The sequence below is a fragment of the Phoxinus phoxinus genome (genome assembly GCF_949152265.1).
Source record: "Phoxinus phoxinus genome assembly, chromosome: 19".
Taxonomy (NCBI): Eukaryota; Metazoa; Chordata; class Actinopteri; order Cypriniformes; family Leuciscidae; genus Phoxinus; species Phoxinus phoxinus.
In genome coordinates this window covers 27,342,318-27,411,598 of record NC_136894.1, presented here as the reverse complement: position 1 = coordinate 27,411,598, position 69,281 = coordinate 27,342,318, and the positions used below count along the sequence as shown (strand labels likewise).

General features: G+C 38.4%; 2 long non-coding RNA genes across 8 annotated transcripts; both read right to left on the bottom strand.

The window, feature by feature from the left end:
- Nucleotides 1-20,574: 20,574 nt before the first annotated feature.
- On the bottom strand, nt 20,575-31,362 carry LOC306986923. 4 transcript variants are annotated; one of them, XR_013795053.1, is made up of 3 exons: nt 30,292-31,362; nt 28,082-28,437; nt 20,575-21,002 (listed from the first exon to the last, which is right to left on the bottom strand). It is a non-coding gene; the product is annotated as an uncharacterized lncRNA (long non-coding RNA). The 4 variants fall into 4 exon arrangements; XR_013795054.1 differs by lacking the exon at nt 20,575-21,002 and adding an exon at nt 25,134-26,728; XR_013795055.1 differs by lacking the exon at nt 20,575-21,002 and adding an exon at nt 27,191-27,270 and having other exon boundaries at nt 30,287-31,362.
- A 3,101-nt stretch (nt 31,363-34,463) lies between these two features.
- Nucleotides 34,464-68,981, bottom strand: LOC306987259. 4 transcript variants are annotated; one of them, XR_013795129.1, is made up of 5 exons: nt 68,745-68,962; nt 66,659-66,842; nt 65,720-65,875; nt 59,104-59,329; nt 34,464-34,592 (listed from the first exon to the last, which is right to left on the bottom strand). It is a non-coding gene; the product is annotated as an uncharacterized lncRNA (long non-coding RNA). The 4 variants fall into 4 exon arrangements; XR_013795130.1 differs by having other exon boundaries at nt 66,659-66,822; XR_013795131.1 differs by lacking the exon at nt 34,464-34,592 and adding an exon at nt 40,044-40,066 and having other exon boundaries at nt 66,659-66,822.
- Nucleotides 68,982-69,281: the final 300 nt, after the last annotated feature.

Here is a 69,281-nt window from a genome sequence, read left to right as displayed (position 1 = left end):
GATAATGTTTGAATATGTTTTAATTAAATAAGTCTCTTTTGTTCACCAAGGATGCACTTATTTGATCAAAAATACAGTAAAAACAGTATTATTGTAAAATATTATAAATTATATATGCATTTAAAAAAATAATTTATTCCTGTGATCAAAGCTGAATTTTTAGCATCATTAGTGTCACTTGATTCTTCAGAAATCATTCTAATATGCTGATTATTATCAATGATGAAAACAGCCGTGCTGCTGTTCCAGGATTATTTGATGAATATAAAGTTCAAAAAGAACAGCATTTATTTTGTAATATAAATCTTTAGTAAATATCTTAACTGTCACATTTGATCAATGCTGAATAAAAATATTAATTTATTTAAAAAATATCTTACCCCAAACTTTTAAATAGTAACATATGTATAGAAATGAACATGAATTTACTGTAAATTAACAAATGCTGTAAAATTTGCTACTGTTAGATCTACCTAATGCATTATAATTAAACTGAATTGCAATGAAAAGCACCACACAATAAGATAAATGTGATGCATTGAGAATGGAGCAAAACATCCCATAAAATGTAGTGCATTCATACCTTCAATTTCTAATTACACATCAGCAGATTTGTCCCGTGTAGTGGTACAGATGAAGTTTGCTTTATTGCTTCACCTTGCATCTCACACATTTGTAGGTCACTTTGGATAAATGTGTGACTGAAATTAATGAATGCAAATGTAAGTTGTTACAGGATCACGGCTCACAGGAAAAAAAATAAAAATATTGTGCATCACAACATGCAAAACTAATTACAACACAGATTTTTGCATTTCTATAATCACAGAGACTGAACAGCTCAACACCTTGTGGTTGTGTGCGTTTTATATGGCCTTGGGGACAAATTAGTAAGATTAATATGACAAAACATTTCTTTGGGGACATTATCAAAGGTAAAAATTATTTATAAATCACATTATATTTTGAACTTTATGTTGTTTTCTTTTAAAGGATAATTCCGGTATTTAACACCTCGAGTCTATATTGTAGTTTGTTTTGGATGAACAAGAGTGGTGGACAACATTTGTTTGACAATGGTTCCTCTCTCTCGAGTTTTTGACTATAATAGAATTGGCCATGGACCCATTTAACATTTGAGTCAATGGCCATGTCCGAAAATGTCATTAAAACAACCTTTAACATTAGTTTTCAAAACTGTGCAACTCACCGAGTGATTAGTGATGTTCGTTGATGTTCCAGAAACAAAAAGTGTTGCGAAATACAGTTTCTGTCGTGTTTTATTCGTCATTTTGTAAAATCCCATTGAATTCTGTTGAAGGACTGAGTGCTCGTTAATATAAATGCGCTACCGGAAACGGAAAGGGGGCTGTTTACATTTGGTCGATGTAGTCTTTTTGCTCGCTTCCGTTTCTCATAAGGCTAGCGAGCAGAGCAACTGTGCTCCGGGAGAGTAAGCGAAATAAACAAACAAAACCTTCATTAATTGTTACTTGTTATATGAAGTTGAACTGGACTGTGACCGTGAGTGTCCCGCGAGACATAAACATCGGTTATCGCCATCAAGTGGTCGGGAGTGTGCTAATGCTTCAGATTCAAATATTGAGCGGAAGTTACACGGTTGTGAAGTGTCTGAAAAAATAGTTCCACTATAGCAAAATAAACAGATTGGAATCATATATTGCGACGATATATTGTTTACAATCATCAACGAACACCACTAACCACTCGGTTAGTTTAACAGTTTTGTAAACGAACATTATTGGCTGTTTTAATGACATTTTCGGACATGGCCATTGATTCCAATGTTAAATGGGTCCATGGCCAATTCTATTATAGTCAAATCTTAAGATATAACCAATTTCGAAGGAAAAGATCTCAAGCTGAATATAGCTGAAGACGTAACTGTAGCTTTACCCATTAGACACTACTTTCTTGAAAATAAATTCCAGGACAGCGCCACAACAACCATAATGAAGTGACCCTTCACAATAGATAATGCTTTACAATGAACTCTGTTAGAGAGCTACAGTTGTAATCGAAATTATTAAGCAAATCAGGGTTATTGGCAAAATTGACACACTTTCAGCTGTTTGCAATGAACAAATCAAACAAAAGTAATAGCTAAAAAAAAAAACAAATGTTTCAAGTGGTTTCCCCAAATTCAACTGAAAATGCAACTTTTAATGACTTCTGCAGTCTTAAAATCATTCAACCTCCGGAATAAAATCCCTCACAACTGCACAAATCTGCAAAACAGGTGTTGTCTCAAACACACCTGATGCAACTAATCAAGGGCTTCATTAGTTGCACCAGGTGTGCTTGAGCTACAACACATGAAATATCTGAACTGGTTAGGTTTGTTGAGCATCACATTAGAAATAGAATAGAAATAGGCCAATAGAAATAAGTCAAAAGAATGGTCCAATTGTTGTGTTGAGCTTTTTCCATTACTTTTGTTTGATATGTGCATTGCAAACAGCTGAAAAAGTCTGAAAATTTTGCCAATAAACCTGATTTGCAAAGGGGCTTGAATAATTTCGATTACACCTGTGTATATTGCAACTTATCTGTTCAATACAATACCATACTCACCTCTTTTACAACATTTCAAATCCCTCAGTTCTCACCATATCCGCAAAGCCAAGCCAATGTTGATTCTTGTTTTATTACGAGCTCAGTCGCACTCTCTTTTTGCCTTTTTACTCTCCTTTGTTCAGTGCTTTTTTTTTTTAACGGGTGACTCTCCGGAGGCTATGGACGAGACATGCACGAGTGATGTAAGTCATTTCCCACAAAAAAAAAAAACATCCCTGCAGGTCTAAAATATAAACACTTATAATAGGCTTACCATAGTAAATAAGCGTGAGGGTTGGAAGAAGGATTGATGGCGTATTGACTCATTTAAATTTTGTTAATTTTGCACAAAAAAAATTAAGTTACATAGTTACATTTAAGTAAAGTAATCATAATTAACTTGCATTTTTCCTCATTTAGAAGAATTATAGAAATATATCCAAGTAAATGTATGTTTTAAGGATGTTTTGCATGTGCATGTTTCACTGAGATTCTATCCTACAGGTGTGGACTAAATGGCAAGTGCAGACACACATGAAGAAACTCATCGTGCTGTGCCGATAACTGCATGTTGTAATTAATTCACACAGCTGGAAGTGACTGTTTACTTACAGATGTGATCAAACAGGTCCATGTCAACAAAACCTGCAGGTCACAGAGTGTCTGTGTGTTGTATAAAGGTCTCACCTTGTTGAAACCTTCATTCGGTGAAGGGGCTTCCTATCGATGTTCTTCGTCAATTCGCCTGCAAAGCTCAGCTGGTGGGTAAGAGGTTCCCAGCGTGAGACTGGAGAAGGATTGTCCATGCGCTACACTAATTCATATTGTGATCAGAGACATAGACTTGCATGTGAGGTTACCAGAGTGACGGAAAAATAATGAGAAATTCTGTTCTAGATCAGTGAACACAGACAGCATGAAAATTCATTAAACACTCAATTTGTTATTATATAGGTATGACCAAAGCTAGGCCCAGAGACAGTAGGGCCACAAACAACTACAGGCAGACAGAGATAGATAGATAGATAGATAGATAGATAGATAGATAGATAGATAGATAGATAGATAGATAGATAGATAGATAGATAGATAGATGGATAGATGGATAGATGGATGGATGGATGGATGGATGGATGGATGGATGGATGGATGGATGGATAGATAGATAGACATACAACTAATAACCCGTGTCAAATCTTGATAGATAGATAGATAGATAGATAGATAGATAGATAGATAGATAGATAGATAGATAGATAGATAGATAGATAGACATACAACTTATAACCCATGTCAAATCTTCGTCAATTGGCTAGTTTGTTCTTTATACTGTGTCTGATTTAAATCCATCATGGTTAATTTCATGCAAATTTGAATCGTATACTGTACATATGGACATAAAAAGCAGAGCGTTTCTCTTGGGCTACTTTCATCCCCATTTCATCCAGACAGAAAGTGACGCTATATTAAACTTCATATATATATATATCCTGTTACATAGATTTCAAATTAGTATAGCAACCTTCTTCTCCCCCTTTCTTGCTTTAATGACTATGGCTATGTAGTTGCTCTAGCAGACTGTTAAAGTATAGCTCAATTCTCGAGGGACCAGAGAGGTTCCATACCAGTCGAGCAGCTAACAACCGTCCCAAATTTCCAGTGAAGAGACCTATTAAGGGCAAGTCATGCATAGTTGATTGAGCGTCTCGAGTGAGGAGACGGTACGGCGCTAAGATTGCTCGGAGGAACTGAGAGACTCCCGCGCCGTGGATGAGAATCGCTTGTTTTTGGGTCAGTCGGCGCACAGTTCGTTCCTGTTAGTCATTTACAGAGGACGTGGGATAGGGATCCGTCACATCTTTGTAGGGCAGGATGTCGGAACATGTTGAATATTCTGCTGGGAGAAAAAAATAAATATATTCCTTTCAGTTCTATTCTTAAAATATATAATTGGATACAATACATGATGGATGGATGGACAGACAGATGAAGGGATAGATAAATTAATATATATAGGCTGGTGTAGTGATAGATAATCAAATGGAGAGGTGAAAGGGGGGATAGATAGATAGGTGTCTAGACAGCTATAAAAAAAGAGATAGATGTGTAGACAGAGGTAAAGATAAAGGTGTATAGACAGGGAGAGATATATAAATGGATTGATGTGTAGACAGAGAGATAGTTAGATAAATGGATTGATGTATATACAGAGGGAGGTATAGATACGTAATTGGATCGGTGTAGACACGGAGAGATAGATAAATAAATAGAAAGGTGTATAGACAGAGGGAGAGATAGATAAATACATATTCGGAGTCACCCTAGAGGACTTGACCTCAATCTACCACCAAATTCTGACCTTTGACCCTTTCCTTTTCTTCACCAGCATGCTTTCCTCTTTCAGCTCCATTACTCTCTTCTTTCAGTGGCTCTGCCAAGGACAGCAGCTCTCGAGGTGGGCAGCACTGGGCACAGCAAACGCACCCAAGCATGAAATCACCTCTCCTCACTTTAAAGGGCTAACATGGCTTTTTAATGACGAGCCAATATCTTTTATACACCAAATATGCTCAATGGCTCCATTCTTTTTAATGCATATTTAAAGATCGCAGGGAGTGCAGGCCCGAAACAAGATTAATGGCACGATCACACTGAGACGCTGAGTCTGGTCTCTGCGAGATTACATTTAATACGTTTTAAAGAGCTTGGGCCTTCTTAATGAAACCACTGCTTTTGATGAATCTGGGAATAAACAGTTTCTGCGCTTTACATTAGACAGCCAGTTGATTTTATTTATTCATGGTTTAGCGAATAGGACATCGGATCATTTGTGGTGGAGAAATTTAAGACAACCACAAAGTGAAGCCAAATGCACTGAACCACAAATATTTACAAAATGTACACTGGTATCACCGTGGTTTTTGGACCCTACCATGACAGCAACAGTGATCTGCCAATGTAGGATTTTTAACAGCCAATGCTAATGCCGATATTAAGATAGCATGGAGGATGGATGATGCTGATGAACAAACAAATAAAAAACAATAATGACACATTTTTGTGTTAAATGTATATTTTACAAGTATATAAAATGTATACATTATATATAAATTAATCAAAAATGTGTATATATTTAAATATTTGTATTATTCTTTTTTGGACTTTTGGACACCATTGTGTTTAAAGCATATTTGGATACAAATTTAAATATAAATTATATAATATTTAAAATTGTGATGTACACAAAATTATTAAAAAAAATATTTAAATCATGACAATACAGAATCTTGGGTTATTTTTTTCTACCCAAATCCTGGGTTGAGCCTTTTGGGTAATTTTTTGGGGGTTCTTTTTTCAGTGTTTGGGTAACTTTTGTGTAACCCCGCGATGTGAGTCACCTAAACGAGTGTCGCGTCGGCCTTTTCGCGCGATGGAAACGCATGATGCCATGCATACAATTTTATGATTTTATAATAAAAAAACACACAGAATATAAATACTTTATAAATAATAAATACTAAAAAAATTCTCAGAACTGTATACTGATTATGGACAGGTTATGGAGTCAGTCACAGCATATTTCGGCTACGAGTGAAACGCGGGGTGGCGGTCTGAAGTTAGAAGTTCCCCCGCTGAACATGACACAAGCTTCGGCACGAGATCCAGCACCGTCACAATGGAAACGGGGCAACAGAGACTGGTCGATTACACTTTAATTACTTATAAATGTTTAATTTTTACTTTTAATATTTGTTAAACAAGCTTAAATGTGAGCAATATGTATTCAAAACTATATAAAATATGATACTGTAAAATATGATAAAAAATAAAGGAATTATCATGCAAACCTGTGGTGGAGTATTTTTTATTTATTTTAAGTTGAGAGGATTTAGGTTAACCCGTAAACATTAATTCATGTATGAAGTAAAAAAAAAAAGCTAGTATACCATAGTAAAAATGAATCATCCTAGTGTGCTGGCTTAGCCAACCTATTATGCTCAGTTAAATAAACAACCCAATTTGCTGGGTAAAATGAACCCAACATGTTTTCTGTCCTATATTTATCATGTTATTGAATATGGCAATGTTAATGTATTTGGTCTTGGCAGACTGGATCTGCTATGCTTGTTAATGCAGAGAAAGTATGAACCTGCTAATGCCAATAGATACACAGACACGCTGCTGTGAGCATGTAAAACATGCTGGTGCGTTAATAGACACACATAAATCCCATAGCAGATCTAGGCAGGTGGAGCTGGGGGAGGTGGATGGTTTCAAAAAAAACTCTGGTTTGCGTGCTACAGGACTAGATTTAAGCAAACCCTGGACCAGATTATTTAAATGTTGGTCAAGCAATCTCATTGGCTGCAGGCTCAGCAGAAGCCAATCAGCTTGTGCCTTGTAGTAGTGATGTGATTTCTTGCAAATTGCAGGTAAATGACAAATAAGCCTGTGCCGTAGAGTTTCATGACTCAACTAGATATATTTGCTCAAAATTAATTAAAAATATCTATTCATTTTTTTTGAAAATGTGATATCAGTCAATTAAAATAATCTCTAATCTGAATCTGCTTGTCCACTATCGGCCTATCATTGTGATACTAGCCCTGCATCCATCCTGTGAGTTATCCGCAAGCTAAAGCTCGTCTTAATGAAAGCTTTACTTTTGGTTACCTTGTATAATTAAGATTCAGTCTTATGACCTATTCAATTTTAATAAAAACTAGCCTATTCATCTTTGCATTACCTCTTTTTCTCTCTCATGAACTCACAGCACAATAAGAGACCACTGAGGGAATGAGCCAGTCAGACCAATCCAACAGCCCAGGGGGCGGAGCTGAATGGCACAAAAAATACATTCATATACTTGACAAAACCTGACGGCTTCTGACTGTGCCGTAATGGATCTAATGGAGCTCCCCTATTGCTCTGTGCCTCACTCTCCGAGTGACAGACATTGTTGACTGACAATACACAGACCGCTCGAGCGCAGGGGGTCTGTATGTGGTCCTATGGATGGAGAATTATAGCTATGACTCACAGCTGTAATTAAAAGCACTTTTTCGAGACACCTGCTGGTGGTTTTTGATGGCAAGTCTAATAAGGTTAGATAGAGCACAACACAAATCACATCAGACGTGAGTTTCCCACGCAAGACCACATTAGAACACCGACAGACTGTTCAGAAATTTCAGACAATACTATATGAAACTGATTCGTTCTGTAATACAGACATATACGATTTATTTTGAGTTGACCAATTTGTCTATTTCCTGTAAGGGGTCATTGGTTCTGTGTAGTGGGGTTACATGATTCATGTTCAGACAAGAAATCGGTACTGCAGTGCACAAAATTGCTATAAAAATACATGAATCACTGGAAACACTCTTTACAAACTTTAAAAAAAGACATGGCATATTTAATACTCCCTAAAAAGCACAGATAGCATATAAGAGCTCTTCCTAGAATGGATTTGTCATGAAGTTTCTGTGCAGATACTAACTTGCCCTTGCACCAACAAAAACTAAAGTTAGTAACCAATACAACACAACAACAAAATTCTGACATATGACTCATTAACGCCGCACTGCATTTGGAAACAATGCAGTCTTTGTAGCAGTGCAAAAATACATATTTACATGAATGACTAGTCAACTAGTAAGTGTTAGGGGATTTATTTAAATACACATCTTCTTGGACCAATTTGGTCTAATAAATTAAGCAATGAACACTGTTCTTACAATAAATAAATAAATGCATATGTAAATACATACCTTGAATGCAATGTGAGTCTCTTTGAATAAAATGTGTCCCCCAAATGTATAAATGCATAAGTAAATAAATAAATGCATACATATCTACATATATTCCTAGAATGCAATGTAAGTCTCTTTGGATAAGAAAGTGTCACCCAAATATATAAATGCAAATATAAACAAATGCATAAATAAAGTTCTGTATTTAATAAAGCACTAACTAGTAGTTCTCTGACAGCAAATCTGAGCACTCACCTCCTCTTTCCTTCACTCTGTATGATTATTTTGCCCTTCTGTAAAGCTGAACATGAGGGTCAACCCAGCTGAGAAGCAGATCTGTGGGGTAGGACCTGCCACCTCAACGCAGCCATGGGAAGTAACTGGTGCTTAACAACTGAAGAGTAAAGGAAAGAGGTTGTTAAATAAAGCACAGCACGTTTGGAATGGAATTCTATTTACAGGATATTTCATTTGATTCAAAGTGCCTCAAAATACTGAATGTCTTTCCCAGATCTGGTGCCTAAACCTTGAGAGATCCAGTGAATTGTTCGTCCTCGGAAGCATTAATTGTAGCTGTCTGGGAACTTGACCCCTGTTCATTCAGATTATATGAATCAGACCGTCTTCTCGTCAGAACACTGTAAAACCACGTCTTATTGAGTATAATTGGGTACATTTGCCACCACTTAAACCTTGACTTTTCTAACACGTTGTATTGTTCCAAATAAAGTGCTAAATGAATTGCAGTCAACAGTCACAATTACAACTTATTTTTTTCTATAACAATTTGCTCAGAAATCTCAAGAGATTCACTCAGCCAACTTACTGAGGTAAGCGCTGCACAACGGTATCGCTCTTTACTCTTTACAAAGTCGGACACATAACGGTAATTAATATGATTAGCCGTTTGCCTGACTATGCTATCAAACAGCTAATGTGTTGCTTCTAACAATCCTCAGAAACGGTTTGAACAACTCAAAATGTCAGTGGAGAAAGGCATAGTTCATCATAACATCGCAATATACAACATCATACATCCGCTATATTGCTAAATCTGCCCCGATAATTCATATCAACAGAAAAAAAATATAACCTGGCTTCTCGTGAGACGCCCTGACCTTCGCTGTGTTAATGATATGCTAAAGCCCGCTGGCACATTGACGTGATTGGTTACAAGGTAGTCTGTGACGTCAGAAACATCAGCGATTTCAACCCTCGTTTTTGAGACTGTCTTTGGTTCACTGCAGTTTTAAGGAGAAAATACTCAGCAATGGTGTTTAAGTCCGCGTGAACCGGAAGTTGCAAACGACTTTTCTCAAGTGTTGTGACGCATTTCCGAGTGAAACGGAATATTGAATGTAACGGTTTGAGGGAGTGGTTAAGCGTTTATCCAAACCAAGCCGTCAAGCCTACGTAATCAGAAAAAGAACCATTCCAGACCGGAAGTAACTTTTCAGACTTTGATCAAAGATAACTTCGGCAAACAATTTTTTTCCGTGTATTAACTTGCACGGATTAATTGTTCACCACAAGACTAGTAATATCCGCTAACAAAGTAAATAGGGTCAATTCTGATTTCATGCCGACTTTAACTTGTGCAACATAGACATAAAAACTTGATTTACACCACAGTTCCTGTAATATCGTAATGTATGCTGGTGTTTCTTGGATTGGTCCGAACTGATCTGAACCGGAGATCAAAGATAAGTATTGCCGTTCATTGTGTTCATGTTTACAAAGTCAGTCAGTCAGCATTTCATTTAACCCTTTCCTCTCTGGTGTATTGATTGCAAAAACAAGCTCAGAACATGATTCTTGAGTGTTTTAGCTTTCAAATGATGCATAGTTTATGATAGTTGATTGAATATTTGTTATAAAACAAAGGTAATAAAAAGTAATACACGTATAGCCACGCCCCTTTCGGCCCGCCCACGGGCCGGTGCTTACAGGAACAGACGATCTAATTATAAGCATTCATATGAATGCTTCAGTGAATCCTGTATATGCCAAAGTTTGATGATTTACTTAATTTAGGCTACAATCTGTCGAGAAATAACATTCAGAAAGATGCTGCCCATCTCTCTTCTGCGAATGGAGGAATGTTTGTCACGCAAAATGCAATACAAAATTAGGACAGCCACAAACCCTGTTATGCATACCAAATATTGTCTGCCCTGCAATCTCTGCGTCTATTAGTTTCTGACACTCCACAGAGTGCTGTCTGGATATTCAGTAAAGTCAGATTTAGCTCAGGTTATAAGTGCTGCTATTCTGCCAATCTGTCCAGAAAAGCCTGTCTGCTTTCTGCATTAACAGCAAGAGTGTGTATGACAGAGAGAGAGAGAGAGAGAGAGAGAGAGAGAGAGAGAGAGAGAGAGAGAGAGAGAGAGAGGGAGAGAGAGAGAGAGAGAGAGAGAGAGAGAGGGAGGGAGAGAGGGGGAAGAGGTCTTTAGTAGCCAAATGAGACGCTGTAAAACCGGAGCCATGTCTCCCATTAGACCTCTCTCTGTCTCACTCTCTCTCTCTCTTTCCGTCCGGTCCTGACAGAAAAAGTCCATTAAAACAGAGCAGTCGACAGATTATATTACACTGTACAAACCAAAAGGACATTATTCCTGGATTACCAAATTGAACTAGGTTATTATGTGACCAAATGTTTAGATTTAGCGGGACATAAGATCAGAAGAAGATGGAATATTGCTGTCTGGCCTTCCTGGACATGTTTTGATATTAAAGCAGTCGTCTGTGCTTATGATCAAAGAGAGAGAGAGAGAGAGAGATCTGAAAAAGACACATCCACTTTGGGATCCATTCATTTGAGATCTATAGAGATGAAAATAAAATTGGTCCACTGCAGAATCAATAAAATAACATAGATACATTTAATAGATAAATAGAAAATGAGTTCAATAAGTAATATTTAAAGTATATTATAATATTAACTTAATATTTATAATGTTATGAGTATATTCCAAATGATAAAATAACTGAAATTACAGAAAACAATCCTGGTCAAAATTTTGTCCACTACAAACAGTCAATAAAAATGTAGAAATGTGAATGCAATCATAACAGAATTTGCACTGGCACTTGCACTGGATACCTAAGTAACAAATTTGCATAATGCCAGTCAATGGTCTTCATTGGCTGCAAGTATGTAGTATGAAAGAGCCAACAACGCATCAAAGACGCTCGCAGACGCCTCGCAGACGCGTCGCCGAGCCCAGAAAAATATCTAGCATGCTAGATATCCGGAGCTGTCGCACGACTCAACCACATGTGATGTCATGAGCTACAGCCAATCAGAGCAAGTCATGGGTTGAGGTCACCGGGAATACGCGTTTTTTTTTTCTCAGAGCAAATCATCGCGCAAACAGTTTGCAGCACTTATTTCTGTCTGACATCCATATTCAAACAAAGACTCGCGTGTTGTGTACTTGTGTTCTTCTTCGCTGGGTAGTGGCGCGCCATATGTTGCGTCATTTCCGGTTCGTTTTATCGCGTGATTTTTCGTGACAAAACGTGGTTTGTAGACAAGATATAATCGTTGGTTGACAGAGTTGTTGTCAACTCGTGTAGTGAGTTACCTCCTGTTGCGGATCAATCATGTTGTGTCGTGTGGTGTGAACAGCAACTTAAACACTCCTGATTTCACAGAGAGCAAGTCATGTAGTGTGAACCGCACAGTTCAGCCCGACGTTTTAAAATCCTGTAGTGTGAACTTGCCTTAAGCGGCCGACCAAACACAACAGACTAAGCCGACTGACCAATCAGAGCAGAGTAGCTCACAGAAAGGAGGGGTTTAGAGAGACCGAATCCGTTATCGAACCGTTTCAGACTCTGCGATAAAAGAGGTGATGCTACAATGAAAAAATTAAAGTGTCTTTTAACCCAGCGAAGAAGAACACAAGTACACAACACGCGAGTCTTTGTTTGAATATGGACGTCAGACAGAAATAAGTGCTACAAACCAAGTTTTGTCACGAACAGCTTTTTCCACCTTAGAAACATTGCTAAGCTACGTAACATGCTATCTGTTTCTGATGCAGAAAAGTTAGTTAATGCATTCATGACCTCGAGACTAGATTACTGTAATGCTTTATTAGCTGGTTGTCCTGCATCCTCCGTAAACAAGCTACAGTTAGTCCAAAATGCAGCTGCTAGAGTTCTTACTAGGTCAAGAAAATATGATCATATAACACCAATTTTATCATCTCTACACTGGTTACCTATTAAGTTCCGTATCAATTACAAAGTATTGCTACTGACCTATAAAGCCCTAAATTGTTTAGCTCCTGTGTATTTAAGGGATCTTCTATCGCCCTACAATCCATCGCGCTCTTTTAAATCGCTAAATTCGAGGCTTCTGGTCGTACCTAGGATAACTTAGTCCACTAAAGGAGGGAGGGCGTTTTCACATCTAGCTCCTAAACTCTGGAATAACCTTCCTGATATTGTCCGAGGCTCAGACTCGCTCTCCCAGTTTAAAACTAGATTAAAGACGCATCTCTTTAGCCAAGCATTCACATAATGCATCTCATACCTTTTTATACTACAGTTAAATCAGATCAAATGCATTCATATTATGAACAGCAGCTACGCTAATTATTTCCCATCTGCCCTTTTTTGTTGTTATCTCGGGACGCCTGTCCCGAGATAACTCAAATAGAGTTCGTCAGCTCCAGTTACGTATCCAGCCTCTCATGGAGACTTCAGATGCCCCAACGCCTGTGAAGAGACGACTCGACGCCTGTGAAGAGACGACCCAACGCCGGAGATATGTTATGCCCTAAATTTATGATTAACTAACTGTATTTTTGTATGTACATTTCTGAAATGCATTTTCTGTAAAGCTGCTTTGAAACAATATGTATTGTGAAAAGCGCTATACAAATAAATTTGAATTGAATTGAATTGAATCTTTTGATATAAGCCTATTGTAGGAGATCTTCACAACAAACTTCAGAACCTTTAAAATAGGATAACAGGGCACTTTAAAAATCTTTAAATAGAGAAAGGAATTGGGAGCCGAAGAAATGTAAACACTTACTGTACCATGAGAAAAGTACTAAATGAATGCCTCTCATTTTGATGCCTCTCATTAAAAAAAAAAACGTGTTGTGGATTCCACAAAGGGCATTAAAATGTATGAGCAGGACAATACATTTTGAAACCCTTACAAAAATGACTATGGGTAACTGTAGTTTTCGCTAAAATACCATACTGTAGTTACTAAACTGTTATATAAAATTGAGCTGAAATTTGGGGCCAGATTTACTAAACAGGGCAAATTAGCATGAGAGTGAAATTCCAGAAAAGCGCAGATGGGAATGGAAATTAAAGAACACAGACGCAGCAGGATCATTTTCATAAAGACCAACGCAACCACGAGCAGCGTAAATTAGCGCCTGGTTTAACACATGCTTTTTTTGGTTGGTAAATAATGGTGCGAATACAAGTTAATTGACGAGCGCAAACCTTATTAAACCACCTTAAAAATCCCCTTGTATGATTGATTTAAATACTCTCCTCACATAAATGTTGCCTCTGAAAGGGAAACTCTTACAAATGCATATGCAATAATGTCAGCCGCAAAAAGCTTATCTTTAGTAAATCCTGAAAGTAGTTTTTTAACTCCAAACTGGGTTTGACTCAACTATGCTCAGATTCATAGAAAACAGAGAGCGAGAAAACTGCTATCAAATCAATGAAAAAAAAGAAATGAAGCAAAAAGGTACAAATAATCTTAAAATGAAGAATCTTCAGACTATTCTTTCTGTCTTCTAATTTATGACATCTGTATTAACCGCAAGATATTTGCTGTTTGTTTTCTGAGGGAAAAACAATGAAGCAAAGTTGCAACTAGGATGCTAGTGTTGCTATGCTGTTTCTATCTTCTGTGTGTTTGGTGGTCCCTGCTTCTCCAACAGTTTTTTGTTTTGTTTTTTATTTTGCAAGTCTGATCACTAAAATCCACCTCTCTGATTCGAGACATCATTTATGATCATAGCTCAAATCGTGGAATGAGTTAATACTTGACCAATTGATTTGAACAAACCCCTTGCTAAAGTTTAAGCAATAGTGAAGCTTGGCCATGAGCACCTGAATAGCATGAACAAAGCTTATTTTTTTCTATCTTTCTAATTATTGTCCTCCCTGCACTCTCTGCTAATTTCCAGTCTGTATTGTTGTGTTGCCGTATAACCGTATAAATGCTGTCCTTCATTGTGCTAGCGAGATGGGTACAATGATTGTATAGTCAAATTTTGTGCACAGAGAGAGGAACAAAATCAATCCAGAATGCATTGTAAGCACACTCCACGGACATTGTAATGTGAAGAGATGCTGTTGAATGGAGAGAATTTAATGAAGAATGCAGCGCTGTGGTATTGTACACAAACGCTCCGCAACAACATTTAACGAATGAGGCGTGGAAAAACACTCGATGTGATTGTGTGAGCTGTTTTGTTTGACTCATGACGTGACGTGAAATATGAGAGATACGTGTTTTAACCTTTAGATTCACACACACACACACACACACACACACACACACACACACACACACACACACACACACACACACACACACACACACACACACACATCTATCTATATAGAGAAAAACACACATTGTCTTCCAAAAGAATGAGTAGATTGTGACTCACTCACACACACAAACCAAGAGAAAGATTTCATTGTTCAGAGGTTGCTATTTTAGCTCAAACTTAACGTAGTTCCTACACTGTAAAATTATATCACAATGTTATGTTAATGTTAAAGGTCTGTAAAGTTGTAAACATTAAAGTGCAGATAAACCACTGTCTCACAAAAGAAAGAAGTGATTCTGAACTGCCTGATACGAGTCGCCAGTCTCACTTCCTGCACAAATCTAGTTAGTCACACATTTGCATAATGCCAGCCTATGGTCTTTGTTGGCTGCCTGTGAACAACGTCTACTTTGACCCACCCTTAAAACACTGTAGTTGGAGCTGAGACCTGGAAGAGTTAGGTTTGTGTTTTCATGTGGAGAAGATGCTGTTTTCAGAGCTGCGAGAGCAAATACACTTTGTATGCTTTGTATGCAATTGATACGGTAAAACTGCACCATTGCTGTTGGTATCACTGTGCAAGAGATAAAATTCAGATATGGAATGGACGTTTCATTTACGACACGTGCTTTTTTTTCTATATCATGACATGCACTGATCTGAACTAAACTTCAGACTCAAGACATCTCTGGTTCAGATCACTGTTTTTCTGGCAGATCAAAAGAAAATGGAGCCCGTGTTGTTTTATGCTGAGAGGTTGTGTGGCCACAACAATGAAAACAGAGACGTTCACCTGAATGGAGCAGCGTCCAGCAGATGCTGTGCTTTAACATGGCCTTGAGTCCAATTATATCCTTTAGCAGGCAACCTTTCGGCACAGCTGTACCTGATGGAAATCACACACTGGAATAAAAAGCATTTATTCAAATTCACCTGCCCCAGAAGCTCTTGGTTAGATCAGTCAGAATTGCGCATCACACAAAAACATGTCGCATTTCACTCCAAAATCAAAAGAAAAGCTAATGATATTTTGCATAAAGAAAATGTTATTGCACCATTAATACTTATTTTTACTTTCCATGACAACTAAGCGTTTCCCCCTGAAATTCTCATTTCTGTAATGTGTGCTGATCTTGAATTTTTTTTTAGGTATTTTTAATGATTATAATGTGTCATTACAAGCTATTTCTGAGTGCACTGCTGATCTTCAAAGCAAACACGCCCCTACCTAAAAGGACCACACCCCTATCTTGATAGCTCCGCCCCAAATTTACAAATACGATATGCAACACTGGCACCTCCCCCCTCATGAGTGTTTACGCCCCTTAATGCCAATTGGCTACAATTGTGTTTTAATACCCGGTCCGATCAACTTTCAACAGCGTTTCTCAGAAATTGCTTACTGCACCTTTAAATCAGTATAGGTCTGTAAAACAAATATTACCATAAGTATAATGACTTAATATTATTTTTCACATTACAGTACATTTTGCACTATTGTCACAAGGCAAATTTATAATTGAAAATATAGATAAATATAATTTCTTATCTCTTTCATTTGATTCGTGTTAAAATATGACCCAGACATGTTCTTGACAGGTTTAGTGAGATTCCCTCCTAAAGGTGGATGAATCTCTTCATGACGCAGACGTCATTATTTAGAGTCATACACAGTCAGCACAAACACTGCAGCCACATCACTCTTTCTGCTTCACATCTGCAGACATCTACCTCTCCATCACACAATTGTGACATGTCAAATTCAGGGTTTTATCCATATTCATGAACAGTGAAGCCCCTGTAAAGTCTCAGAGCAAGCAGAATAATGTTTCAGAGAACAATCAGGGAAAATAAATAAGATAATTAACCACAATGTGCAACTCTACAAATTATGAAATAGAAGTGATCTATGAAATAGACACTGTGGTTTAATGGGTCTGACCAGAAAGCCGGTTCTCTGAAACATCGAGTGGAGAGATCCACCTATGGGAAGGGCATCCGTACCTGATCTCTGCAGAAGCATCCAATTGCACCAAGTCTGGCTAGACAGACAGAAGCACGCAGCCAATGCCCGGTAGCGGGGCAAAGCTGGTGGATCTCTTCACTCTATGTTTCAGAGAACTGGGGTTATGACAGTAACTGCTGTGCACATACAGGACATGAAATATGTATGTGCCATATACAAGTAAATAAACCTAGCAACACATTTATATACACACACCCAGGCAGGAATGTAAATGGATGCTTGGTGACAGGAATGTGAACGGCCCGCCGGCCCATTCAACCTCTGTTCCTGTACTCCAATGTGTACTTGAAGAGGAAAAAGGAAGATCGCAGGGAAGGGCTATAAGAAGAACCCAAAACAGAATGTGCTACCGAGGTTCTGGTGACATCCAGCCAGTAGTAACGCACAAACTTATGGGGAGAAGCCCGGCTGGCAGCAGAGCAGATGTCCTGCAGTGACACTCCCCTGAACAAAGCTCAAGAGGCGGCTAACCCTTTCGTGGAATGAGCTCTGATGTCTCTTGGGGGCTGCATTCCCTTCGATTCATGTACTATAGCTTCCACTAGCCAATGTGAGAGTCGTTGCTTAGATATGGGAGTCCCCTTGTGAAGGGGCATCCATGAAATAAAGAGCTCTTCAGGAAAGCACTGGTCCTGGTCATCTACGACCGTAAGACGTAAGACGAAGGAAAAAGATGGAGGGTGAAAAGCGGACAGCTCCAACACCTCCGATGTGAACGCAGGGGAGCATTTAGGCATAAAAGCCGGATTAGGCTTAAGGAAAACCTTATCTCCACTAAGAGAGAATTTTCGTGCACAAGGAATGTACCAAGAGTCCATGAAGCTCACTGACATGTTTAGCTGATGCCAAGGCCTAGAGCAAAGCCATCTTAAAAGACAGCAGCTTTAGGGAAATACTTCCCAGAGGCACAAAAGGATGTTGAGACAGAGCCTCCAGCACCTTGGAGAGGTCCCGTTCAGGAACAGTTCACCTGATGACTGGCAAGAGCGACGGGCACCCTTCCTAAATCTGCGGATTAGAGGATGCTGTCTGACCGTTGAGCCCTCAAAGCCCACCTGAGAGGTAGAAATAGCTGCTAGGTAGACCTCAATTGTGGAAAAAGACCTGCCCTTACCCATAAGGTCTAAGGGAAACACAAAGTATCAGGAACTGAGCACTGATATGATGTGAGACCACTCCCATCACACCATTTATCAACCAATTGCCACTTACATCCATAAAGGCATTCTGTATAGTAGTAACCACACGCGGGGGAAGCCCTAGTGCATTTAAGCATGTCCTCACACGTCCATGAGGATGGACTGGGGAAAGGCCGCAGTGGCGTTAGCCTGGGGAACGCCATAGGGCGGGATGGCCTCCTTGCCCTCTGAGACACCGAGAAGGCCTATAGACAGAAGCACGCATCATTGCCGAAACATACAACCAATTCTCAGTAAGGCTTGGTGCAATTGAATGCTTCTGCAGAGGTCAGATACGGCCGGTTCGTCGACAAACGGGAGGTTGTCCGCAAAGATGTCCTCTTCTGGAAATGCAGGATTGAGCCGGTCAGCCAAGTTGAGGGATGTTGTGACCCGCGAGGCCCGCGCTAGCACGTCGTTGTCACCATGTCCCCCATCCGAGTCAGAAAGGCAGAGATCGACGCACTGGATCACGAAAACTTTAAGGCGGAGCCGCAGGAGCTTCTTAGGCAGCTTAAGACAATGCCTGCAATTCTCCGGGTTCTCAAAAGCCTCTTCTGCGTGCTTGAGGCCCAAGCAGACCAACACAAAATGGGTGAGGGTCTTTCGCGGCGATCAGCGCAACACAAGCGGCCGGGCAGGCCCGTGATAAGCTGTTCCCGGGAGAAGCGGCAGATTTAGAGAGCGACATACTGCCGAAAAATCCGTTACGGGCAGCCATGGAAAGGGAAGCAGGTGAAGTAATGCAAGAGCGTGGGCGGCTCAGGGTGCAAAACATAGCAATCCTAGGCTAAATAAAAGACTGTCACGTCTGGCGGAGGCTGATGTGGCGACCCACAAAGTGAACTGTGTATCCAACTGTGTCAGTGCAGAGATCGAGAAGCGAATGTCAACTGGAGAACAGCAGAGCATGTAGGTCTTAAAATCCCATTGGCTGAACGCTTGTGTCTGTCTAGCCAGACTTGGTCCAATTGGATGCTTCTGCAGAGGTCAGGTACGGATGCCCTTCCCATAGGTGGATCTTAGTAAATCTCCTTGATCTCTTACTATATTCTGTCCTGCGACAAATGGGTTTGACTCAACTATGCTCAGATTCATAGAAAACAGAGAGCGAAAAAAACTGCTATCAAATCAATGAAAAAAAAGGTACAAAATATCTTAAAATGAAGAATCTTCAGATTCTGTCTTGTAATTTATCACATCTGTATTAACCGCAAGATATTTGCTGTATGTTTTAGTTATTAAAGTTATTTATTTTAGTGCCTAAAGTACAAATAAGCATGTGTTAAAAACACTTCACACCCATGAACAGTAATAACGAGATCATGCATATGACATGCAAAAACACTTCTACACAGTGTGACTGACCATAAAAACATGTTATTACAGAACATCTACAAAGATAATGGCTTCTATAGACATCTGGTGGGATCATAAATTAAAGTAAATATTTCATATCTGCATCAGCAGCACGATACGAGCCAGCATCCATATCTTGTCTTGGTTCTCACTGTGCGGTGCTATTATACATCCTGATCAAGCAAGACAAAGGTAAAGATTTATGTTCCTTTTAGAAAGCACTTCCCCAAAAGCAAACTGAGTGCTGTCGATTGCCTGTATTTAAGAGATCAGATATTTGTAGAAACATTTTATTTATGAGATATGAGATATGCCATTATTAATTCATTCACTTGTCCAGCTGCTCTGCGCTGGAGTCTCAGTTATCATTAAAAGAGAGACAGGAAGGCAAAGACTTGTCTGTTTTATATGATGTCACTGTTTTATTTGCAGATATGTGCAATATATCATAGATGAAGAGCTAATGCTATCAAACTGATGCTCAAGCACAAATCTGCACAGCCGAACTCAAAGCAAAGCGTGTCCCAGATGAGCTTTCCTGTTCAATTGTGTTAGGCTGGACTGGTGATGTCATAATGACAGTGAATCATAATGAATCATCTGTTTATGATGTCATAATGCAGCTGATTTGTAACAAGAGCTTGAGTCTTGTCTGTGTATGGGGAAAACAGGCCGCTTTTAAAGCCTTCCTTCTGTCCGCAGGGAAGATTGTGGTCAGTTAGAGGGGAAGTTGTTGATAATCGCACAGACTCTGAGGGAAATGGATGTTTAAAAAAAGAAAAAAGATTCCACTGTCTGTCCCGCAGCATGTAAAATGACTCTCAATTCAAACAACAATTCATGGGACGCCATCCAGACGCTCAAAATGTTTTAGTATTAAAAAGAATGCTATCCAAAGCACAATATGTTCAGACAATTTATCCGCCGGGGGAGTTTAAACAGAACACAAAATGCTCGGAAATGTACTTTAAAACCACTCCAAATATGGACTGAAAGAAACTAAACAAATTATCTTTTTTCTGATGACGCATTAATGACACAAAGCTTATCCTCTGAATAAGCAGCTTGTCAAATTTAATCAAGAGCTCAGAGCCTGGTTTTAACCAGGAACTTTAGAACAACTTTGGCATAATTCAATTCACATTTATTAGCGCTTTTCACAATATCGTTTCAAAGCAGCATTACAGAAAACGCATGTCTATATTACAATTTAGAGTGATCTGTTATCAGAGGTGACTGTATCCATTTAAAAAATGTACACATACAAATCACGCATCAGAAACGCACATATACAAATCACGCCGTTAGCTAACAATTTACTAATTTAAACAATGAATTAATCTAAAGCTCATTGAAGTAATTCATACATGTTGTTAACAATTGATTAGGATATATGTCGAAAATGTAGCATTGGTGCATGTTGTGCTTCATCTGAAGTCCTCGCAGGAGTTGGAGTCCTCAGTCATCTCTTCACAGGTGTTAGGTCATCTCAAGTCTTCATAAGAGGCTGGATCCAAACACTGGAGCTGACATACAGTACTCTCTCTAGTTAACTCTGGATGGGCATCCCAAGATAAAACGGAAAAGAAAATGGAATATAATTAGCGTAGCTGCTGTTCATAACATTAAGAAAAGATAATCATGTGCATTTGATCTGATATAACTGGAGTACAAGATTATGGGATGCATTATGCGAATGCTTGGCTAAAGAGATACGTCTTTAATCTAGATTTAAACTGGGAGACTGAGTCCAGAGTTTAGGAGCCAAATGTGAAAACGCTCTCCCTTCTTCAGTGGACTTCGATATCCTAGGTACTATTAGAAGCCCAGAATTTTGTGATCTTAAAGAGCGTGATGGATTGTAGGCTGATAGAAGATCAGTTAAATACACAGCAGCTAAACCGTTTAGGGCCTATAGACCTTGTGCACCAGAGAAACCAGTGTGCAGCCATATATTGTCTTTGAACTTCTGTTTTTGCGGTCGCTCTGTATATTTCTATGGCATCGCTGTCCGGGAGTAATTAGCTGGTGAAGTGGATTTACTTAATGTAAAGTTAAGGAAAGTTATCATGAGGATTGTAATGTTTAAAGCAGATGTCTTAACAAATGTCAGTAGACCAAAAAGATTTTAAAACAAGCCGTTCATTCATAAATACGCAAGATTGCTGTGAAAATACAGAGCGGAAGACAAAAGACATCGAGCGCAGCGCTGAAAAGGGGCGGGGCTACATAAGGTCCATAGGTCAGTAGCAATACTTTATAATTGATCTGGAACCTAATAGGGAACCAGTGTGGAGATGATAAGATTGGTGTTATATGATCATATTTTATAGTAAGAATTCTAGCAGCTGCATTTTGGACTAATTGTAGCTTGTTTATTGCGGATGCAGGATAAAGCTAGCAATGCATTACAGTAATCTAGTCTAGAGGTCATGAATGCATGAACTAATTATTCTGCATTAGAAACAATTAGCATGTTCCGTAGCTTAGCTATTTTAGGCTGTTTTTGTAACTTATGATTATGAATATGATTTTCGAAAGACAATTTGCTGTCTAATATAAGACCAAGGTCTTTAACTGTATCATCAGCATAACAGTGGGAACTAATTCCATGTTTTTTTTAAGTAATATTACCAAGTGGCAGCATGTATATTGAAAATAGCATAGGGCCTAACACAGATCCTTGCAGCACTCCATCATTTAGTGACATGATCATAGATTTTTCCCATTCAAGACAAAATGGTAACGGTCTGATAATGATCTAAACCCTAGCAGTTCTATGATCTAATTCTAGCAGGGAAGCAGTGGCAGTCTGTAATGTTATTATTTACTGACTTATTTAAAATGTAATCAATCTTTTAAAAAATGTAAAATCTAGCTTATACTGTACTTGATACTTGGCAGTGTACTATAAATATTGTTGGCTCTAATGACAGATTGCTCGCCTTGTTTCGCCAATCTCAATCAGATTGATGTAGTAGCTTTACTATAGTTAAATATTGTTTAGTTGTGTTTTGAATACATTTATGAGGAGGCTTTGTATCCTTGCCTCTGACAGCCTGCCACTGCTGGGATCCAATCACTACCTTTGTAAAAGCTGGTCAGTGTTCATCTGTGTGCATTTAGTGGAATGGTTTGGCATAAAAACAATGTCTGAAAGCAGAATAGCAGTGCTGTCAGCAGTCCGGGTCAAAGACATTCATACACACTTTCACACACTAGGGGTCTGCGTTCAATTGAAGAGTGAACAGATTCGATGGAAAGTAAATATTTGGCACAGTTTGTGTCCTAAAATGCACATTTCAACAACACTTTAAAGCTGACAGATGGTTTGTGTGTTAGATTCTCTTAAAACTGGTTGTTTCTCACCTAGCAAAGTTTTTTAGCTGCACTACTTTTATATGCAGATAAACGTTTTATTACTAACAGCAGTCTTTATTCTGAAAAAAATAAATAAAAATTATATATATATATCCCCATTCATTTCCTGCATTATGGAGAACTAAAACCAGACATTAAAAAAATGAAAATCAGGTAAACGACAAATGCAACACACTTTTATGAGGGTATGAACAATCCAATGAAGCATTGCAAACAGCACAATCCAAAAATAAATTAATAAATAAATACATTCAAAAAACAACATAAAACCTTTGATTTATAGTAATTATTTATAAATATAAATAAAATGTAATTCATTCATGTGATGACAAATCTGAATTTTCAGCATCATTACTATTCAGTGTCTTCAGTGTCAGCCTTCAGAAATCATTCTAATATGCTGAATTTCTGCTCAAAAAACATTATAATTATCAATGTTGAAAACAGTTGTGCTGTGGTTCATATTTTTGTGGAAACTATGATAAAAAATAAATAAAATAAAAATTCAAAATAATTAATAAAATATAAAAAACAGCATTTAATTGAAATAGAAATAGCATTTTAAATGTATTTACTGTCACTTTGATAAATGTAATGCATCCTTTCTTAATAAGTATCCATTTTTAATCCCAAATTTTTCAACAGCGTATGAATATAATGTCTTGTCCCATAGACTTTATTATGCTTTACTGTAAACAAACTTTTTCTTGTTTTTACAATCTGAGTGAAAGTATTTCCTTCAGTAATTGTCACAGATGCTTTTAACAGAGCTTAATCTGTATTGATATACATTCAGCTAAGCAGATAAGATATCAATAAGTTGTTTTGAACATGAACATTTGTGTTGAAACGTACATATGGCACATAAACGTAACACTTGTCATGTTGCCGTATACCATTCCGAAAATTTCCCCAACAGCCATCATGCATATTATTGCTGCAAATTCTAACAATATCCCCCCTTTTGTGAGCATGAAATTACATCTGCAAAGTGTTTACAGGAAGCTGTAAAGAGTAATTCAGCTCATGGGTGTGAATGACAGCCTGCGCCCCATTCTGAAACACTCAGCCGGTAATGCATGTACTCTATGGCTTTAAGAAGTCATGATTTAAATTCAATGCTCTTTCACTGTGGGTATGTAATCTAGTATATACACACTTACAGTGAATGTGTCATTGTGAGGTCGCATGTATGGAACGAGCATCCTGGGAAACCCGTTTTTCCGTTGTGCTCGCTTTTAGGAACCATAATCCATCTATGTGATCTCATTAGCATTCATATATATTTTACATAAAATACATTTATAGTTAGAGTGCATTGCATAACCAAACAGAAACGCATGGCACTTACAACACCAAGGTCATGGGTTTGATTCCCAGGGAACGCATAAAACTGATGAAATGGATCCTTTGAATGGTAAATGCATGTACAGATATGTACAGTATGAATGTGTGAATATATGAATATATATATATATATATATATACATATACATATATATATATATATATATATATATATATATATATATATATATATACACACACATACATGCATATATAAGATACAACATGTTAAAATGTTTAGGTTAGCAATACTGAAGTAATTACAGTGCCCTATTATGCTATTTTAAGGTTTCCTAATTTTGGATATATATATCCCTATTATGCTATTTTAAGGTTTCCTAATTTTGGATATATATATATCCCTATTATGCTATTTTAAGGTTTCCTAATTTTGGATATATATATAATTTTTTCATAATATACATTGCACATCACCTCATTTCTCAAAAAGTTTGAAAACGGTTAATTCGAGGATCTGGTCTCGCTAAACCCCTCCTTTCTGTGACCCTACTCTGCTCTGATTGGTCAGACGTCCCAGTTTTGAATTTCAGCGGCGGCTCTTCCTCAGCACTTGATATACAGTGATACGAACAGTAACGTTGGCAACCGTTGTGTCGTGTCAATTCAAGTGGATTTGCAGCACTGAAAACAGCATCTTCTCGACATGCCAACAAACACGAACCAAACTCTTCCAGCCTCAGCTACAAATATAGTTTTTGAGGGCGGGTCAAAGTAGACATTGTTCGCGGGCACCAATGAAGACCATAGGCTGGCATTATGCAAATATGTAACATTAAGTATGTAACAGGATGGAATTGCTGACGACTCATTTCGGCAGTACGGAATCAATCATTTCTTTTGAAACCAATAACTTTATTTGCCGTGCACGTTGATCTTTAAAACTTTGCAGACTTTTACATTCACATAAAGCTATATTACACACTGCATGAAAGGTAATATTCGAAAAAGCATAATGGGGTACAATTTACTGATTTTATTTATAATACATTTATAAATATTAAAAAATATATAATTTCTCTGTTCTTTTTGAGTAGTAGAAGATATTGTACCAGTGTCTATGTGTCTAAATGTAAATAAAAATACATAAATAAAAGGTGCTACAATCACACCTAACATTATATTAATGCCACAGAAAACACTGCTTAATGCTTCTCACAAAGACATTTAGAGAACAGATTTTTTTTTGCGTGTGATATTTCAGTTAAAAAACCTGCTAATTATTAACCAACCACAATCTAGTATAACCAGGCCCTAAATGCAGTTAATAGCAAATCAATATCGGAACCTGTGCTGTGCAAATTAGACAGACGACATTAAAGCCATGAGCTACTTTGCATAAAACTGTTATTAAAACATATGCAAAACGCATTGGGTATAAGTCATTCTTAGGGATTTCCCCCTATGTGAAAGCACAATGTGTGTGCCCAACACACCTGGATCTGAACCTGCGACTGATGAACTGTAAACCCTCCATACTCTACCAGAGTTCCCAACCTTACTCACCGCAAGGACAGGGCTTTGGAACAACTAGTGGTTAAATGGTTTCAAGACCGCTTTGAAATGACGTTAAAGTAAGAGATTCTGTAATTTTGTGAAACTCAACTGGCATAGATATTATTACAGATCACTGTCAGCAAATACAAAGACTCCAAAAACAGCTTGTTTTGATGAGCTGCTGTTCTTCCTGTCTTGTCGCCAGAAAGTGGGTTGTGACGGCAAAGAAAATCTCTCTCTCATGCGCACAGACATACAGACACTTTTTCACGCCTGCATTCCCTGACTGTCGCACAGTAACACAGACTGATAATATGCATTTCTCTCCAATGTTCCTCACTATTCCCCCTAAAAAAATGCACATTGGTTTTATTTACGGGAGTAATAACTGAACACAATGTTTGGAGCATTTGTAACAGGATTTCATTCAAAATGGATGAATTACAGAGGCAATATAGGCACAAACAAGTAGGATGGCAGGAGAGAGAGATAAATTACTTTTTTCCAGTCTTCTTTGCCACATATAGTTAAAAACATTATTAAATGGCCTGACAAGCGCGGTTTTCTTTCCTGTATTAATGTATTTCCTATTAAAATAGGAAGTTGAGGTGGAATTAAATGCCTTGGTTTTTTTGAAATAGCCAATAGTCTTTAGTTTATGTTACAGCAGTGAAGCAAGATTGGCTTTTGTTATTGCTATTCAGACGCAGCAGCCAGCAAGTGGTTAAGGTTTGGCTGGTAAGAATCAAAAGTTATCTTTTTCGGCTGACAAACAGAATTAGCCATATATTCTGCAAGCAACATATTTATTGCTAATATTTCATTATATTATATTTCATAATACACACACGCACTCACAAGCCACTTTATTAGGTACACCATGTACCATCTTGGACCCCTTTTTGCCGTCAGAAAGATTCAAGGTGCTGGAAATATTCCTGAGATGTTGGTCCAGTAACATGATAGCTTCACGCAGTTGCTGCAGATTTGTCGGCTGCACATCCATGATGTCAATGTCCAGTACATCCCAAAGCTGCTCTATTGGATTGAGATATGGTGATTGTGGAGGCATTTGAGTTTAGTGAACTCATTGTCATGTTCAAGAAACTAGTTTGGATGATTTGAGCTGTGTGACATGGGGTGTTATCATGCTGGAAGTAGCCATAAAGATGGGCACACTGTGGTCATAAAGAGATGGACATGGTCAGAAACAATACTCAGGTAGGCTGAAGTGTTAAAATGATGCTCAATTGGTACTAAGGGGCCCAAAGTGTGCCAAGTAAATCCCCACACCATAACACCACCAGCACCAGCCTGAACCATTGATACAAGGCAGCATGGATCCATATTTTTATGTTGTTTGCGTCAAATTCTGACCCGGCCATCTAAATGTCGCAGCAAAAATTGAAACTCCTCAGATCAGGCAAAGTTTTTTCAATCTTCTATTGTCAAATTGGTGAGTCTGTGTGAATTGTAGTTTCCTGTTCTTAGCTGGCAGGAGGTGTGTCTTCTGCTGCTCAAGGTCATCTGATGAGATGCTCGAACCAGTCTGGCCATTCGTCTTGACCATGTCTATATGCCTAAATGGATTGGAAAATTTTATTGGAAATAGGCTTATTTTCCAACTCCCCTAGAGTAAACAGTTGAGTTTTACCGTTTTCGAATCCATTCAGCCGATCTCCAGGTCTGGCGGTAGCACTTTTAGCATAGCTTAGCATAGATCATTGAATCTGATTAGACCGTTAGCATTTCTCTCAAAAAAGCAGGAATGAAAATTAAAAATTAAAGCAGGAATGATAGTTCCTAGTCATATTGGCCTAGAAAATCGCACATTTTCATTTTCCGTCAGTCTTAGTACACGATGTAACTACAGAAGTTTTAAGTAGGAAAAATATTGAAACTCTTTGGTCTTTTTTTGAGAGAGATGCTAACGGTCTAATCAGATTCAATGATCTATGCTAAGCTATGCTAAAAGTGCTACCGCCAGACCCGGAGATCGGCTGAATGGATTCGAAAACGGTAAAACGGTAACAACTGTTTAACTCTAGGGGAGTTGGAAAATGAGCCTATTTCCAATAAAAGTGGAGTGTTCCTTTAACAAGCAGTTAAACGGGTGAAGCTAATAAAGTGGTCTGTACGTGTGTAGTTTTCAAGTTCACGGTCACCGTGATTTTGCTAAACAAGACATGTTACTGGGTCAACATGTTTTGTTGATCCTGGAACAACATTCCTGTCAGAAAATGTGGTCCAAACCATATTCCCATGTCAAAAACGTACCCCACCAATAACTTTCCTCTAGAATTTGAGGGAATTTGGTCAATTTGATTTCATGTTATCTTTAAATCAATCAGAATAACACAATCGGAGAGAAAAGGCAGTGTAAGTGTTCACCTTTCTATATCCATCCCTGCCAGTGGAGGGGCAAAGGTCATGCTCTACAAGGTCAGCAAGATCTTAAGGAATCGTCCTCGGTTTAGTCTCAGGCTCTGACGGATGCCTCTGGACCGGTGGGTGGAAAGACAGATTCCCCTGCAAGCTGGTTATCTCTTTATCTCACGACATGGTGGATCTGTCTGATACAGTCCTTCACGTTCATCAGCATGTGTCTGTCAGCGAGGGAAACAACTTCTGGGATGGAGGCCCATCGCCCCGTAACAGAAGCAGAGCGCTTGTGAGAGTCCAATCAAATCAATGTCACCTTGGATGATCACTGGATATGATCTGCCGGGATCAGGCTTCAGGGGAAACTAAAGAAGAGGGAATAAATAAGACGAAGGAAGTTAGAGAGCGACAGAGAGATCAGGCTTCAAAGAACGCAGGGAATCATGTTGGATTGGATAGAGCGAGCTGGAGACGAGCGTCGTTATCGTATCTCTCCTTTGAGAGGATGTCACCCCTGTTTTTCTTTCCTGCATGTCAGGATATTGATCACTCTGCGTCGGAGATGTAGACAAAATACTCTTTATCCGCACAGAAAACCGCTCAAGGTGAAACCGAGTAACAGAGGACATTCATCTCAAAGAAAATCCATCAACATTTCTTTCTCCACAATCCTAAATTACCACGCAAGACGTATTTTAATTTCATTCAGGCATTAAGAAAATGACTCTGGGAGCTGGTTTGATTCCTGAAGGGTCTCTAATGACATGATAGCATCTGTCAGAGTTGGGAGAGAGAGAGTCCCTGCGTACAGGAAAGCCCTGGTAGATGCGGATAATGAAATCTCTGTTATTAGCTCTGTTCAGCGTAATACCCCTAATGTGTAATTATGTGCAACAGATGTGTAGGTCTCTGCTTTGTTTACTTAGGAAGCCTATCGGAAGAGCCTATTATTGCATTTGAGGTCACAGGAAAGTGATCCGTCATTGGGAATTAAGAGTAATGCGAACATGAGAGAGAAGTTTGAACATGTGCGCTGGAAGGTCTGAGCAGAAATGGTGGTCTCATTTTCTCACTCTTAGTTTTTTATTTATTTTATTTCCTACTTGATGTGGATTTGCGAGTCCACAAGACTCCCTTTGCTCTATTCAGAATGGTGCTCAATAATCTCAGTCTGCTTGAGGCTTTGGACTACAACACAATAAGACAGCAGATTACAACTAGATTGTAATCACAAAAATATATCGGACGAGAAAGGGACCTAACAATCTGAAAAGCATTATGGAAGTAATATACACATAATAATGACGTTCAAACAAGCAAGCTGAAAAGTATGTGGATGTAGCCTCATTCTCATACTGTTTGTTCTCACATAATGAGTCGGTTCTGTTTAGTGAATTTTAAATCATACAGTGCGTCCCTAAGTCAGAGTCGCAAATTAGTGATTCAAAAACAGAGCACAACTAGCTATAGTACTGTTCCTGAACAAATTATTTTAATGAGTTGGTTATTTTAAGTAAATCAAAGACATTCAGTGCAACTAGTATAATATGATTCCAGAACAAATTATTTTAAGGAGTTGGTACTTTTTAGTGAATCAAAGACATTCAGCCCAACTGGTATACTCTGATTCCCTGAGTCAATTCTGTTAAGTGAATCAGAAACATACAGCACAAACTAGTATAGTTTGATTCCAGAACAAATTATTTGAACGAGTCAAACACTCTAAATTGTAATGTAGAGTATTGTGAAAAGCGCTATACAAATAAATGTGAATTGAATTTTAATGAGTAGATTATTTGACATCTAAACCACAGAGTGTACAGTCGATTCTCTCAAATAAGATTCAAATGAGTTGCTTCATTTTAAATGAATCGAAAACATACAGCTCAATTAGTATAGTCTGATTCTGGAACAAATTATTTTAGTTGGTTATTTTTAGTTAATCAAAAACAGTGCAACTAGTGTTGCCCGATTCCCAAATAAAATATTCAAATTAGCCCATACTTTTTAGTGAATCAAAAGCTTATTCAGTAGCACAACTAGTAGTCTTATCTGTGAGACTTAAATCACTCACTGACTGGTTGTTAAAATGACAATGTGTAGTTAAGGATACACATTATGGATTTTGTCAGTGGTAGAAAAATTAATGAAAAGATTTTTTTGTTTATTAATCTATTATTTGAATACATAGGCCAAAAGTCTATGTGGCATTACGTCACCAAAAGTGTGGACTCAGTAGAGGACATCAAGGACTGCATGTGGCATTCGGGACAGGCCTATCTCTCTCTCCTTATCTTGCCATTCCTCAACACCTCCTTCTCCAGGTAGGCCGATACTTCACCGTGTACTTATCTGGGATGACTGATGCCTGCTGAAATGAGAAAACCTGTGATTATAAAGACTTAGATTGATTTAATTAGATACTTGTCCGACCTAACCTGCGAACAGACGCGGCACGGCTGGCTGACAACCCTACGAACATGTCCATATTCCCCCGACACCTGTCACCTCACTTAAAGAAATAATACATCTCGTGCTCTTTTCTAAAAATACCTCCGGGAGAAAAATGTGTGAGGCTGAGAAATCTATAATTAATGTGGTCATATTTAGCAGCCGTTGGAAATATGATGTGCTCTCCACTCTTGTTCTCTCTCGCTCGTCTTCCCCCTTGTTTAATTTCTCGCTTTCTCGACTTCTCTTTCAGGCGGGTTTATGGTCAGGAACCTGATAATCCCAGTGTGAAGGAGGACAGGCGTGAATATAATCAGAGCATCTGAGATTTGTCTACAATTCCATCACATGTTTGACAGCTGACTGGTGTAATTAGCAGCCGAAGGGTTTTCCGGCCTGAAGGGGGGAAGCACATGTGCTGAGGGAAGAGAAAGAGAGAGACAACACAAGTTTAGAGGACTACTGCTATACAAACAGCTTATGTACAGTCTCTAGATTCTTTATAGACTATAACATCATCAATAGTACAAAATGGTGACCTGTGAGATTAAGAGAAGTCTCGCCAATTAGTCTGCATCTTATTCTGACAAGGAATCGCCCACTCAGACAGGAAGAAGCACCTGACCTATGTGAAAATGGATCAACAGCAGTTTGCTTTTACGCTCAGCATGCAACAAAGTGAAAGCTCTGTCAAATTAATGGTGCAGGTGGTTCTGTGAACCTTTTTTATAGATGAAGAAAGTGCGAGTTTACAGTTCAAAACTCAACACCATGATGAAAGGTTATTCTGAACGCTCACTAGAAGTTTCTATGCTATTACTTGAGTGTTCTGAATGGCTGTTAATGCATTGCATGTGGATTATTAAGGGTTTCAAGTGAAAAAATGTTCCAGTATAAAGTATATTTTTCCTGAACGAATGACTCTAATGACCTTTAAGTTATTCAAAACCATACAGTGCAACTAGTATAATCCGATTCCCACACAAATGTTTCTAATGAGTCGATTCATTGCAACTCTGATTCTGCTCTGAATGATTTTGATGTTTACTTAATATTCAACAATATTACTGATCTGAATGTACTGATGCTGTTGTAAACCTGAATTGAGGTGGTCAATGACATTTTTTTTGCAGAACTGCTTTATAGATGAAATGAACGAATTTAATAATTTATTTTTACAACCGAACAACCGAACAATCAACGTTGAACTGGCAAACAGCCAAAATGCATGATTTTCCTGGTATCCCTGTAAAGCTGATTTGAAAATCTGTATTGTATAAAGCACCGTATAAATAAAGGTGACTTGACTAGGCTCATTTTAGTGAATCAAACAATACAGTGCAACTACTGTAGTATAGTCCCATTCCTGAAAGAAAGTAGTCTCTAATGACTCGATTCAGTGCAACTATAGTCGATTTTAGGATTTTGAACGATAGGATTTTAATGAGTTAACTCCTTTTAGTGAATCAAAACAATACACTGCAACTAGTACAATAGAATTTCGGAACAAAGTATTTTAATAAGTTGCTTATCTATAGTGAATCAAAAACATACAGTGCAACTAGTATAGTCCATTCCTGAAAGAAAGTAGTCTCTAATGAGTCAATTGTGTTTAGTGAATCAAAACCATTCAGTGCAACTTGTATAGTCTGATTCTCGAACAAATGTCTCCAGTGAGTCGATTCAGCACAACCAGTTTGATTCTGGTCTGAATGATTTAATGACTTGGCTCTTTTTAGGGAATCCAAACCATACAGTGCAACAAGTATGGAACAAATTATTTTCATGAGTTATTTATTTATAGTGAATCAAAAATTTTGCAACTAGTACAGTCAGATTCAACGAACGAATGTCTCGGAGTCGATTGTGTAGTGAATCAAAAACAGACAGCGCTACCTGTGTAGTCCGATTCCCTGACATCACATATAACAAGTCATTTCTACTCAGAAACATGCAGTAAAATATACAGTAATGTTTTTCTTGTTTCAAAAAACAGACTTATCTATTGAGGTAATATGTTATGCCACAAGTAATCTTGTTAAATTTGGACACACAAAAAAAAGTTTTATGTAGTGTAAAACCTTGGACACAATGACGTCTGGAATGTGCATAAAACAAGCCAATCAGATTAAAGCTTTCAATTTTGAGATAGTGCTTATTTCTGTGTGCAATATTCAACTGGCAGTCCGTCGATGTGTTTTCTCAGGCTGGCACTAGGTGAAGATGTTATCACAACCTAATTTACAACTTAATGAGCAATAAACAAACCCATAGTGAAGTTTACAGTTCTCATACGCAGGCAGTGTTGAAGCTAATGGTGGTTTTCTCTTAGACAGCTGAGGTTATGATGGGGAGAGATTATAGCTGTGGGTCTGTGCTTCCAAACCTCATTAATGCAGTTCACAGGTTCTGTAGCAAATTTACCAAGTGTGGTCATTAAAAGTCTTGACTTTACCTCCTCCGATTTTCTCTCGCTATATTAATCTGCAACCTTTTCACCTGTAGGCTATATACATCTATATAGAAATATATATGCTGTAAATTGTGATTTAAACAGTGAATTCCATCGCTTTAATGGGATATCATCTGATATGCTGTTTTAAAGGAGGGCTCAGAGGGCAAACACGCGCGTTCACACATCCTGGGGCATTCTCCCATGCATCTGTGTCTAATGTGCACGTGTGGTGTTGAGTTCAGAGGTGCTCGTTTCATTAGTCCATTACTCACACGACCCTCAGACTCTATTACATGCATGGGTCGTATAAAAACGCACACACACATACACAACTACTCCTTGGGCTGTGACTATTTATTCCACGCATGTATAGACCGGTTGACATGTCGTCTTATGGGCAGTAATGAGTGTAAATGGTGTGTATTCTGATTGACTCTGGCAGGGGAGTGGATATTCCTGGAGAAGTTTAACAGGCACGGGCTGATGTGACCTGGCAGTGGGGAAGCATTACTACTGGAGGTGAAATCTCCATTTGGCAGATCCTTCCTGCGGCACATGGCAATTAATAACTGACCTTTAATGTTTCAGCATTTCTCAGCTGTTTGTCTCGAGACGGACGCAAGTTAACAACTGACAAATCAACAATATGTCATATAGTGCAACATAGTTGCATGTAATATTTGAGTGAGAAAGGTGCAGATGTGATCACAACCGGTCATGATAAAGAAACAAAAAAAATTTAACCAATAGGCCTAAGTAAATTCAAGTTGTATTAAAATATACTATTTCTGTTTCATTCTATTCAATTCTATTCTATAGAATGTATACATACATACATACATACATACATACACACATATGCATACTGTATATATACACATACTGTATAAACACATACACTACCGATTAAAAATGTGGGGTCTGTAATTTTTTTTCAGCAGGTACGCATTAAATTGATCAAAAGTTACAGTAAAGACATTTATAATTGTCCAAAATATTTCTATTTCAAATAAATGTTGTTCTTTTGAACTCTCTATTCATTAAAGAATTCTGAAAATATGTACCAAGGTTTCCACAAAAATATTAAGAAGCACTGTTTCAATAATATGAAATGTTTCTTGAGCACCAAATCCTCATATTAGAATGATTTCTAAAGTATCATGTGACACTGAAGACTGGAGTAATAATGCTAAAGATTCAGCTTTGCATCACAGGAATAAATTACAGCTATTTTAAATTGAAATAATGTTTGTTTTTACTGTATTTTGATCAAATAAATGCAGCCTTGAGGTTTCTTTCAAAACCATTCAATCTTACCAACCACAAACTATTAAATTACCAAACTGCAGAAACATGAAATCATAGAAACATGGAAACATGACATCAAGTGACAGAAGAAGAAAGCAAACCCTCATGATTTAAAGGTTCCTTCTGTGATCCTTCATGCTGATATTTTGAGTAGCTGTACCTTGAGCCATGTGTGGTTTCCCGCAGATGTATTAAGAAAAGAAATGCTCTTCTATAATGCATTGAGAGTATTGACTTCTCCTTGGTGCGCGATTTCCTTTTCCTGACAGGTAAGAGAGATCCTCCCCCCTCCGGTCTCTAATGCACCTGTCAATCAGAGAACAAATTCAATTTAGGCTTGTTTGTGTGGACATAAAGAGGGCATAGCCAAGTCAAAAAAAAAAGGTATTAAGCGCTATCACTTGGATAATAATGCATTTTAAAGAGCTTATTGTCAGTAAGAGGTTAGAGTGATCGGTCAGAGAGATTAGACACTTTATACAGCACTCGTCCCCCAAGGCTCTTCACACGCTTACACATTTATGAAATAAAGTCATGGTTTTTATTGGGGGATTGGGAGAGTTTCTTTAATAATTTATCACTGAAAGAAACCGAATATAGAAGACGACAAAATCTTAATACTAATATAAAAGGACAATGTAAAATGAGAATTCCCAAATTTCAGAAAGAAAGGGAAAAAAACAGTGGAAGCAAATGAAGAAAAAGTAATAATCCTGGCTTTACAACAGCAGCAATAATTTCTTCATTTAAATGAGGTATATGTACAAATTTTCATTACTCGCTTTTTTATTGACAACGACTAGTAACGAAACTTAAAAACCAAAACCTTCCCCCACTTCCTACCTAGGTTGTCTATGAAAGCTTGTAGACTCTGGAAGTTTTTCCCAAGAAAATCCAAAGGAAGTGTTTACGCACATGCTCTGGAGAACCACTCTACACTGTTAAAAAATATTTTCATGATTTGTTATCACAACTTTTTATCTTTTGTCAAATCATTACTCTGATGACTAATGTGTGAAGATAACATACTATTTTGAGTTTCTGTTTGTTAAACCATTCTTCTTCATTGTATTAACTGTTGAGAGGATCTAAACGTCGCTCTCAGCAGTGTGGACGGCGTCTGGATCTTCATAAACAGTATATATAGGCATTTCCAATTTTATTTTACTTCAAAACAAAGAACTGGTTTCACTAATAACAAGAGTTTCCGAATTCTACACGAAACCCCAATCAATCAATCAATCAATCAATCAATCAATCAATCAATCAATCAATCAATCAATCAATCAATCAATCAATCAATCAATCAAAAATAGCGCTGTCAAATCAATTAATTGTTAATCGATTTGACAGCAGTAATAAAAACATTTGGATTATTGCAGAAAATAAGCTGTGTGACCAACAAACATTTATGATTCACTAATGAACACAACTTTAAGAATTTTGGAGCCTAATACAATCACCAGAAGAGCTGTAGTCTATAAATGAACTACACCACGTCACAAGTCAGACTTCAACGGCACCATCACTAAGCGTCCAATAACTCACAGTTCAGCTTAAACTTAACAACTTCAATTTTTTCTTAAAAAACATTTTCCTTAAAAGTTTGAGTTAGAATAGTTTGCAAGAGCGTGATTATAAACGAGTAGATGAGTTTACCTGTTTGGCGTGATGATGTTTAATTCCCCCGATAACCTCTGTAGTACCATTTAGCCTCTTGTTACCAACCACCTTGGCTTAAGACAGGTAAAAACTTATCTTTTTTAATCCCAAGGAGGTATTGCTGGTGTGTTTTACGTCATAGAATAAAACATGGAAATATCTTGAGCTTTTGCTAACCATATATAACCTAGTTTAGAATAAGCCTAGTGACTTTAGGAAGATAGAACCAGAAGTGCTAAAACTCGTTTCCGGACAATTTTGAACTACAAAAATATGTGATCCCTCCAGGACTCTAGATATATAAATAAATAAATGAGCAAATGTAATAATAATTGAATTCTAATTCTAATTCTACACATATAAAGGTTCAGTTTCCACAGGTTCAGATATTACCAGGTGATCCATGAACCATGGTGCCCTTTAGGCTAGACACTAAACTGCATGTTCCCGCAGAGAAACCAGAGCCATTAACACACATTTATGTAAAGGTGCAAAGGCTAACATCTCAATTTACGTTCAGCTCAGATGGGGCTTGAGTTTAAAAAAAATCACCTTTAATTAAGATCATCACAAAACAACGTCTTCACCGTTGTCTCCGCGCTTGACACGTTTAAAAACTGTCTGTTTGCCACAACCGTGTGACAGGGAAAGGAAGAAGGACACAAGAAAGCTTTCAGGGACCCAGAGACCCTGACAACAGAGGACAGCCACTATCCAAATGCAGAGAGACAAGTGCAAAAATCCCATTCAGACTCATTAGGCTGTGACATGTCATGGTGCTAAGACTGTTAACGCTACTCGCCTGGCATATGAATTTTTCAGCTCGTGGCTGTTTTATTCATGGCGACGTGTGGCAGAGACATGTTCCTCTCAGACACCTGTGATTGAGGTAAGCCAGGGGTCATCACCCGGAAAACACACCGTTCTGCATTCTGCACCAGCATGATGTCTTTCAGTTTTCAATAAATAGATAAATCTTTCATTAAATGAAATGGGTGATGCTGGATTCCCTTTGTCATTTTTTGTCTGTGGGAATTTCGCTTGAAGTGCTGACTGTAGATTTGCGAGATTTAAAAGGCATTTGGTTTTTGAAAAAAACACTCGCCCTTAAGCGTCATACTATGACTTTTCAAAGCCACAATCAACTTTTTTTTTTTGGTGGATGCAAAATTGGGTGAAAAAAAAAACTCACTTACACTTAGAAGGGACTGGAGTCATACTGGGAAGAAACCAGAATATCGTAGAGACTTGGGCTTTTTTTTACTTTGATCCAGGAGTGTGTTTCCCATACAACAATGTAACTTGCTGCTGAACTACCAGACGATGCATTGTTAAAGAAATCAACTAGCCTAGTCAAGACGTAAATTTGACTTTCAATGTTGGTTAATTAATAATGTCATGCACATGGTGGAGTAATAACTTTTTAGAATTAATCCGTTTGAGATCTCATCACTTTCTGAAACCTGACAGTTCCATGAAGAGTCTTTAACATCCATAGAACATTTTCATTGGACAAAAGTTTTTTTTTTTTTTTTTTATAGCGGAAAATGGTTCTTTTGGTTATTAAAATGTTAATCACCCTGAGAAAAAAATGGTTCTTGTAAGAACTGTTGAATGATTTTATACCGTCATTTACTCTTAAGCTGTCCCAAAACCAGCCAAAAGACCAGCAAACTATTTTTAGGCAGGGTCATTTAGGAATTCTGTAGCAATGTTCTAAAAACACTCAACAAGAACAACTGAACAACTTCTAAGAACAACTTAGCAACCACCAAAAAGACTTCAGCATCATGGTGTCAACTTCAGAAAACAAAAATAACCATAGAAGATAATACAATTTTCATAAGCATAAATAAATAAACTGCAACAACACTTTAAACTTAGCAAGATGTTATAACTTTGTTGATGCATGATACATTGTGCCTCACATTTTGTACCTCGACTCCTTCTCCAAGATCTCATTTGTATAGTCTATCTCCAGCCAATCTGTGTGTTCTGGAGACCACATGAGGACAATGGGATGTAACAGAAAGTGAAACACTGCTCTAAATAAAGCCTGGCTTTCTGCCGGCGAAGACGTTAGACAGATTTAGCTTTCATTACTAATATGAAGGGCCCGGCTATGCAGAAATGATAGAGAGGAATGGTAATATAGCCTTTATGATTAGATAGGATCCCGAGGGAGGAGTCCAATTGTGGACGGACGAGAGATGTGCATTTACCTTGAACTGGAACACATTATTATTGATGAAATGACACTCCCCGGCACTCGATCTCAATTGCCATCTCCCTCTCACACACACATGCAGTACAATGTTCATCGTTCTAAATTAAACTAGTTTAAACCGAATTAGGAACTTCAACCTATATTTATTAATTCATCATATGATTGTATCTTAATCAATTCACAACTGAGAAAAACAAGCGATGTATCATAAAGAAGATAGCCATGTTGTAATATAGGATTTCAAGAGTAAACCAAAATTATTTTTGCTTTATGATCAGAAATAACGGTAACACTTTTACAATAAGATCTCATTTGTTAACATGTATTTAAGGGGTACTTCACTTGACAAAATGCAGTAGAAAGGCAAACGTTTTTTTTTTTAAATCAGTACTGGCTAGAGAAATCAAAGAAAAAAGGCTGTTGCCTTACCTTTTGCAGGTGTAAAACATTAGTAATCAGACAATAAAGAGATCATCATTAACCAACGAAACCGGAACTAAACGGAGAAGGTAAACCAGGAAATAACAGAGCAGAACAGCAAAATAGAAGTCCATAATCGTGACAGTGATCATTACATTATGAATAACAATAGACAGCTGTATTTTTATTCACTAACTTTAACAAAATATTAAGTAAAAAATGTATTGCTCATTGTTAGTGCATGCTAGTAATTTATGGTGTCCTATTTATGCCGCTTTAAAAAGTCTTAATTTTGTTTTTTTGGGGTGTACTAGAATATGCTTTCATGCTTGATTGTTCAAAAAACAAAACAAAAAATTCACATATTTTACATCGTTACAGCTCCTCTCTCCCAGTCTGTCCCGAATGCATTGTTTAGATACGGTTTTAATGAAGCCCTCCTACCAAAATATAAAAAATCTGCTGTGATTGGTTGCTGGCCTAGGGTGTTGTGATTGACAGCACTTAGCGTGTGTTTGGGAAATGTCTTGCCCCTCCATAACCTCGAGTTTTGCTCTAGTGCAAATATAAAGGATGGTGGCAATTTCAAACCTGATTCAGACCCTGACAATATTAACAAACAAGAGGAGCATCCAGAACGAATTTCATGCACGGACTTTGCAAGCACGAATTTCACAGGACGTTTCAGAGTGGTGTGTTTTTCTTGCACAATTTACAATGTTATCCACCATTTAATCATGATATTTGTCAGAAAAGTATGGTTATACAAACAGCAATCGATCACAAAAACATGGTTAATTTTCCTAAGCGGCAGTGAACAGCCTTACAAAAACGAGAGCTAGCAAATTCACAAATGAAGAAAAACACAAGCAATGTACAATATCGTAAAGAAGCGAACCATGTTGTAATATAGAAAAAACTGAATCTTTTTTTAAACTAGCAGCAGCTCATCCAGGCTTTTCTGCGTATTCTGTGGGCGGGGGATTATTTAAATGAGGAACATTACGACTTCATAAAACCGAAAAAAATGTTTTGCACTGTAGTCCAAAAGAACCATTCTTTGTAGTTCTACCAGAAAGACTCGGGAGGCAAGATAATATGAGTTATTTAACAGTTTGTATGCACAATAAAATGTTTAAGTTCTTTGGTGTAGGGCCCGTCCGTAATCCAAATCCGGAGGGTAGAAGACACTTGCAGTTCCTGCCTGAAGATGAAGGCAGGGGCGGAGCTTACCCCCGGTAGATGGACAGGGACTGACCTGGTGGTGGTGGGGAGGATGGACAGAGACTGACCTGGTGGTGGTGGGGAGGATGGACAGAGACTGACCTGGTGGTGGTGGTGGGGAGGATGGACAGGGACTGACCTGGTGGTGGTGGTGGGGAGGATGGACAGGGACTGACCTGGTGGTGGTGGTGGGGAGGATGGACAGGGACTGACCTTGTGGTGGTGGGGAGGATGGACAGAGACTGACCTGGTGGTGGTGGTGGGGAGGATGGACAGGGACTGACCTGGTGGTGGTGGGGAGGATGGACAGGGACTGACCTGGTGGTGGTGGGGAGGATGGACAGGGACTGACCTGGTGGTGGTGGGGAGGATAGACAGGCATCAGTTTCTGCAAACGTAGTAATGGGTGTTAAACAGGCTTAAATACTCCATATGTTGAGTGGTGATTGGCTAGATCTGTGGTTAATGAATGACGTGACATTAAGAGTCTTCCCGGTAGAACTTGTGCTAGAGCTCCCGTTTCTTGGAAAGTGGATTCTGTTAAATAATATATCTCCCTTTGGAGTGGACTTTAAGCTTTGTAACCTTGCAGATATTTTTTATGCTCAAACAGCATCAGTACACACTATCTAAACTTGAAAAAGCATAATAGGACCACCTTTAAAGTGTTACTGTATTTGACCGCATGGAAAGGCTATGCTGGGTTGTCGTTAGTGGTTAATGTTAACCAAAGGTACTAGACCCTGAGGAAATTAATTATAAATAGAAATGGGAATGGTAAGGAATCCCACTTACAATTCGGGTTCCATTAAAGATTCTTTTAGAACTCCAGTAGATGTTTAGGAAACATCAGTGAAACCATCATAAAAATGATCTTGGTCTGGTGTTTACTGGTTCAATTGTTTGTGGGCCCAATATTTCTCTCAGCATGTCTGTCCCTGCAGAGGTGAAAATAAAGTATGATTCATATGTTTTACATTGAGGAGAGGAATTTGTGTTGGCAAGGTCTCTGTACACACACTGCTCAGCTGAAGACACCGCTCAGGACCACAGACAGCGGCCGACAAAACAAATCAAGAGCTCGCATACTTGAGGCATAGAACAGAAAGATAGTATAGCTGGAGGGTTACGAGAGACAGCTGCAGTCCTTCCAGCACGGAACATAGGTTAAAAAGATAAAAAATTTAAATCTGAGTCAGGTTACCAGCTGCCTTTTGATTCTTTCGGCACATTAACACTATGCAAATTCAAGAATGCTACTTATTGGTAGCAAGAAATACTATTGTTATTTTAAGCACAATCATAAACTGTAACTTTCCTGGGTAAGCAAGCACCACTCACACACAGTTTCTTCTTTCAAACAAAGATAATTAGTAAGCCAGTGAATTTAGAAAATCAATTAATGTCAAACAAGTTCTCAATCTGCCCTATGCTAAAATGGCTATTTCAGCACTGCCAATATATAAATCAAAATCTTTTTTTTTTACAGATCATTGCTTGTTTGGGCGAAATAGTAATGAAAATGAAAAATGCCTTAGGAAAGCATGATACCAGTTTAATAGGCAATTCTCCATCAAATAATTTATAAGGATGACAAATGCAATTAATTTAATGATTCTTTAACAGGGTTTAACTAAATCTCATTCCTTAATACATCATTTAGTACTTTTAATAGAATAATTGTATTTCTTAATTCTTTTATAGCAGTCTGTTGGCAAATGGTGATGAGATTTTTAGATTTCAGCAGAACAGATTGAACAAAATCCAAAATAAAGGTTTGATTTAATAACAAAAGTTATTGCTAAAAGTATAATGAACTAATAAGAAGAACTTTTAGGATTTCATTCATCTTGGTTGAATTTAATGTCTATAGCCTATACTAATACAGTTGTAACATTTTATCCATCCATCCATCCATCTTCTTCCGCTTATCCGGGGCCGGGTCGCGGGGGCAGCAGTCTAAGCAGAGATGCCCAGACTTCCCTTTCCCTAGCCACTTCCTCTAGCTCTTCCGGGGGGACACAGAGGCGTTTCCAGGCCAGCCGAGAGACACAGGGCCCTATCTTGCACCCAGCGCAATTGACTTTGAACACCGACGCATGTATCATTCCTATTTTGCACCCGCGCACAGCGGACTTTTCCCTCCACAGACGCACGTCGGTAAATTAGGAAATTAACTTGCGCTCGCGGGGGCGGTTCAGCGCAAAGAGAAGGCGTGTTCCGGCGCAAAACTTCAATGGTGCTATTTTCCAGTTTTAGAAAGCAATTGCGCCATTGACCAAGAAAAAAACAGTCTAAAGACAGTGGCGCGTTGCGCGTTAGTGATGTGGTATTTTAAGGGCGCGTGCTTGGCCATAATGTTAACCCGCATCCACTTTGATTCTCTAATATAAACAGATGCAGCAGTTTTCATTTTTGCAAATCATACATTATTACAAGGAAAAATATTAACACACGAGGGAAATCATTGGTATGTCCGTGAAGATGTGAAAAAGATCTATCTAGATAAAAAAAAATAAAAAAATCTAGATTAGGCTACACATTTACCCAAATTATACGCCTGTTTAACCGAAGCTAATTTGGGTGGGTTTCTCCCATCATCCCCATTGTCACTTCTCTGTGTTTTACGGCCCTGACGAGAACGTCGGCCTCCTCGGCTGTGAACCGCTCCTGCGTGCGCAGGCAAATCCGCCGTTATAATAGCAATCCGCCATGGAACAAGCGCGCCTGCTCTTAAAGGGAATGTGAGAGGACGCTCTGATTGGTTTATTTCACGTTACGCCCAAACCACACCTATGAATAATGAAGCTACTTCAGACCAACCCCTTTTAGATTTGCGTCGGGCGCAAGAGTCATTTATCCGCCGGGAAAATAGCAACAGCGCCGGGATCCGCCCACAAAGTTACTTGCGCTTTGCACTTTGACACTTGCGTTTCAGATCGTTAAAATAGGGCCCACAGTCTCTCCAGCGTGTCCTAGGTCTTCCCCGGGGTCTCAGAACCGGCGACAAAGGGCAGCCCTGCCGGAGTCCAACATGCACCGGGAAGAAGTCTGACTTACTGCCGGCAATGCGAACCAAGCTCCTGCTTCGGTCGTACAGGGACCGGACAGCCCTTAGCAAAGGACCCCGGACCCCATACTCCCGGAGCACCCTCCACAGGCCGCCACGAGGGACACAGTCGAATGCCTTCTCCAAATCCACAAAGCACATGTGGATTGGTTGGGCAAACTCCCATGAACCCTCCAGCACCCTGTAGAGGGTATAGAGCTGGTCCAGTGTTCCACGGCCCGGACGAAAACCGCACTGTTCCTCCTGAATCCGAGGTTCTACTATCGGCCGTATTCTCCTCTCCAGTACCCTGGCATAGACTTTCCCAGGGAGGCTGAGAAGTGTGATCCCCCTATAGTTGGAACACACCCTCCGGTCCCCCTTCTTAAAAAGAGGGACCACCACCCCGGTCTGCCATCCCAGAGGCACTGTCCCCGACTGCCACGCGATGCTGCAGAGGCGTGTCAGCCAAGACAGCCCCGCAACATCCAGAGACTTGAGGTACTCAGGGCGGATCTCATCCACCCCCGGTGCCTTGCCACCGAGGAGTTTTTTGACTACCCCGGTGACTTCAGCTTGGGTGATGGACGAGTCCACCTCTGAGACCTCAGCCTCTGCTTCCTCCATGGAAGACGTGACGGCGGGATTGAGGAGATCCTCGAAGTATTCCTTCCACCGTCCGACAACATCCCCAGTTGAGGTCAACAGCTGCCCACCTCCACTGTAAACAGCGTTGGTAGGGCACTGCTTCCCTCTCCTGAGTCGCCGGACGGTTTGCCAGAATCTCTTCGAGGCCAGCCGATAGTCCTTTTCCATGGCCTCACCGAACTCCTCCCAGGAGCATATAATAACAATAATAACATTTTATTATTATTATTATTTAACATTAAAATGGACCTATTATTCCAAATTCATCACACTTCATATTTTGTGAGTCTTTCTGAAAGAGCTGTTTGGCACGCTGTACGGCTAATGTCGCTAAAGCTACCATTGTCTCTGCTTAAAAATTGCACATGAACGCCCTTTGAAGTCGCCCGCTTGAATGCCACGAGCTGGTAATCACGACTTCAGGAGTGGGAATAATGAAATTTCTGAGAATTACTTCTTAGAAAGTATCAGCTGAAAGTTAAAAAAATTAAAAAATTACGATCAATCACGTTTACACACTCACACTGTCTCCGAAACCTTCGTCCGAAAAAAATTTGGTGGTCTTGTTTTTAATATGTGGTTCCGGTATCGATAGCAGAGCATCAAACTGACTCATTGACATCCTGGAGTAAACTTTGTATTGCTCGGGATAATCCCGCAGCTTCTTGATAAAGAAGTGGAACTCTCCTTGTCTACGCAATCTCAGGATTGTATGGTTGCCCACTGAAGCTAAGGAGGGTTGAGTCTGGTTAGTACTTGGATGGGAGACCTTCTGGGAAAACCAGGTTGCTGCTGGAAGAGGTGTTAGTGGGGCCAGCAGGGGGCGCTCACCCTGTGGTCTGTGTGGGTCCTAACACCCCAGTGTAGTGACGGGGACACTATACTGACAAAGAGCACCGTCCTTCGGATGAGACGTTAAACCGAGGTCCTGACTCTCTGTTGTCACAAAAAATCCCAGGATGTCTTTCGAAAGAGTAGGGGTGTAACCCCGGCATCCTGGCCAAATGTGCCCAGTGGCCACTGTCCATCATGGCCTCGTAATCATCCACATATATACTAATTGGCTTCATCACTCTGTCTCCTGTCACCACTCTGGCGCAATATGGCTGCAGTCGCATCATCCAAGTGGATGCTGCACATTGGTGGTGGTTGAGGAGATTTCCCCTTCTATGTAAAGCGTTTTGAGTGCCAAGAAAAGCGCTATATAAATGTAATGAATTATTATTAATTAATACAAAAAATGGGGTGAAAGATTTTTTTTTTTTGAACTGAAAATTATTCAGTTCCAGTGTTTGTTTGTTTTTAGTTTCATTATTTATTGGTTTCCAATCCTAATAATTGGACTAAACTTCACTTTTCTGACAGATGATGAGCCTACAGCCTGAAGAACCGTGAAAGTCACCTCAGACGTGATCTTGTCCGTGTTATTTTACTGATTTGAGTTCTACAGCAGCTGTGATTAGTTCATCCATCAGATTGCCATGCATGAGTCAATAAACTGAGCTCAATCCAGACCATTTATGTTCTTGTCTAGTGACCTGAGAGAAAGTTATGATCCCTTTTCATCTGCAGCTTTTGGTGTGGAAGAAGCCTTGACGGGTCTCTCTCATAAGAATGACAAGGATTGAAAAAAAAAAAAAAACTCTGTGTAATTAGCCCGTCAGTGTTATCAATCCCTGTGTTGCGACAGGCTCATTTTTTATCATCAATTACCTTGAAAGCGTTTGGACAATGATCAGACCCTGGCCGTCTTTCTCTAGCTGAGGCGCTGTCAACGGCGTTAATGGAATTTTAAATCTCCTCTGCAGGGATCCACTTAAAGAGCAAGTCCCAATTAGGGAGAGGGTAATACGGCTAATCTCACAGGAGACCACGATCAATATCCAAGCCGAAACATGGGCCCTGCCGCGGTGGAGAGTGATTTGCTCAATGGATGGATACCACCCTCAAATTCAACAGGTATAGTTTGGAGTCTTGAAGATAGTGATAGACTGGGACTAAAACCATAGAACAGGACTCATCACAACCAACAGTGTACAGTACACAAATCCGTCCTTCGGATGAGACGTTAAACCAAGGTCCTGACTCTCTATGGTCATTAAAATCCCAGGATGTCCTTCGGAAAAAGAGTAGGGATGCAAATTTGCCCATTGGGCTCCTAATCATCCCCATATATATTAATTGGCTTCATTACTCGGCCTCCTCTCCACCAGTAAGCTGGTGTGTGGTGGGCGTTCTGGCACAAAACGCGGTCGCATCATTCAGGTGGATGCTGCACATTGGTGGTGGTGGTGGAGGAGATTCTTCCTTTCATGTGTGAGTACCCAGAAAAGTGCTATATAAATGTAACAAATTATTATTATAATACAAACTCCCATTCAACTATCGTTCAGAAGTTTGAAAGAAGTCTTTATGCTCACCAAGGCTGGATGTATTTTATCGAAATACAGTACAAACAGAAATATTTTTAAAATATGATTACAATTCAAAATAACTGTTTTCTATTTTAAAATGTAATTTATTGATGGCAAAGCTGAATTTTCAGCATAATTACTCCAGTCTTCAGTGTCACATGATCCTTCAGAAAATATTTACTTCTTATTCAACTTGTGATTCAACAATTACGCATCACATCTTCTCAATTAAATTAGCAAAAAGTCCCAAATGAAAAAAATAGCGATGCTGACTCAAGCATTACATCAAGAATTAGGGTTAAAAAACATGGTAAGTTCTGTGGAAGTTTGGTGAGTCAGAATGGTCAGAGAAGAAGGTCAGCGGTTCAATATAGTTCGATCAAGGTGAGCCCAAGAGATGAGGTTGTTAAATATACATGCAAATACAAATTATCAATACATCACAAGCAAGCAGTTATGAATCTTTTATGGGCAAAGTATACACGATCATTTCAAACCAACTCATAAGTGTGTTTACACTAAACTGAAGACTTCATAAAGGGTTTCAAAATGCACCATGCAACTTTTAGTATTGATGAGTGGCTTATAAATATTCTATGAGTTAAAAGAAACCCTAACACTCTTGGTTTAAGGATCGCTTTTCAATCGTCTTGCTCTTTGCGGAGCACAATATCATATGCTTTGTCAAAGTCCATAAGGGCTTCAGTTTAGACTCAGAAGGACAATCGGAGGACTCAAGAGAGTTTGTTCTGTCAAGAAATATGGAAACAGCTCAAAATTAGCCCGCCGCCATAAAAAACGCCACAGATGGAATTATAATTCATTTATCACTGACTCTCCTCTTCAATTTTAAATGAAACTTCGTTGACTTTCATGTTTGAGGAATCTTCTCTCCACAGAGTGCAATCAATACTACCAGACAACAACATGAATTATTGATACGCATATCCATATTTCCTCTGTCTACGCTGCCGCTGAGAGCTACAGCCTCATTATGAGGAGACTAGCGTCTTTGCTATGAATGGTTTAGCGCTAGCAGGCTAAACGCGGCATCTTTCGATAGATTAAGCTCCATTAAAACTACTTCAGCGTGACATGCTCTTCAAGGTGCCATCGCACTATCAAGGACACGGGCATAATGAGCCCAGACTTTATTTTCCCATTTAAAGAAGCCAGTAGACAGAAGAAAGGTGAGGGCCCACAGCCAGCCGGTTGGTAAACGAAGCCAATCTGTCAGTCATAGAGTACATTATGCCCGACAAGAGCGTTGTGTGTATTGAGAGACCTTACTGACACTTGAATGGGTCTCGTTAGGATGTATGACAAAAGTTTTGACCTCACAGGCACTCGGTAGACTACCAGATTAACATATTCACACTCAAATCCTCCCAAAAGACGTCAAAACAAACATCTAAAACAAGTTTTAAATGTGCATATTAGGAACATTTCAGCTGTGTTTTCAAACAATGTTTGACCACAAACGTTAGCTTTAGCGTGCTTTCACACTAGCACTTTCGGTGTCGATTGACATCAGAGTTTGGTTCGTTTGGATGATGTGAATGCTGATTTCCAAACATGGGTGCGCAACCATACTAGAGTCATACTGTAGACTACGGTTCGCTGCTGATTTGAACGCAATTGTGTTCAATTATGGAAGTGAACCGGTATTGATGAAGTTTGATTTGATTAAAACTGTGTTTTTGTGTGTTCTCTTCTCACTCACGTTCCTGATAAGCACGACTGACGCACTGAAAGTAGAGAGAATGTATGGCCCTGTTTACACCTGGTGTTAATATGCATTTTAGTCAATCGGATCACAAGTGGACGACACTAAATACAGGTGTAAACGGGGTCTAAAACATTTGAGCTTGTCTACTTTCAACCACTTCCAGAGGTAGTCAAAAACGCATTTGACCGGATAGCTTTCGTAGTGTAAACGCTCATGTGGTCAAATGCATTCGAACAGCTGCAAAAGACGCCTACTCTCTGCCTACTGAACTAACGCGTAAACATTAAGGTAAGCGCACTAGCCAGACAGGATTTAAACTTTGTCGGCTGAAGACCCAAGTTTGGCGAGAAGACGAAAAACATACCAAGTAAAATGTTCTCTCACTTGTTCCTAATTTCTAACACACACTCTTGCGTCTTGCGGGTAACAGAGCAGAAACAAAAGCTCTTTATGTTTTTACATCGTCTGTTAATTGAGAATCTACATGGAATATTTGTACTCATGTCACACTGCAGGATAATTTAAAATCAACTAGTCAAGGCAAAATTATTAATAAAAATGCTAAAAGTTACAGTACCTAAAATGCACTTTAAAAAAAAAAAATTAACATAAAAAAAAAAAAAAAAAAAAGTACAACAAAAACGTCCATATTTAAGTTTAGTATTGGAGTTTACTTGAAGACAGTTAGCTAATTGTGTTGGGATGCCCCCCCAAAAAAGACTGGTACTGAACATCAACACATTTTGCTGCAGAAATGACCTATCTTTAAAATGTTTACCCCACAAAAATCGCTGTATAATACGCACACTGCACGCGCACATACATATGAATACACACAGTCTAGCGAATGTTTATTCTCACTGTATTCTATCTGAAGCTCTCCATACACTGCTGGTCATTAGTAATTGTATTAATCAACACAATGTAATCAACTTTTTACTAATGATCGTTCCGTCTCGTTAAGGGCCTTCCTCATGTTTTATTGAACATCCAATTAGACGGAGCATTCAGCGGTTAATTAGCATGCCAGGGCTCATGTTGTTGTTGTGGGCTCCCACTGTGTGTCAAACAGAGATGTGAAAGGATTTACCAGGGGACGCTTCTAACCGCAGTACTGTATTTGAATGCCCTACTTCAACTTCAACATCTGTGCTATCACAAAACCACATTAGGCTTATTGTGAGGCTCAACACAGTCTTTACAATAATTCTACTGGTACATCTTCTATATCCCAGCTCTGTTTATTACTTTCCGTAGTCATTTACATAGAACGTTTTGCTCATATATGCCTTAAACTTATTTCTACATATTTTGTATAACATGTACTGAAGGTATTCAAACAAAAAAAGCTTTTAGTTTATGATCATTTTTAAAGTTATAAAGATAAGAAAGATAGATGAGATAAAAGGAAAAAGCCTTTAAAAGCTGGCACTGCTAATTATGTTAACACTTGTCTCGCAAATTTCTTTCTCATCCTTGTCCAAGTTGCTAAATCGAATCTGTACAATGACAAATAAAATGTATAATAGGTGAAGCTGTCACGTTTCTGATTCAGTGGTATTTTTTACTGACTGTACTGATGAGTGTTTTAGATGTTGTTTTTCATGTCAGAGATGACTCTACATGTCAATTGGAGGTCATCTAACAGATGACCTGATGTCTGGTCAGTGACTGAGGATTAGAGACATACAGTAATATGATCATACAATAATATGTGTCTGTTTTCATATCCGTGCAAACAGAACTTATTATTTTAAGCTCATATTATGGGTGGAAAAAGGTCAAGGCTTGTCCCACAAGATAAAACACAACATGATGAAATTGAATTTTCCTTCAGTTCCCTTTTGCATTGCTGTTTTTCACAACAAAAAAAAAAAAAATGGAGGCATCAGAAAGCACAAAGGCTAGGAAAGAAAGGGGTGGGAAGAAAAAGAAGCAAAAATGCAAAAGAATGCATGAAAGAAAGGGTGAAAAACTGAAACAAGCAAAAGAAAGAGTAAATCTTAAAACAGCGTAAAAAAGCATGAAAGACCAAAAGCAAAAGAAAAGGCAAAAATAAACAATTGAGAAACAAAAGAAAGAGCAAAAAAATCAAGAAAGAGCAACAACAACAAAAATCAAGAAAGCGCAAAAGAAAGAAATCAAGAATGAGCAAAATCAAGAAAGAAACAAGGATCAAAAGAAATAAAGAAAGAACAAAATAATAAAAAAATAATAAAATAAAATATCAAGAAAGTAGGTGTGTAACAATACATCGATATGAATCGATGCATCGATCAAACGTCTAACGATGCCACACATAAAATATCGATATACGGTACCTTTATTTTGACACTCTCCACATCCTCATGTAACTTTTCTCAGCTGAAATAGATGCCTGACAAGATTTTACAGCAGAAACCATAGATAGACTGTAAAAAAAGATGGACGATGCCCCTTCGCTCTCTTCCATTGGTGAGAAGTAAAGTCGCCAGTGTCCCGACATGGCGCTGACACCTTGGGACCTGAGTCTGCGCAGAAGCGATCTCGGGACCCGAGTCTGCGCAGAAGCGATCTCGGGACCCGAGTCTGCGCAGTAGCGGCCTCGGGACCCGAGTCTGCGCAGAAGCGATCTCGGGACCTGAGTCTGCGCAGTAGCGGTCTCGAGACCCGAGTCTGCGCAGTAGCGATCTCGGGACCCGAGTCTGCGCAGTAGCGATCTCGGGACCTGAGTCTGCGCAGTAGCGATCTCGAGACCCGAGTCTGCGCAGTGGCGATCTCGGGACCTGAGTCTGCGCAGTAGCGATCTCGGGACCGGAGTCTGCGCAGTGGCGATCTCGAGACCCGAGTCTGCGCAGTAGCGATCTCGGGACCTGAGTCTGCGCAGTAGCGATCTCGGGACCGGAGTCTGCGCAGTGGCGATCTCGAGACCCGAGTCTGCGCAGTAGCGATCTCGGGACCCGAGTCTGCGCAGTAGCGATCTCGAGACCTGAGTCTGCGCAGTGGTGATCTCGGGACCCGAGTCTGCGCAGTAGCGATCTCGAGACCTGAGTCTGCGCAGTGGTGATCTCGGGACCCGAGTCTGCGCAGTGGTGATCTCGAGACCTGAGTCTGCGCAGTAGCGATCTCGGGACCAGAGTCTGCGCAGTAGCGATCTCGGGACCAGAGTCTGCGCAGTAGCGATCTCGAGACCTGAGTCTGCGCAGTGGTGATCTCGGGACCCGAGTCTGCGCAGTAGCGATCTCGAGACCTGAGTCTGCGCAGTGGTGATCTCGGGACCCGAGTCTGCGCAGTGGCGATCTCGGGACCGGAGTCTGCGCAGTAGCGATCTCGAGACCTGAGTCTGCGCAGTGGTGATCTCGGGACCCGAGTCTGCGCAGTAGCGATCTCGAGACCTGAGTCTGCGCAGTGGTGATCTCGGGACCCGAGTCTGCGCAGTAGCGATCTCGGGACCGGAGTCTGCGCAGTAGCGATCTCGGGACCAGAGTCTGCGCAGTAGCGATCTCGGGACCCGAGTCTGCGCAGTGGCGATCTCGGGACCCGAGTCTGCGCAGTAGCGATCTCAGGACCTGAGTCTGCGCAGTAGCGATCTCGAGATCTGAGTCTGCGCAGTAGCGATCTCGAATTATAAAAATTTAGATATTAAGTTTAAAGCTCAAATCTCCTCAGTCCTCCGAAGATCCCGAACAAAAGTGCTTCAGTGACTACTTCGCTCAGAGAACCTGTCAATCACAGCTGTCAATCATGACGTCACACCACCGCATCAAATAACTAACTAAAAACAAACTTATTTTAAAAACAAACACTTGAACTTACATCAGTGTGATAAAAACTACAGTAAATGACAGAAACCATCTTTTGAAATAATTAATTTAATTGTTTAGTTGGTCTCACGTACTGTTAAATAACACGGGGAGGTGGGGTTTATGACCAATACTAGGACCAGTCACCGGGAAGCAATCGAGACGCTTTGGCTTCACTTTTCATGGCTTGTGCGGCACGCTTGGCCGAAACCGACAAGCAGAACACTTGTTGTTTGTGAACAACCCGGAAAAAAGTTTTAGCGAATCAGCGCGCAGTATTCAGGTCAGGTGACAAGGCAGGCAGTTAGTCACTGTCAGTCACTTTGAAAAGACACGCTAGCTGAGAGGAGTTTCGTCAAAGCTGACTAAAAGTGATCAAGGATCATTTCATGATGAACTTGATGAACCCGTGATATCTTTTATTATAAAAGGAAAATAAAAGCTTAAACTTTTTCACAGAACCTTGCTAAAGCAGCACGTTAGTGTTGAGGGAAAAGCTCCCGCACAATGACAAAGTTTGTCAGGCGTCTATGTCAGCTGAGGAGACGTTAATCAAGATTAAAAAAGATTAACAAAGATTAACCAAGTGTTTTATTATGTATCATAGCAATTACTTGGTTTTATTTAACTCTGAAACATGAAATGTGAAGTTATCTACTTTTGCCAAAATAATTATTGTTGGGAGTTATTTGCTTTTAACAAAAAAAAAAAGTGTTTAAAAAACATAGTTCCAATGAACTTTAATTTTGTAAGTTACCTGTATTTTTGGAGTTATTATTACTTAATCAAAACAACCCAGCTGCAGTTTGATTGATATTACTTGGAAGGCACAATAATAATAATAATAAAGCATGATTTATGAAAATGAACAAGAACGGAGTTATCTATTTTTGCAAATGAACTCTTCTGTTGTAAATTGGGAGGGGGTGTGCAATTTTCAAAGATTTTAATTAAACATTCATGTTATATGTTTTGGTTGCATTTGTGAGTTAATAAGCGTAACTGGTTGTGTAAACTTGGCACATCTTATCTAGATAAATCAATCAAACCCAGAATCGAATCGTATTGCAGAATTTAACTGTCCGATTTACACCCCTACAAGAAAGTGTGAATGACAAATCAAGAAAGAGAAAGAGAAAACGAAAAGAAGAATCAAGAAAGAGCAGAAGAGAAAGAATAAAGAGTAAGAAAGAGAATCAAGAAAGAGTGGAAGACACAGAGCTACAAAAAGTAACAAGAAAAAGTAAAAGCCAGAAAGAAAAAAAAAAAAGAAAAAAAAAAAATCAAGAAATAGAAAATTTTTAGATTTTTTACAAAAGTGCAGAAGACAGACAGACGCACAGAGACAGATATGCATTTGCTGGAGTCTCAGATTGTTGACTTCTATTGTATTCATTCAGTTTATTCAAGCACAGAGACACATGAAGTGTCAGTGTAATTCCCACGAGTGCGGTCACAGATGGGCTCTGTCCCCAGACACCAGTGAGAGGAACCATCCCCCTCGGGACCGTACCTTCAAAATACAGGTCCCCGAAACAAAGCATTAGCCATTAGTTTCACTCACTTCACACCTGGCTGGCATGAGAAAAAAAAGTGGTTTTCTATTTCATGTTGGACTTGTGCTTGAAATAAGGCCAATGTTGAGGGGACAACATTCTCTGAGAGTGGAATATCGCCCGTCTGCTTCTATGGAGAAAGCAGCCGCTATACCTTCATGGCTCATGATAAATGAGAGCAGTCCAGAGAAAACGGGAAATAAATGCTTCAGAAAATATTGCTTTACAGAGCTCAATGGGCTGACTTCTGAAATGATCGTTATTTATGAGCAAAGGGCCGGCCAGATGACACAGAGAATTATTTTTCGTATATTTCATGCAACGGGATAGCAGTGGAAACCAGACGTGTTCGGTCAGTACGAGATGGCTGGATTGGAGGGAGGGGTGAATAAAATTGGTCAGTGAGCAGAACAGGCAGAGAAAAAAAATAGAAATCAATAACCAATCTACAAGAGAAAAAAAAAAGGAGCCCGCGGTGTATCGTACGGAGAGGTTATCATAGCAGCGCCTGTAAATGAAGAGTCCTTCACTCTAAGATGGGTTTCACGGGGTTAGCGGGGTCATGGAATGGCCGTCGCCATCTTTACGCTGCATAGGATACATTAATGTCTTTCGAGCTGCTATATGCTCACAACAGCAAACTGACAGCAAAAATATGTGTTAATGTGGTGACTGGCAGCAAGTGTTTCCACCTCAATGGAGATATTGAACACTTGGAGTTGTGGTAGATTAAACTAAACTCTGTGCCTTTCAATCAATGTTTTTCGATATTAAACTAATCTTACTTGGAGCTATTATTTTAACATGTCTTCAATTTGTATTTTCAGAATGTTCCACTATTCAATAGTTCCAATCAATGTAACTTAAGCTCAAGAGCTCAAATGACTACAGTAACTGCTTCCAGAGTCAAAAATAAAATAAAATAATAATAATAGAATAGAACAGAACAGAAAAAAAAAAAAAAACATGAAATAGAATGACATTGACTGGAATAAAATAAAATTAAACAAAAGAATAAAATAAAAAATGAAACCATAGAAATAGAAAATGATGAAATAAAATTAACTGGAATAAAACAGAATAAAATTAAATAAAGTAGAGTGAAATTAAACAGAATTAGCTGGAATAAAACAAAATTAAATGATACAATTAAATTAAATTAACTGGGATAAAATATAATGGAATAAATTGGAATGAAATTAAATAGAATAGAATAAAATTAATTGGAATGAAATGAACTGGAATAAAATAAAATAGAATGAAATGAAAAAAAAATAAGTCCTTGACTCCTTACATTATAAAATAATACAGAGTGCATTTTGCCTGAATCACTGTTTGAAAGATATGCCAGTGTTCATATGTAAATATGTTATTAGACAATGGACAGATACTCACACATTAACCAAAGCACACATAACCACACACACAGACACACACACACACACACACACTTTTTTAAGAGTTGACAGTTATGTTAATGAGTTTCACTCCTCTGTTAATCTAAATGAATATCAGTAATAAACTAGATTGAGAGTCTGCACTGATTACAAATGAAGAGTCGGGGATGATCAGTCCTCCAAGAGTCAGAGAACATTTACAGTAGAATGATCAGGAATAATCCTTCACAATAAGTCAACAAATCTGTTTACCTCTTTGTTGTTCACAAGCTCTGCTTCTCCATTTCTGAGATCTGAACTCTCAGTTTAAATCGCAGTGTCTTAAAGACTTAATCAACATAAGACGACATCCACGGCCCATTTTCCTATCGTAATGTAATATTTTGTATTTTTATATAAATATTTTTATTGAGAAAGAACGGGAGACACTCAAGCTTTTTACGACCCACAGAAACTACTTATTTCAAGAACCTTTTCCCCATTTCTTTACCAAATATACCACAAATGACCATGCCACAAAGTCTTGAACCAAACCTTTCTTAATACCTCTGGACGGAAAAAGAAAGATAAATGCCGTCAATATTTATATTAATAATCAATAGTTCTGTCTCTAAATTCTGATTGGATTGTCCACATTTAAAAGTGATTATAAAATCTGATACATAAATTCTATTTTAATGCCCCAACTTCGTATATCTCATGACCTAACTGTATGCTAATGAATAATTGTTCACTAGTTATTTTTTATTGAGCACTGGTGTCTTTCATCACAGGATTGTTGCTGTTGTTTTATAGTAGCAATAAGCCTTACAACAACCCTTAAGCATTGTAAAACTCATGGTTACACTGTGATTTTATAGCCTGTGTTTAGACACATAAAGAATAACATTAATATGGCTGTAATATTCTCTTGAACTGTTTTACCCCAGCTCAGTGGAGTGAGTCTCGCCGGATGTGACCTCAGCTGCCTCCTGAAAACTGGCTTGGATTCAATCCAGCCTTTCAACATTTCTTTTCATGCCATCCACTGGGTTTAGTGATGAAGACCTCACCACCTCGTGCGATCAAGAGCAGAGACAGAAGAAACAGCAGCTGTAAAATCCCCAGAGGAGACAGAGAGAGGAGGTGTGAACAGCTCTGATGTGAGGAGCCACATGTGGGATCCACAAAAAGTTGAATTCGGCACAAGACCTTCTTAAGGGAACGTGCCAAAGCTTGTGGGAGAGACAGTTTAGAAATTAAGATGTGAGCTATAGGAGGAAACAAGAGGGTAAAAATATCGAAAACATAAAAACAGGAAATAAATGGGCGTTTCTGGACTCCTACAGTGAGATATGGCTTTAATTAAAGAGAACTATGAGGTTCTATAAAGTGAACTGCTTCAAAATATAAACACATTTCAAAAGAAACAATAAGAAAAAAAAAAAAAAGGAAAATATTTTATGGCTGCTCTGAGAATTGTATGATAAGAGATGCACTATGAGGCCCTTACAAACATATACTAGCAGGTTTACACCAAAATATTATAGATACGGTACATAGATAATGTAATTGCTCTGCTACAGTAGAATAATAATACACTAATAATTTATACTACATTTCAGAAGTTTAGGGTTAGACATTAAAAAAAAAAAAATAATAATAATTTTTCAGCAAAGATGCTTTTGCATTGTTTGCAATAATACAATTTATATTAATTAAAGAATCTTTAAAAAATATTTCACCAAAAATATTAATGTGTTTTCAACATTGATACTAGTAATCAGCATTAGAATGATTTCTGAAGATTCTTTGACTCTGAAGTTTGGAGTAATGATGATAAAAAAAGAGCTTTTCCATAAACAAATACCATTAAAAAACATTCAAATAGAAAAAGAGTTATTTTAAATGTTAATATTTTAAAATATTACTGTTTGAGTGTATTTTTGAAATACCTGCAGCCTTCGTGAAAAAGAGACTCAAAAACATTACAAATATTTAAACTTCTAAAACCTTTTTAAATAATATTATACTACTATTACAATTTAAAAGAATAAATAATCCAAAAATAAAACCGGAGCTCCAATAATGACAAAAAGCACCATAACATCTTGCCCTCCATCGCAGCTTTCAAACCACATTCATGTTTGCATCTTTTTAAATGCCATGACACGTCGCGTACGGTTTGACGTCAATGACAATCGGCCGAGAAGTGAGAACCGATGACTTATGATGTTGCTGATGTCAAACCTGACCAGACATATTTGTATGAATATGAACAAAAACTATTTTATAGCAAAAAAGCATTTATGGAGCTCAGCAGCAACTGATGACAAATTTTTCACTTCTGCCTGAACTATTATTTGATATACTTCTTACTGGGTCATGGTCTGATGTTAAAGGGTTAGTTCACCCAAAATTAAAATTCTGTCATGAATTTCTCACCCTCATGTCGTTACAAACCCGTAAGACTTTCGTTCATCTTCAGAAACACAAATTAAGATTTTTTGATGACATCTGAGAGATTTCTGTCCCTCCATTGACAGCTACGCAACTGACACTTTGACGCTTCAAAAATGTCATAAAGAGATTGTAAAACTAATCCATATGAATTGCGAGGTTTTAATACAAATTTTCTGAAGAGACACGATCTCTTTATATGATGAACAGATTTTATTTAGCCTTTTATTTACATATAAACATTCATCAGCTCACACATTAGTTGTGGTAAACGGAAGCTCAAGCATGTTTGATTGACCAATGAGGTTCATTCTCGTGTTACGCAGCACGTTTGAGCTTCTGCAAGAACCAATGAGGTTCATTCTCGTGTTACGCAGACCATTTGATAAACCTGTTCATCATATAGCAATACATTTTAACTAAACCGCTCCATTTATATGGATTAGATATGATGTCAGAATTTTCTTTTTTGGGTGAACTAACCCTTTAAGTGTCTTGCTCAAGGATCAAACTTTCAGATTCACACCAGCAATCTTAAACCATCCCAACTACAAAGAGGCCAGTGTATTGTTAAGGAATACCAGCAGTAGAGTTTAAAAAGAGCAATGAAAACGACTCCTGGCAACCTGCTCACTAAGGATTTGGGGAATGCAGACAAGCTTTTCAGTGCAACCTTGACCAGGGTGAGCTACTGTATAGAGGAGTGTTGCAGACCACACTACACCCCCTGGGCTGGACTGCGTCAATGCACAGCTCTCTGGCAAGGGAAAATAGACAGAAAAAGAGAGAGACGACCGGTGGAAAAATAGGAAATGAGACACGAGAGGGAAAAGGGGGGCAATTAAGGAACAACAACAAAAAAAGCCATTCCGGGAAATCATGTTATTCATGGTTCGGTGAAGCATGCCTGAATCGCCTGTCTCATGTTATTTAAAGTCCGCATGAACCGGAAGTTGCAAACGACTTTGCTCCAGTGTTGTGACGTGTTTCCAAGTGAAAGGCAATATTGAACAGAGAGCAAGGTTTTACTTTAGCGCTCCTCTTCTCCATCGGTTTGAGGGAGTTAAGCGTTTTCAACCCAAGCCGTCATCAGAGAAGGAACGCCATTCCAGACCGGAAGTAGCCTAACTTTTCAGATTTTGATTATAGATTACCACGGCAAACAAATTTGTCTCTGTGCATTAACTTGCACGGATTCATTGTTCACCACAAGACGGGTAATATGCACTAACAAAGTAAATGGGGTCAATTATGATTTCATGTCGACTTAAAACATTTTAATGAAAGAACAAAATGCCCAGGCTATGTCTGTTGGGAAAAATGAAACAGAACTTTTACAAAATTAGTCAAATTAGCAAATCAGTCTTAATTCTGCATCATCTGCTGTAATTTTGAACTGAAATATTAAACGACGACATTTCTGCCTTGATCATTTTTAATATCTGTGCTCAGTCAAGATCTTGGTCCCATCTCAGTACGTCAGGCTTTATAGGTTATGTCATTTCCTTTTCTTGACCAGCTTCAGTGATCCCAGGAGTCCAGTTTACAATGAAGGAGCCACAATATCACCATTTATCTTTCTGATTCCAAATCAGTTTAGGCTGATGATGTGGAGGTCTTTCCCTCAGAAGGATGAATCACTGCAGCATGAAGAACAGAATTTCCAGACCATTTCCTCCCTTTGATTGTGCCGTTATGTTCAGCCCCATAATAGATTGTTGTGTATCATAAATCTCTTCTTTTCCTCCCCCGTCTGAGATCCTTTACACAGTGTAGCTTATATATTGTATGGTATCTCAAATCTTCCCCAATAGATATATATTATTACTATACAGATATAGAATATAAATATGCATTTGGCTTTGTGGCCCCGTCAGTCAACAAAAAAACAGCCACGCAATCCTCCTAAACAAGCTCCAGAGATAGCCAAGGCTTTATGATTTGCACCGAAATGAAGTCCAAAGATAACAGACTTATAACAGTCAGAAAAAAATTTCCGACAGTGTATAGTTTCCGATACTGTTCGCATAACTTAATATACAATTTTGTTATGCTTAGATGTCAAATTGTTTTGCTACTTTATAATCATAGCCTCTGGAATTCATGCAACTGTCAAGTTGAAAAGGCTTATTTCAGGCATTACTCAAATCTATACATCTGTACGCATTCATACTTTACAGGCTGCTATGACAGGACACATATCAGACAGCAAAAGATGTCAGATCACGTGAAGACATTACATGAAGCCTCTGGGTGAGTCTGACACTGACCTCTGACCTCTTTAAAGACGATCTGAGGGTTGGCTCCCAGAGAGAATGGCCCTGGAGGGAAGGGAGTCATTTTTATGCTCTGCTGGAAGGCATCTCTCTTTCTCGCTCTCCATCTCATGCACGCCTTCAGGCAAGAAACACAACAAGAGTGATGGTATACTGGAGACCGGGGAGAGTTTTGTTCTTCTGTTACTCTCTGAGGTTTTTCTGTGCTGTGTCTCACACACTGAAAAAAGAAAAAAAGAAATCCTATATTTGGGCGAATGTCATCCGATCCCATCCCATCCCCTCCCCGAAAGAAACAAAACGAAAAGAAAGAAAGAAAGAAAGAAAGAAAGAAAGAAAGAAAGAAAGAAAGAAAGAAAGAAAGAAAGAAAGAAAGAAAGAAAGAAAGAAAGAAAGAAAGAAAGAAAGAAAGAAAGAAAGAAAGAAAGAAAGAAAGAAAGAAAGAAAGAAAGAAAGAAAGAAAGAAAGAAAGAGAAAGCATTGGACCCTTGTGAAAATGTGACAATATTTTCAGGAAAATTCTCATTACTGTAATGCACAATATACAGTAGTCAACATTTGAAGTGGATCAACACCATTCAACAAAGTTATACAGTACATAAATTTTGAACAATACCTGTTCTTGTCTTAGGACAACTTTTATGAACTTTTTTTGATTCACCTCAAATGTTGGCAACTGTAGTCTCATCTCATTATTATAAATAAAAAACAAATAAAGTATTAAATAGCTATTTTAAAGCATAAATAATTGTAGCATTACTGTAATTTAAAATAGAAATACATTTCAAAAATATAATAAAATAAAAGATTACAAATATAAATGGAATAATGTAATATAATATAGTACAATATAATATATCAGTGTTTTCCATAATTTTTATTTTATTTTATATTTTTTTAATATCAACATTGATCCCGGACTCCTCTTGAGGCCCACACAACAGTTTCACAAAAATCCTGTGGGAAACACTGTATAGTTAGAATAGAATAGAATAGAATAGAATAGAATAGAATAGAATAGAATAGAATAGAATAGAATAGAATATTAATGTCACAACACAATAAATACTAATATTACATTACATTTTCTTCATGCAACGTATATATTTTTTGCTTTTGGGAGTTTGTAGCTTTGAAATCTACAACTTATCCTCAAACTGTAAATTATTATTTTCTTGAAAATTATGTTTACATAAAATACACAATGTGCCATAAGAAGTAGATTATTTATTGATTTAAGGGGCTAAAAACAAAAGTTAAAGTTAAGAATGTGTTACGACAGTGGTTTCCTCTATTCCGGTAAGAGGTAATTCGGATAAAGGAACAGACAGAAAACACCATGCACCTCCTAAAGTTACAAAACAACTTTATGTTCATGGAAGCACACAGAGTGAATCCGTTTGAGAAACAGGCCATCATCCTGGGAGAAAATAGCCCATCTCTGTACATTCACTCTTATGATAAATCAAACTCACAATGTTGTAAGCACATCACGATTGGTTTCCCTATCAGTGCCAACAATGACAGTACGACATGATAATGTGCCAAATAGGCTAGCTCAGGTAAACTAAATCTGATGCCATTTTAAAGTTGGTGAAATTAGCATTTTTGTCCATTTAGAGCCATCTGCACTGTACTTTGCATATGAATATTAGCAAAGATAACATTCCCATAAAGCTCCCACATTCTGGCCACAGCGACAAGACACAACACAACAATACGTACAAATTGAGCTGTGTATCAGAGCGCTTCTCATGAAGAAATGAATAGCAGGTATGAAATTGAGGGTGTGAACTCATTTTGAGATGCCGATGTGGCGGTTTGTCTCTGCGCGCGCACACACTGTGTTTGCTCGGAGCCAGTCTTGGCGTACACCATTATCCCAGACACCCTTCAGAGCTAAAGAGAGGCTCTCAAAAGAGCAGGGACTGCTGACGGCAAGACTTTTTACATGCTAGCACAATTTCTCGACCACATGAGCACCAAAGGTGATGAAATGAGATTCAGTCAAACGTAATGATGGAGATGTCAGGCACGGCGGTTCATCGCTTTGCAAAACAGTACATGCAGGGAATAATAATGAGGCTTTGTTGTTGTTGGTAATTAGTGTGATGTGGGCTATCTCTCGTTTAGAGCTGATGGTATCAGGCTACATTTAACTTAGCCTTCAGCATAAACGGACATTTTGTTATGCTACACATTAGAGTGTCCAAGATACACGTGACATGTAAATGTAGTTATTTACAAGCTATTCCACCAAATAAATACAAGTATACCACATTCAAGTTCTAATTCCAATACACACCAGTAAATAAATGTGATTTGAATTTTATGCTAATATACCATCTTGCTAAAAGCCACTTAAACGGCCTTGTGATATAATACTTGGAGGGACTGCAAATTATTACATTAATAAAACATATTTATTAGAATATGGAGGATCTTTATATAGACAGATGGCCATTACTGTCATTACGCAAGAAGCAGTTGGAGAGATAAGCACACCAAGGGTAAAAATGTAGAATTAGAAAATGCAATTGCTAATTACTTTTGACCAATGGGTAACACGGTTTCCAAATACTGTATTAATGGTACCCTCAATTCGCTGAAGCATTCAATTATAAAGTATGGCCCGGTTTCACATACAGGGCTTAGATTAAGCCAGGATTAGGCCTTGATTTAATTAGACATTTAAATGGCTTTTATAAACGCACCTTACAGAAAAACATTACTGGTGTGCAAAATAAGGGGTTAAGAGTATATTAAAACAAATGGTTTTTGAAGAATGTCTGACCCATATATAGTGATGTAAGAACAATGCACTAGAAAATTCAAAATGGTGGAAAATCTAGTTAGGTGAAAATTTATTGATCATACATTTTAAGTTTTTTGAGATAAGTTTTTGGATTACTTTTATTTTTCTTTAATCACTTACAGCCCACACAAGTACTTTGATACCACAGCATAAATCTATCTTTTTACACGAATTACAATTAAATACGCAAATTACAAGCAAAAATAAATACAAAATAAAGTTACATAGGCCTATAAATTAAGTTCTTATATTCAGGTACAGAAATGTATTCATTAAATGTAAAATAACACTATAGTGTTCGCTGTATAAATTAAGTATCTTAACATTAATGACATAGACAGCAGAATATTTTTATAGGCTGCTTTAGACCCAATGGGCCTCATTCATGAAACATTCGTAAATATACGAGTAAATATGTGAGTGATCTGCGCGTAAAGAGACCTTCCCGAAAATTCTTCTCCTGATTCACAAATACTTCGTAAACGTCAGATGTGATAGTGAAACGTGTGTGTGTGTTATGAATTCCAATCTGTCGTAAATGGGACGCGCGTTCACGCTCATTCTCAATTACCATAAATCCCGCCCATTAAATCCGACTGACAACTATATATGGGCATCATACTATGACACCAAACGAAGGATTTCAACATGTCTTCTTAAAAGCGAATGAAAAATAAAAATTTCTCATTATCAGATAATATTTTATTATCAGAAGTTCATTCAAAACGCCACATAACAGGGCCGGATTAACCATTGGGCAATTGCCCAGGGGCCCAGGACATCTAAGGGGCCCTGGGCACCGTCAAATATTATGTCAAATATTATGATTAAAATGTCTCCACGATCTGCTTTTGAATAAATATCGTAGGATCGTGCATTCTATCAGTTTGCAGTTCTGGCGCCTCCGTCTCAACATAGCCTACTGTACAGCGCGACGTATATTCACATGAAATGCAGAGGAACGGGACACTGTAGTTTATAAAAATTAATTATTTGCATGTGCTTTAAAGCCTTGCCGGTTAAACATGTCATTGATCGCTGCTGATGCGCTGTTCTAACGGGCGCTTTTCTGAGCGCAATAACGTTACACCCGCCGACGCGCGCATGCACTAAAAGCCTACAGCGCCTGTTATTTCAAGCGTACATAGTGGCGTATCAGGTCCTAAAAAAAGCAAGCTTGGCAGATATTACAGATGCAGTTACTGGAGTTTCATCTGTTAATCGAACAGTCCCAGAAGTGAAGAGAAAATGGTTCGACATGAAGCACGACTGCAAAAAACTAATTAGTTCACTTCGAAAAAATATAGCCGAGCCGTATTGAGCAATTAATTATGTGATTAAAGTGTTCCGTTTGCAGATGCTATTACTGGCTCTTATAATAGCCTAAAAGTAAAAAGAAAAAACATATGTAATTAATATAATAGCTATTTTTTCAAAATGCTGTGTAAATATGTCCCCGATTAAGGTGAATTAAAATGCAGCCTTATTAATGAGCAAAACGTTCGGAAGTTAAACGCACTATTTACACGTGGTTGGGAGCAGGTGTAGATTTCTTTCGTACCAACTAACATTTGGAAGATACGAACATTTTAATGAATCCGAAAATTTACGCCAGAACCACTTTACACACGATTTACACAAGAATTCGTTCTGCTCGTGTTTCATGAATGAGACCCAATGAACGGATCCAATATTATGATACACATCTGATTTCTTTCTCACTTAAGACATAACTGACTGTGTTTATGAGAGTACTTGCAGAGATGCGCATTTTTACATCATTCTGTGTGTATGTGTTGGTTGAAGCGCAAGGAGAAGCGAAAGAGGAATCAATTCAATGTTTGCACGCTATCTGCAATGTGCCTCTCTCTGTGTGTGCACGTGATAAAGTTCTCTTTCACCTCTTCTTGCACTTGAACGATTTAAAACCGCATGAATTGTAAATTGTCAAGAAAAAAACACGTGCAAAAACACAAATGATAAACTTTCACTCTATGGGTCTCATTCATGAAACACGAGCAGAACGAATTCTTGTGTAAATCGTGTGTAAAGTGGTTCTGGCGTAAATTTTCGGATTCATTAAAATGTTGGTATTTTCCAAATGTTAGTTGGTACGAAAGAAATCTACACCTGCTCCCAGCCACGCGTAAATAGTGTGTTTAACATCCGAACGTTTTGCTCATTAATAAGGCTGCATTTTAATTCACCTTAATCGGGTACATATTTACACAGCATTTTGAAAAAATATTATATATAGTAATTACATATGGTTTTTCTTTTTACTTTTATTATGAGAGCCAGTAATAGCATCTGCAAATGGTACACTTTAATCAAATTATTAATTGCTTTCAATAGGGCTGGGCTATATTTTTTCGAAGTGAACTAATTCGTTTTTTTTTTGCAGTCAAGCTTCGTGTCAAACCATTTTCTTTTCACTTCTGGGACTGTTCGATTAACAGATGAAACTCCATTAACTGCATCTGTAATATCTGCCAAGCTTCCTTTTTTTAATACCTATAATACGCCACTAGGCTACGCTTGAAAATAAAATGTGGCGTTTTGAATGAACTTCTGATTATAAAACTTCAATTTCTGCATCTGAGAAATTTTTCTTTTTCATTCGCTTTTGAGAAGACATGTTGAAATCCTTCGTTTGGTGTCATAATATGATGCCCATATATAGTTGTCAGTCGGATTTAATGTGCGGGAATTATGGTAATTGAGAATGAGCGTGCACGCACGTCCCATTTACGACTGATTGGAATTCATTAACACACACACGTTTCACTATCACATCTGACGTTTACGAAGTATTTGTGAATCAGGAGAAGAGTTTTCGGGAAGGTCTCTATACGCGCAAATCACTCACATATTTACTCGTATATTTACGAATGTTTCATGAATGAGACCCTATGATGGTTAAACTGAGCAATATATCCACATATTACATGTGTGCTGAAACATGGGGCCTGGTCATTATAGATCACGGATCATTTGAAATGCAATCTGTTGCACCCCTAGTAACAACACTACACCATAAGGAGAAAAAGCAACTTCTCACCATTAAAATTGGCATGACATGAAATGTAATTCTATTTTCTAAATGCATGTTAAAGATCTTATTGTGAACAATTCATCCTTGCATCCGATTAATTTTGACATGTTTTTCCGATCTAATTTTTAATCAAAAAGCCACTTTTCCACCGTCGGCCCAAACCATTTTCTTGGCTTAACCGTTCTATTTTGTGACGATCTGGCCCAGAAATGGATATGGTTTCATTTTCCACTGCAGGGCTGATAACAGAGCTCTCTGGAAGTGAATAGAGCCGTCAGTCATTGCCTCCAGTTTCCAGACAATATCTGATGTAAATAGGGACCGTGTTATGGAAGATGATCAGATATTTCTTTTGTTTTTATTAATAATTTACTTTTTTTTTTTTTTCGATAATCCATTACACTTGGATGTACATCAGAATACAGAAGAAAAAAGTTGCTACTTCCATTTCATCATGACAAAACAATTGTTCTACACTTTGTTGTTAAACAGAGAGCATCTTCAATTTTGCAGTCTAACAAGGCTGCCTCCCTTCTTCCTGTCTGCATAAATGTTGGTCAGTGATATTTAACACCAGAAATAGGAGAGAGAAGATAGGAAATGAGAGCAGAGGGAAATCAGCACATTGAACCGGTTTGAGGAAGCACTTTGGTGTATGTGTGGACGTGTGTGTGTGTGTATGTGTGTAAATGTTTTCCTGGGGTTTTCAAGTCCTTGGTCAAGGGTAATGTCAAACGTACCTGTTTGTCACTGTTGACTCTCTATCATGGACAGCAAAGGCCGTGTAAGCAGCGGTCTCAACACGCTGAAATGCTGAGGCAGGAATCAGGATTGATACGGTGCCAAAACCCACAGCGTGGAAAACAAGCCTCACTGTTCCTCACAGATCTCAGTGCCTATAGGACAAAACAAATGCTGAACAAATCCTCAGCTAAAATAAACGCAGACGATCCTCACAATTATCTTAATGCATGACCAAATAGACCAAACGACAGACAAGAAACACCACGCTGCAAATATAAAATCAAAGCAGCCTTATAATTTGATTTCTGTGCACGGCTCAAAATTGCTGTATTTGAAAATCAACCTTGTATTCTCAAATCCTGCAAATCCCATCTTGTTTTTCTTCCTTCCTAATTCAGCAGCCGAACGCTGCCTCCACATTTCTTCATTAACTCGGGTTCCTTCATTTAAAAATCACTCCCTCTTGCTTTTGAATTCAAATGACTTCCATTTGAAGGAGCCGTTTTCATTATAACTACTGACTGTCTCAATTGAGTACGGTTTTTGATAGCCATAATCCTTTTAAAACAGTATAATGGTCATATATGAGGGAAAAGTCCCAGAGAAACACAAATCAAGCCGGAATACAAATCAAGCCTTTCGATTTACATATTTCTAATTTATAAACCCTCCCGTTTGACCGGCTATTTTGTGACCTACGGGCACCGAGATAAGGAAAATGGCTGATTGTTTTTTTGTTATCTTTTCATTGTTTTTTATAGTTTTTTCTTTCTGTCCGTCTCTCTCCCGCTTTTACAGAATTGAAAGCGCTTATGCTTAATCTTCGAAGATTAAATTTTGTTATGAAATTAAAAAAGCGTGTACAGCCTTCAGATGTTGCAGCCTCTTCAACTCTCTTCCAGCCTTGTCGTGCTGTGTCTCTCCTCTTCACTGACCTGTAACTGCGTGTGGTGGCTGTAGCGGGACCCTCGTTCCTCTGACAGGGCAGCTGCGGCAGGTCCCTCGTCCTCGGGCCCCAATTAGGCCGTGCCATCCAGGCCGGTCTCCCCAGAGACGGCGTCTCCCCCTCAGGATTGAAGCGAGCTGCCAGTCTGTGATGCTGATGAGGGGGAACAGTGGCTGAAGGGGAGGGCAGTTAGAGCTGCAGCCTCTGAGGCCTTGCCAGATTTTTTTTGAGAATAAATGCCACTCTCATTTTGTTTTTTTTTGTGTGTTTTTTGTGTGTGTGGCAGTGCCGTAACAGCTCACAGCTTCTGGCAAAGTGAACTGGTCGAATCAAACTGTGGGTTTAATAAGTTACTTTTCTTTCATTTTTTTTCTTACCCTGCCCCCCTTCTATCCACTTACTTTCCTAGTTTTAATGGACAATAAAAACAGGCAAAAAAAGTTACTCAACACATATCTAGGCACAAGATTAACATGAAAATTTTGCTAGAATGTAATATCCTAGTACAGTGCCCTGCACATGACTTGCAGACAAATATATACAGGTGAAACTCGAAAAATTAGAAAATCATGCAAAAGTTTATTTTCATTTATTTCAGTAATTCAACTTAAAAGGTGAAACTAATGTTATATAGACTCATTATGTAAAGTGAGATATTTCAAGCCTTTATTTGTTATAATTTTGATGATTATAGCTTACAGTTAATTAAAACCCCAAATTCAAAATTAGAATAGTGTGAAAATGTTTTCATAAGCTGTCATAATCATCAAAATTATAACAAATAAAGGCTCAAAATCTCACTTTGCATGTAATGAGTCTATATAATATATAGTTTTACCTTTTAAGTTGAATTACTGAAATAAATGAACTTTTGCATAATATTCAAATTTTTCGAGTTTCACCTGTATGTTTTAATTAAATTTTGTGCACGATATAATAATGTGTTCCCTCTTTTAGTAATTCATGGTTACGCTGTATTAATTCGTTCCACTCTTTTGATTGAACTGAAACGAGGGGAAATTAATACAACTAGGGTGTGAATCATCATGGTCTGACGATTCAATTAAATTACAATTATCTTGTCAATGATTCGATTCAATATCACAATGCATCATGATGCGTTGCAAATGCCTGCACATGGCTACATTTTCGTCAATGCTACATTCAGATCAAGGGTTGACACCACCGATTTTTTGCCTTTTCACGTTTTCCAGTCATAACAAGTTAGTCATTAATGCCATTCTTTTGAGAAATCGACATATTTGCCGAGCAATTAGCATTCTTGAGAGAGGTACATTCCATAACCTTCAGAATGCATTCAAAACAAGATGGCATGACTAACACATGGCACACAAACTGGCAGATATTGCATTTGAAGAAAACTGATATTGTCACGTAACTACCATATATCCAGCAGACAATTACTCAAATTACAGTCTGAAGTCCTGAGTGTTAGTAGATAACAAATACTCAAAATATACACAAGTAGACACTCCAAATACTCCTACCTATAGCTACATAAGTAGACTGTTTACACACACACACACACACACACACACACACACACACACACACACACACACACACACACACACACACACACACACATATATATGAACCAGCCACAGGTCCTTATAAGTTAGCTAAACAGTTTAAGAAACTATACGTATTGAGGTCTTAATTGTCTAAAACTGCGGAAAGACTTATTGTTAGAGTCAAGGATAGAGGATGGAAAACATCAGCTCAGCATTCAAAAGAAATCAACATCATGAGAGTAAAACCTTTCATCTATTTTTTCTAAGACAAGCTGACTCGCACTTTTCTGCTGTATTATCCATCATTCTGTACTTAACTTTCACCATATTATATATTTTCTCTGAGCAGATAAACTCTTCACAGTATGACACTTGTCATCATCCTGTCAGGTTGACTGCATATCAAAACAGCTTTATGGTGGTGTCAGTGTCAGGTCATGAAATGTAAATGCTTAAAAAGAAAAACTTGGATGTATTTTTCTATTCAAGGATATACTAAAGGGTTAGTTGACCCAAAAAATGTTTTTTAAGTTTACTTACTCGTGTCGTGTGACTTTATCCGTGGAGCTGGAAATGTTTACAGTTTCATTGTTTCCACACGACGCAGGAGGGAGCAGGCGCTGACGAACAAAAACTACCATAACAGCGTCAAGGTAATAATTATTCCAAGACATGTTATAGCTTTGTGTGAGGAATAAATTAAATTTATTTAACCTTTGAAAATATTAAGTCTGGCGCGTTTATGAAGCTGAACTGGTTTGTTTGTTTGTTCTCAGCGGAAGTGTTGTGGCCCGCGTTACCATATAAGGACAAGAAGGAGGAGACGTAACGGCAACTTTTGTTGACGCAAATTAACCATACATTCTGTATGAATATATTCACATTGCTTGTTCAGTTATTATTACTATTAGGCATATATCCATGTTGCATTTCTATGAAATGCAGTTGTTTATTATTTGAATTAATTTCCAAAAATAAATAAACAAGAATAGAGATAAAAATGAATAAACAGGAAAAAAAAACATTTATTTTATTGTAGTGACACAAGTTTTGTACATAATCTCTTTGAGATAAACC